The sequence below is a fragment of the Phaseolus vulgaris genome, chromosome 7, assembly GCF_000499845.2.
Source record: "Phaseolus vulgaris cultivar G19833 chromosome 7, P. vulgaris v2.0, whole genome shotgun sequence".
Lineage (NCBI taxonomy): Eukaryota > Viridiplantae > Streptophyta > Magnoliopsida > Fabales > Fabaceae > Phaseolus > Phaseolus vulgaris.
Window position 1 is genome coordinate 13,141,579 of NC_023753.2, and position 72,089 is coordinate 13,213,667.

Sequence of the window (72,089 nt, forward strand, 5' to 3'; positions counted from 1 at the left end):
AGTGGGTTAAAGCTATGCATGAAGAGCTAAATCAGTTTGAAAGGAATGAAGTATGGTTTATTGTCCCTAAAACTAATGAAATGAATATTATTGGTTTGAAATGGGTTTTCAGGAACAAGCTAGATGAGGATGGTGTGATCACGAGGAACAAGGCAAGGCTAGTTGCAAAAGGCTACAATCAAGAAGAGGGCATAGATTATGGTGAAACCTTTGCTCCTGTTTCTAGATTGGAGGCTGTGAGGCTGTTGCTGGCTTTTGCGTGTATGAGTGGTTTTAAACTCTTCCAAATGGATGTCAAGAGTGCCTTCTTGAATGGCTACATCAATGAGGAAGTCTATGTAGATCAACCACCGGGATTTGAAGATCACAAGTATCCCAACCATGTCTTCAAGTTGAAGAAAGCTTTGTATGGACTAAAACAAGCTCCAAGGCAGTGGTATGAGAGGCTTAACAACTTTCTGCTATCTCATGGATATGAAAGAGGAATGGTAGATAAGACTCTCTTCATCAAGAAGTCAAATGCAGAAATAATTCTTGTGCAAATCTATGTTGATGATATCATCTTTGGTGCTACACAAGATAGATTGTGCGAAGAATTTGTGGCTGCAATGAAAGGTGAGTTTGAAATGTCTATGATGGGAGAACTATCTTTCTTTCTTGGATTGCAGGTTAAGCAAACGAAGGATGGGATCTTCTTAAGTCAATCAAAGTATTGCAAGGAGATTCTCAAGAAATTTGAAATGGAGAGTTGCAAAGAAGCTAGCACTCCAATGCCATCAAGCTGTTACATGGATGCGAATGCTGCTGGAAAGAGTGTAGACCAAACAAAATACAGAGGATTGATTGGATCTTTGCTATATCTAACAACTAGTAGGCTGGACATCATGTTTACGGTGTGTCTATGTGCAAGATATCAAGCAAATCCTAAAGAGTCACACTTCAAAGCTGCAAAAAGAATTCTGAAATATCTCAAAGGAACATCATCTGTAGGATTATGGTATCCTTCTCACTCTCCAATACATTTAATTGGTTATTCAGATTCTGACTTTGCAGGTTGTAAGCTAGATAGAAAGAGCACAAGTGGCACTTGTCACCTTCTTGGCTCAAGCCTAATCTCATGGCATAGCAAGAAGCAAGCATGTGTTGCTCTCTCTACTACTGAGGCTGAATATATAGTTGTTGGTAGTTGCTGTGCACAGATTCTATGGCTCAAGCAACAACTTGCAGATTTTGGTTTACAAATCAGCAAGGTTCCTTTGATGTGTGATAACACAAGTGCAATCAATCTCACCAAAAATCAGATTCATCACTCAAGGACCAAACATATTGAGATAAGGCATCATTTCATCGGGGATCATGTACAAAATGGGAACTGTGAAGTGAAGTTTGTGGAGACCAAACTGCAGTTAGCTGACATCTTCACAAAGCCTTTACCAAAAGAGAGGTTTTTCTTCTTAAGAAATGAGTTAGGTATCCTTGATCTTAATAATCTCTCCTAAATCTGTTTTTGGTACATGCTAAAGTCTTTTTGTGAAGACAAATAGGGGGATAATTAATTGGTTCTTGTATATCTTTATCTGATACTGTATAAAATGTTAAAATCTCTTATGTGAAAGTGTTTTCTGCTGGTGCTGATAGAAACAACCGATTTTTTCGTGTAAACAACCGATTGTTTATCATGTTTTATACTTCGAATGAGTAATAAACTGACTTGCTGCTGTAAGAAGCTTTGGACAGTATAAATGCTATTTTTGCTGGAACTGCTTCAGATTTAATCAGATCAAACACAAGCACCAGGGATTTGTCTTCATCAAATAGGGGGAGATTGTTGAACCAAGTGGTGTTCAAGTTTTGAAGAATCCAAACCCTTTGAAGGATGTTGAAGCCTTGGTTGTGCTTGGTGTTGCTGTGCTGGTTTAGCTTAGTTCTGGGGTAGTTTATATGTTGTAATCCACCCTTTGATTAAATCAAAAGCATTAGCATTCTCAATCTTTGTCGAAACAACCGATTGTTTTGTCGAAACAACCGATTGTTTATACTTAGGTGTTTTGAGAAAAAGATTGAAAACTATTTTTAAAATGGTTGAACTGTTAAGTACCAAAACAACCGATTGATTCGAGGAAACAACCGATTCTTTGTTTTGGGACCATAACAGAAAAACTGTTTTCTGTTTGAGCCAGTCAATAAATGCTTTGACCAATATTTTAATGCAATTTAAGAGTTTGTTAAGATTTGATAACAAACTACATCTTTGAATATATTCAGAAAAACAGATTTGAGAATTAAGAATCTTTGACAAGTTTTTGCTAAGAGTTTTTGAGTTTTTCAAAGAATTGAGATTGCTAAGAGTTTGTGATTGATCAAAGTGTATGGAATAGGATTCTGCTTGTATTCATTTCAGATTATCTTCTGTAACAAGTGTAATTCTTGTACTTTGTTGAACAAGTATTTGTTTCTGTGTTTTGTTGAGATTGGCGGTGTGTTCTTGAGGGGATCAAGATCAGCAATCTTAGTGTTGATGTGTTGACCAAGGAGAGTGTGTTTCTTGAGGTGTTCAAGATCATTCTCTTGGTTGTTGTGTAAGTGATCAGGGTGTGATTGCTTAGTGGATTTCCTCAGGGTTCTGAGAAGACTGGATGTAGCTCTGCGTTTGGAGTGAACCAGTATAAACAACTGTGTACAATCTCTCTATCCCTATCTCTTTAAATTCAGTTTTGTCAATTGATAACTGGTATAAACAACCGATTGTTTCGATAAAACAACCGATTGTTTTTCCAGTATTGTGCTTTTGCTTTATATTTTGAAAAACTGAATTCTTAATTAAGGTTTTCTTGAAGTATTTTCATTCTAAGCTTAAAATTTTACGAAAATCTTTCTTAAACAATTCACCCCCCCCCCCTCTCGTTTAATGCCATATATTCTAACAGATTCAACCTATATAAAGGGTGCCAAGAACCCTAGAAAGGTACACCGTTTCTAAGGCTGAAGCTACTATATACACTTGGTGGTTCTTTGCCCTGATACTGACTTGAGCGTCGGAGTGCAAATGGCCGTCAAGGCGCCTCTTTGTCTTTGCAGGTGAGAGATTTCTTGATCAAGGAAGTACGATTCTCAGGCGGAGATAGAAAGGACAGTGGTTGCCGTTCGAGTCAACTGGCAGGAACATTTGGCGCCCACCGTGGGGCCCGTTAAAGCAAGGTCCCACTCACAATCATGTTAAGAGTTTCTACCAGCAATATGAGGAGTACGAGGCAAGGATCTGTTGTAGCCACAGGTGTTGTTCCCCCTGGAGGGGATAACGTTACCACGCAACAAATACTGGAGATTATGTGTGCCCTCCAAGCAGAGGTGGCAGCATCTAGGGTTGAAATTGCCGCATCACGCACGGACAACGAAGAACTGCGTAGGGCCAATGAGGAACTGCGTAGGGATTTGCAACAGGTAAAGGAGCACGCGAGGGACGAACGTGCCCCACCTGTACCACTTAGGGCACGTCCCATGCCGTTCTCACAGGCGATCATGGACACGGCGTTACCAACCATGTCTCTGGGCCTGAACGTCACCTTCACAGGTGCGGAGGACCCAGAGGCCCATCTCACGACGTTCCATCCTCAGATGATGCTCATGGGAGGATCTGACGTTGTGTACTGCAAGCTGCTCATGAGCACGTTGGCAGGCGCGGCGTTGGAGTGGTTTGTTAGCCTTTATGACGGACATATCACCACCTTTGACCAGTTCGCAACGCTGTTTAGGGAACAATACCTTGTTAACAAGGGCCCCACCCTACTTTCTTATGATGTCTTCGACATTAAACAATACCAGGGGGAGTCCATGAAGGACTACTTGAACAGATTTGGGGTCTAGGAGGTAAGGTTGAAACCCATAGAAGAGGCCATGACGGTGCATGCCTTCGTCAAAGGAATGTTGTCTGGACCTTTCAACGAATCGCTGCTAAGGTTCTACCCGAAGACATTCACCGAGATCAGATGTCGGGTGTTGGCACACATCGCTGTAGATGATCGAGTAACGGAGAAACATGGTCTTGTCGGTCCTATCCGACCTCGAGCAGCAGGTCGACCTCAACCCAAGAGGGTTCACGAGGCGACCATGGAGAAAAAGGAAGCGGGGAAACCCTACGAACAGTCCCAGGCGGGGACGCACACGTGGAGGGACCCACCCCCGAAGCATAACTTCCGGGTAGAGCTTAAGGAGTTAATCGCTATCCCAAACATAGCGGTGAGATTGAAGGTGCCCTCGAAGACCAATAGGAAGATAGGGCCCAACAAGAACGCTTGGTGTGAGTTTCACCAAGCACATGGCCATTACATACGCAATTGTTTGGCCCTGGCGCACCAACTAGATGAGCTAGTGAAGAACGGCTTCTTAAAGGATTACCTTCAAGAGCAGTAGAACGATCAAGCGTTGGTGACCGCAGGGGCAGATCTGGGGCACTAGGTGCCCATTCATGGGGAGATCAACACGATCTCTGGAGGGTTTTCAGGAGGAGGATGCACTGCCTCCCAGCGAAAAATGTACGTGCGAGAAGTGATGGCAGTAGAGGTACAAGAGGTAGATCAGACCCCCGATGTTGACCTCGTCTTCACCAAGGTCGACTGCCAAAATGTCATACCCCACGACAATGGCCCGGTGGTAATTTCGTTAGTCACAATAGGAAGAAGGGTGCATCACGTCCTCATAGACCAAGGAAGCTCGGCCGACGTGATGTTCTAGTCGATCTTCAACAAGTTACAGTTGTCTCCAGACCAGTTGAGGCCCTACACTAGGTGCTTGTATGGTTTCGCTGGAGATCAGGTAGAGGTGCATGGGCATATAAAGCTAAGGACGACCTTCACGGACGGCACAACTTTGCGTACTGCCAACATCAGGTATCTTGTCGTTAATGCCCCATCAGCCTACAATATACTGTTAGGTAGACCTACTTTGAACAGGATTGGAGCGATTGCCTCCACGAGGCATATGAAGATGAAGTTGCCTTCCCTCAAAGGTACGGTGATCACCATCAAGTCTGACCAGAAAGAGGCTAAGAAATGTTACGAAAATAGCCTCAAAACGAAGAGAGGGGTGTTTGTTGTTACTACCCAGCCTCCAAGGGAAGAAGGGGTCACCCGTGCAGAGATCGCTCGAGAGAGACGACCCGAACCCGTCGAAGACGTGATGGAGAGAGAGATCGGTGGTAGGATGTTCAAGCTTGGCGGGACTTTGAGCCAAGAGTCGCATGATTAGATTGCCGAGGTCATTGCAAGGCACCTCGACGCTTTTGCGTGGTCTGCCTCTGACATGCCTCGCATAGACCCTGATTTCCTGTGTCATCGTCTCACCATGGACCCCCAGGTTCGACTTGTTCGCCAGAGAAGACGAAAGTTCAACGAGGAGAGGCGTCAGGTCGTACGCGAAGAGACGGCGCTGTTGAAGGCTGGTCACATTAGGGAGATTCAGTACCCCGAATGGTTGGCCAATGTGGTGTTGGTAAAAAAGGCCAGCGGGAAGTGGAGGATGTGTGTTGATTTCACAGACCTCAACAAGGCCTGTCTAAAGGACTCCTACCCGCTGCCTAGTATCGACGCCTTGGTAGACAGTGCGTCTAGATGCAGACTACTGAGCTTCCTGGACGCCTTCTCTGGTTACAACCAGATCATGATGCACCCCTGGGATGAGTGCAAGACAGCGTTTATGACAGAGTTGTCTTGTTATTGCTGTAAGGTGATGCCCTTTGAATTGAAGAACGTAGGAGCCACCTACCAGAGGTTGATGGACAGAGTATTAACGCCCGTGTTAGGGCGAAATGTCCAAGCATATGTAGATGACATGGTGGTCACCTCCCAGCAGAAGGAGCAAAACGTGGCAGACCTGGAAGAGTTGTTCACCACAATAGCGAAGTACAGGCTGAAGCTGAACCCAGAGAAGTGTGTGTTCGGGGTCGAGGCAGACAAATTCTTGGGGTTCCTACTCATTGAACGTGGGATAGAGGCGAATCTCGAGAAGTGCGCTGCGATAATAGCAATGAGGAGTCCAATCTCAATTAAAGAGGTGCAGCAATTAACAGGGCGCATGGCCGCTCTGTCTAGATTCATATGGGCAGGAGGAGACAAGGGGCATCCTTACTTCTAGTGCCTGAAGAGAAACAATAGGTTCGTATGGACCTGGGAGTGCGAAGATGCATTTGTGAAGCTGAAGGAGTACTTGGCTAGTCCACCAGTATTGTGCAAACCAGAGCTAGGTACTCCCCTTCGCCTATACTTCGCAGTTACAGAGAAGGCGATTAGTTCGGTTCTACTACAAGAACAAGACCAGGTGCAGAAACCGATCTACTTCATCAACAAGGTGTTGCAAGGGCCAGAGGCGAGATACCAGGCCCTAGAGAAAGAGACTATGACAGTAGTGTACTCAGCGCGAAGACTTCGCCATTACTTTCAGAGCTTCACCGTAATAGTAATGACCGACCTTCCAATTCGCAAGGTCTTACAAAAGCCAGATGTGGCAGGAAGAATGGTGCGATGGGCAGTAGAGCTATCTGAGTTTGACGTACAGTATGAGCCTAGAGACCCCATCAAAGGCCAGGTTTACACTGACTTCGTAGTATAGCTTTCCTCAGCAGCAACGCACCAAGAAGGAGCAGGTTTTAAATGGGTTTTCTATGTAGATAGTTCCTCAAACCAACAAGGTAGTGAGGCTGGTGTCATCTTGGAAGGACCAGATGGGTTGCTGATTGAGCAGGCCCTACGGTTCGCTTTCAAGGCCAATAATAACCAAACAGAGTATGAGGCCCTGATCGCTGGAATGCTGTTGGCCAAGGAAATGGGAGCAAAAGGTTTACTGGCAAAGAGTGACTCTTTGTTAGTCACAGGTCAGGTCACGGGGGAGTACCAAGCTAAAGACCCCAGATGGCTGCCTACCTAGAGTACGTCCAAGTTCATGTGCCCAGATAACAGAATGCCCGAGCAGACTTGCTTGCAAAGCTCGCCAAATCGGGCAAGGGGGCAAACAGAGGACAGTAATTCATGAGACCCTGAAGACACCTCGAACTACCACAGACAATATGGTCGAGGTCCAGCAGATTAGCACAGCGGAAGAAGTGAGGAGGAGTCATCGGTCATTAGCGCAGGAGACGTTGAAAACGCCCAGGATAAGCGTGTACCCAGTTGCTGGGAAAATGTCGTCCCAGGTTCACCAAGTCGAAACAGAAGAAACTTGGATGACACCCTACCAACATTATTTGGCCAATGGAATACTCCCACTAGAACCCACAGAGGGTAGAAAAATCAAGAAAAATTCGAGCAAGTACACCTTGATCGACGGAAAGTTGTTCAGGCACGATTCACCCACCCTATCCTAGTGTCTGCAAGTGGTGAGCAGTGCACACGCATTATGGCAGAACTGCTGATAAATGCCTAATTTCAGTAATATTTCATATTAAAATATAGGCACTTATGAGAATTTATTGCTAATTTACAAATAAAATAATCCCTAATTTATGAATTATACCTTTTTTATATTTTTTATGATCTTTATTTGAATAAGAGTATTTTATTCCCAAATTTGGTGTTAATTGCAGATTTCTAAGGAAGATTGGAGATTTGGATTAAAGATGAATGATTTTAGCTAAAAAGATAAAGATGGAACGTCTCAGAATGGAAAAAGATGCAAACACTAGTGCAGATAAGTAAAACAAATGCGGCTATTTTAAATTTACAAATGCGGTCATAGAACCGCATTTGATCAACACGCATTTGTAAATCTGGAATTTACAAATGCGGTCCTATGACCGCATTCATAAATCACATTTACAAATGCGGTTACCTAAAACAATCGCATTTGTATATTATTCTGAATTAGGGGTTTGGGTCTTAGGATTTATGAATGCGGTCTTGGTAAACACCGCATTCATAAATCACTATTTACAAATGCGGTCATTTACCAAGACCGCATTTGTAAATACTGAATTCCCATTTACAAATGCGGTCATTTACTAAGACCGCATTTGTAAATGCGAATTCACTATTTACAAATGCGGTCTTGGTAAATGACCGCATTTGTAAATAGTGCTTTTTTTTTTTTGGTACATCCTGTTTTGTGTAGAAACCATATATTTAAATAACCTGCATAATGATTAAACCCAGCCAGACAAATACAAAAATGTAGTAACCAATTGAAATCATCAAAATGTACATTTACAAGTGATCAAATTACATATAATAAAACCACTAATATTGTTTACTTATGCTAGAGTTATAAAAATTAATGAAGTATGTGGACCAAGAATCTCTAACATATGAAATGCCTTCCTCACTCATTGGTGTTTCTTCTGTGAATAACTGCATTGCAAAGTTGACATAAATTAGTTTCTAGATATATATATATGTTCAAGAATTATAAAAATGATTTAACATATACCTCCTTCCAACCAGTTTTAACACCTAGTCTTATAATGGTAATCATCCATTGCATAATGTAATAGCCACACTCATAGCTTCCTGGTTGTTTATTACACTATATAATTCAATAAAAAGTAATATGTTAGTATATTGATAAACAATGATAATAGAGAAAGAAAAAAATTACAAACCTTTACTCTTATGTAGTTCAAATTATTTGAACTGGATCGACCTTTTAGGATGTTATATCCACGCCATGAACTGGTTAATACAAAAAACCTCGTTAGTAGATGGTTAATTAGTAACATATACAAAGTTAAGTTTGTACTATACTTACGTATCAATGATATCCTTAAATTTTGTGGGCATCTTCTTGTGTAGGGAACAGAACCACACAGCAGTCTTATCAACCATTGATAAGACAAGTAACTGCCAATGATGCCTATATGATCATTGAAAAGAGTTAGTAAATATTTAAAACATGAAATAATAATAATTGATGACATATAATTAAACTTACTCATTAATGTAAGGGCATAAATAAATTTGTTTTCCCTCTTTTTCCAGGATGTTAGTGATGTATGCTTGAGTCTCAGTTGAGTTTGGTCCAACGGGATTAGTATATGCAGGATCTACGAATCCATACATATTTTCCTTCCCCTCAGTGATACAGACTCTATGCAAAAACCTACAAGTTTTTAGTTAAAGCATAATCAATAATAATTTAACATAAAGTAAATTGAATAATAGGTAAAGATACTTACATCATAAAAAATTGAATTATACTTATATTGAGCTCCTGTTTCCCAGATATAAATTCTGATAAATCTGTGTTGTAAATCATCAGTGGCAGTTCAGTGTTGATTTGAAAAAATGTATTATCCCACGGAACTGGAAAAGGATCATTGCCAATCTGACTAGCAATGAGACGTAGGGAAGCCATAGGATCGTCAACTGGAACCTCACGCTTCTTTTTCGGACTTGGTGGCTGAAAAGGTTCCTACAAGATAAACAACATTTGTATTAAATTATATGTAATATATAAATATAAATAAAAAATAATATAATGAAACGAAATTATTACATGAGGTTCGGGCATAGATCGAATGAGCTCTCTGGGCCAGGCAACGAATGTCTGAAATGCATCGGCCACAGTGGTTACCTCATCTGAAGGTAGTGGAACACGAGCATCAGGAAATCGTACTTTTTCAACTGTTACCTTCGCCACATCAGGGGAGAGAGGAACGTTATGTAAGGTGGTGGCGTTTTTATAGACTTTTCCAAGTGCCACCACCCGAGGAAGTTTGCCGCCCACTACCAGTAGCTCACAATCCTCTGTCTGCCCATTGATATCATCCCCTGATGTTGGAGGAACCGCACAACTCCCCTTTGTGCTCTTGGGAGTGGGACTAACAAGGGGTTCAATCGGCTCAGCACAAACTTGTTGCGATAGAAACTCTTGTCGCATTCGATCATTCTCCTTTTTCATCTCAAGCCACATCAAATCAGTCTCCTTTCTCATCTCCTCCATTATTTCTTCACGTAACTTAGTCTTCATTTGAGTTTCCTTCTTGGAGGAGGAGGATGGCTGTCGTTCTGAAACTCCAAAATAAAGTTTAATTCCGACCCCTTGTCCAGCGACACGAACACGACCAGAGTGTTCAGGTCGTCCAATTGCTTCAACCAGGATATCGTGACGACCTTCAACAACAAATGTACCGTCGGATTCCAAGGAATCCTGCAAGAGTACACAAAAATCATATTTTCAATCATTCATATAATTAATGCTTTAAGAAAATTGAAAATAACAAAAATAACTTACAATTTTTTCGATTATAACCCCGGATTGCTCGGAACTTGGTGCACCCGACTTTTTAATTCGGGCCCTCTTCCATTTTTCATGGCGAAAAGGTGGTGGAGGAGAAGTGACCCCTGTTTCCACATTCTCAGAATACGTCCCCTGTTGAGATTTCTCCTTTTCCACCATCAGTGTTTGCTCAAGTTTTCTATACCCCGAACGAGACATAACGTGCGGGGTAAGATTCTTCAAAGCTATCTCTTGAGCTTTCTTCCGACGATCCTGTCATAATTGAAATAAACAAACTGAAGTAAATAAGATAAACTTATTAATGTTATATAAACAAAAAAGTTACTTCACTTACCATCCAAGCCTCATTTTCACGGCTTTCTCTAAAAAGACGCCATGTCTCTTCATCAATATGTTGGTACTTTAAACATGGATTTTCGTCTTTAAGGTCGCCAAAAATGTATCTCGAAGTCAGTCTTGACTTAAAGGTACGAAATTTAAGTGCGATATTGGATAATATCTTTGATCGAAGCGGTTCCACATCAGGAATGTCAAAGTTTGCCTAGAAAATAACATCATCAAATTAAAATTAATTAATCAATATTAAAAAGCATTATATGATAACAATAATAATGTAAAGCTTACCAGAACATCCTCCCATAGCATGTTCCGATCAACCTCTGAAACCTCATCCCATGAATTAATCAAAATGGAGAGCCTCTCACGAGAAACAACTCCAAGATATCTCATAAACTCATCTGCCTTAGGACCAAAAGCCACTCCAGTGTTGACGTCAATGTCAACATGTGTCTTCTCACCAGCAGCACGTCTCAATGCAAGACGCTTCAATCTAGTAGGTCCTCTACTGCCTCGTCCAGATCGAGGTCTGTCTGGAGTCTGGTCGTCATTCATGTCTCTGTTAAAAAAATTAGGTAACAAACATTAGTTAATGTGCATCGAATTAAAATCATATAAAAATAATACAAAAAATTCTAAATGTTTATTTACATGTTGCATGTGGGTTGAATGTTTATATGTAAATTCCTTCACTATGGTCTTTACGGGTTGCATGTACATCATCAAGTACATCGTCATCTTTATTAGTTATCATTGGTGTGAATGAACGAGTTTCGCCATATTCAATATCATCTATGGCTTCCCCTTGTTTTTTCCCGTGTAAAACGACATACCAATGTTCTGACGTAGGATCTTTCACATAGAAAACCTGAGATGCTTGTTGAACCATTATAAATGGCTCATCTCGATACCCTATCTTTCGAAAGTCCACTAGTGTGAATCCTGATTCATCAATTTTAACCCCACTTTTATTATCAACCCATTTACACTTGAAAACTGGAACGGAAAACTTAGTGTAGTCAATCTCCCATATCTCTTCTATAAACCCATAGTATGTCATTGATCCAAGTACTGGATTTGTATCTTTCGAAGTCGAAAACTGCATTGACTCGGCTTCAAGAGTAACACCAGAATTTTGAACTGTACTCTTTTCATCCAGGGACTTCGTGTAAAATATACTATTATTCACTTCGTACGCTGTACATGAAATGACATCAAACTTCAATCCAGCAGCCAACCAAGTCAAGGTCTCTGATGCCGTTGAATCCTTGAACACCTCATCTTTAAACCAAGGCATGAAAGATCGCATTTGTAAATCAATTCAGAATGAATTACAAATGCGGTCTTTACTATGACCGCAGTTGTAATTCATTTTAATTGATTTACAAATGCGGTCTTACCCTAGAACCGCATTTGTAAATCAATTTAATTACAAAAATGCCACCGCGTTTTTTACAAATGCGTTTAAACGCAAAGCCGCACTAAATAAATGGTCGTTGTTTTCAAATTTTGTACTAGTGAAAGAAAGATTGGGCCTTTTTTATGTTTTATCATTTAGCCCATTAGCGCGACACAAGAAGCAACCTAACCCTAGAAAACTAGGATAAATAGAGGACTAAAGGCTCAACCCTAGGGTGCCAGATTGAGAAGAAAACACCATAGAGTGAATTGTAACCCAATTGGGAGAATAGAAGGTGCTAGAAGTATGCGTGGCTAATTCTACCCTTTGGGATTGGGAGTTGATCCTGCCGCTTGACTAAGCTTAAGAACGATGCCTCGTCACGATCTTTCTTCACCAGCTTTAACGCCACATGCGCTTCAAGTCCACGTTGCAGATGGTCTCTCTAAAAACCTGAAAACACAAGATGGCGCCTCTACGGCCGGTGGCGCTCCGACGCTCAAGTCAGTAACAGGAACACCCAAAAACTGAGAGAAAACTAAGTGTTGTAGAACCGTACTAAAGTGCTCTCAACCCAAAAAACAATGAGCCGTAATGAATGTACCTCTGCAAATTCTGTTAAGTTTACCTTTATACCTAGGTTTTTTCTCTCTCCAATCAGTTACGCTTTGGACGCGTGGCTCGCATCCAACCCTGCACGTGTCATCATCTGGGCTGGGGTAACAGGTAGTACCCAGCCCTACACGTGTCATCATCTGAGCTAGGATAACTTGAGCGTCATTTCTATGTAGTAACTAGTCGCGCGGCCAAGCCTCCTATTCAAGGAGTAATCTAGCACGTAACACGCTCTGGAACACCACCCGACAAGGCGAGTATCGGATGCAACAAACTACATCGTCTCTGTGATATCGCTCGTCGCAAGTGCCACCCTCCTCATTGCTACGCCATGCACGTTCTAGCTGAGGAAACCTCGCCGTCGACGAATGTCCACTCTAGGAATCCCGTCGTCGATGAGCAAGCTGTTTCCTTCAACTCACTCGACCTTCACGCTCCATGCTGATGTAACAATCATCTTTACTGAACTTACACGCTTGAACTTACTCGCCTGAACCTCCAACAGCTTCAACTAAGTTTACTGGGAAACCCGGTGATGTGCTTCTTTTGACGATGTCAAACCACCTGATCTTCCATTATCTAACACGTCGATGACACAAAAACCTGGCGACAACCGACTATGTACACTGCAGAACGCCACTTCCACAAACGGCGACTATGCTCACTTCTGGACCATTCATCTTTCTCTTGTCCACATGTCCCGCTAAGCACGCCCCACGTAGTCACTTACTAAACACGTCGTCACACCCGATGACCTGATCGGTACAGGAGTAATCTGCTCAAACTCTTATGTATTGAGGTGATATCTTATATATTAATATTAAGTTCTTCATTGATTATTGGTATTTTTGTTTTACTTTTTATTTTCCGTGACATATTGAGAATCTTAAATCTGACCGGGAGGTACTTTTAGGGTTTGGACCTAAACAACAATACTTAACATATTTGAATGCTAGGAATAAACTTGAAATGTTAATTGCTATTAACGTCTGAGCTTCGTTCTAAGTTGTTCTTATAATTATGCGAGGGATCGATAGTTAGGGAACATTCTTATGGATTTTATATGCGAGGAATCGATATAAATGATTTTTATACGGGCATCAATTTCAATTAAAGAACTTAATATTCACATGCTAATCAAAATACATGAGAGTGAGAGAGATGAAACCTAATCCCTATTTTTCCATTTGAAACAACTAATTCTTTATCTGTTTTCTTATTGATCATCGCCAACACAACTACTTTCAATACACTTTTAATTGTTTTGTTCTTGTTCCCGCCGGTTGACCTAACGTCTTCGTGCGTTTCTGTTGACTTCGCTTCCAAGAACCCTTTGCTCTAGCGTTCCCTTCCTCCGGGAGAAACACCTGAAAACAGAGAAAAAAAGGGCGCCCTCGCGGCTGTTTGCACTCCGACGATCAAGTTAGTATCTCGGGCAATGAACACCAAACTATCACTCTTAGATCACTATGTGTTCTTTCTCACTCTGTTCACTCTCAGAAATGCGTAACTTGCACTAATGAAAGCGTTGAGTATTTCTGTAAAATGACAAAACGTACCTTAGCTATGTTTGTTGTTAACCTTATATACCTTTGGTGTCATTGCCTTCCTATTTATCTGTGACTTAAGCATTCTGTGGGTGCGTCTTAGCGACACTGACACCCAGGCTTAGGGTCGTCCAGTGTGTAAGACTGCCTTGTCGTAGTGCAGCTGCCGCGGGGTGACTGCTTGGGTACCAACTCATGCGCCCAATCTCTCAGTCATCCGCCTTGGGATTTCCCCGCCTTCCTCACGTGCCATGCATGTAGATCACCCTCTGGGACGTGACCCTCTCTTGGGTCATCTCAGTCCCAGTGGCTTTCCAACGGTTGATGGAAGAGGGCCAAGCACCAACCCAAAGGAGAGCTAAACATCAAGACATATTGGGCCAACTACAAGGGCCATGGCTAAGAGGCTTGATGAGGATTGGAACATTGCTACTAATGGTAGAGAAACTTACCTCTACATGTTCCAAGAGGTCCAAAATCAAGCGTAGCATAGTCTTTAAATTCTTGTCAAAGTAGCATAGGATTTTTCTTTGTAAAATTGTTTAAATTGTAATTAGGTTGGATATTGGCTTCTAAAAACTAACCTAAGTTAGATTAGGGTTTCTAGAAACACCTAATCTAACTAAGGCCGATCATTTATACCTAATGGCATCACAAGAGACACACCTTGTCACACTTGCCATGTGAGCTACCATTAGGCGCCAACTTTCATCTCATTAGGATTTGAATTTCCCACCAATTTGACATGTCATTTCCGGTTCTCCTTGGCTATAAAAGAAGAAGCCTACCTCATGTTTTCACAAGATTAATTCATTAGTGAAATGTTGCCAAATTTGTGTCATTCTCACTCTTTGCCTAAAACTTCTTAGGATTAGGCTTTTAATCTTCCGAAACTTTCACCTCCAAGTGAGATGGCCTCACCACTCACTCTTCATACTTAGCATGCACCTTCAAGGAATCCAGCTCTCTACGTGAGATCCTTGTTCCACCATCAATCCATGGAGCTTCCGCAAATTCACTCAAAAACCGCAAAGAAGAAGACACAAATCAATCATTTGGTATCATGAGCTATGGTTCTACAAGAGCTAAGTGTCTTCTTCCAATTTTATGTTTGGGTTCTTCTTATTTCCGTGTTGTTCTTCACCTCTTCATGTTGTCTTGCTGTTTTTTACATTTTAATTTGATTTAGGTGTTGTTTGAAGAAATTCAATCGATGCAATGTGTTCAAATTGTTCTTGAGCTTCTAATTTTCACATTTGTCTAGGAATCTATATAGAATTGTGTTGCTGTTTTGTTTTTAGGTTGTTTGAGTCTTGTTTGCAATTCTATTCGGTTCATTAAATGTGTCTTGAGTCATTTTATTTTCTGAATCCTATTATGTTTTTTCTAAGTCATGTTTTTCCTAATTTGTCATCAAATCTTTGTAGTGCTGAATTTGTTGATAATTTTGGTTTCTTGCTTTGATTTGAGTCCAGATTTATATTTTTGTGTTTGTTGATCCTTTGGTGCATTTTTCTTTTAGTTTGAGTTCATATTTGTGTGCTAGATCCATACAAATTCATATACATCTACTCCATTGTGTTTTTTAAGTTTCTTATTCTGTTTTTAAATTCCAAAATTAGGATTACTCTGTATTTCAAATTCTGTGCTGGCTGTTTTTTGTTATCAATTTTAAATACATTGGAGAAAAATTATGAAAATCTGGATTTATACAGTTTGATGTGTTAGAAAATCAAGAAAAAAAAGAATCAGATGAAAAGACAAAATAGAGAAAAAGTGATAAATAAAACATAAAAAGAGTGCATCCTGGCACCAAAATATACGGTAGTTGGACAAAGATTTTGAAAACTTTATCACAATTAATTGGTGCATAGTTTTGGTGTGATTCCAGCGCCAAAAGTTTGCCAAGACATTGAATCGTTTGTGGTTAAAATTTGAGAAGCAAATTCAAAATAGCCAGCTCAACATAAATATTTTAAGTCACGCTTTGTGAACCTGAATTTTCCAGTAGTGCTGTTTTGATTTTTCTAATCAATTCTAGTGCCTTTCTTTAGGTTCCTTTTGTGTGCTATCCTTTGTTGAGTGCCTATTTTTATTTGCTTGTCCAATATCATTCAAAACTCTTTCTAATTTGTGTCATAATTCAAATCCATTTGTTGTAGTCCTGTTTTAAAATTTAAATTGTTTCTTGCTTTCATTTCTTGACCTCTAAATTGTTGGTGGATAAAATACAATTGGTGCTTGTTAAGTGGAATTGACTTTGTGGTGAGTCTATCTCTACTTAGTAGGTACTGTTTTGGAGAATTTAATTGTTTAATCATAAGAGGTTAAGGCAAGGAGCTGCAGCAAAATACACAAACACATACACTTTGGAGAACACAACAAAGAAGAGCAATTACAAGCCAAGGAGTGCATAGTATAGGAAATCTGAATTTTAATTTGTGTAATTCAATTTCTTTGTATTTCTTTGAGTTGTAATTACATTCAACCTTTTATTAATTAGTGGATTAATCATGTGTAGACGGTGAGTGTGTCTTCAAAGGCTCCAAGTGTCTAGAAGCCTCACTTTAGGAATCGTCTAGCTTAAAGCTTTGTAGTTAGCAATCTTTAATTGTGCTTAGCTAATTGCTTTACGTTAATTACTTGTTTAGCATTGCTTATTTGCTTTGTTTGTTTAATTGCTTTGCATTGTTTTCCTTTGCATAAAATTTGACTTTTCATTCCTCATTGTGATCTAAGTAATTTACTTAGAAAAAGAATTGTGTGAAGTTTTTAGGGATAGGTTTTGGCAAGGAAAGACTTGGTACTTAATAAGTCCTAGTGACTCACCTCTCTTTCCTGGAAAACTACCTTCACTACTTTCCTTTTCTTTCTTGAAGTAAAATACTTTTAAACACAAATCTTTAGTCATGTCAACTCACTCTTCTAAATCTAATGAAAGTGATATAAAGTCCATCAAATCTCTTATAAAACAATTAGCCAAGGACTTTCAATCACTTTCATATAGACAATTGGAGCATGAGGCCCAAATCAAGGAGTTGAAATTGGCTAAAGAAAAGAATGAAAATTCTCAAAAATCTAAAAAAAATACGTTCTCATGCATCTAGTTCTCAAAATCATGATTCTTTTGGGGAGGAAAGTCTTAGGATAAATGAGTATTATCAACCACCCCTAGGAGAACTAGAAGAGATAGAAGAGAACAAGAGAGGTTAGGGTAGACCTACCCTATTTCCATGGAAAAGAAAATGTAGAAGTCTATTTAGATTGGGAAATGAAGGTAGAACAATTATTTGTTTGCCATAGAGTAAGTGAAGAGAGAAAAATACCCCTAGCCACTCTTAGTTTCCAAGGGAACGCTATGTATTGGTGGACGGCTTTAGAAAGAGATAGGCGTCTTCATAGGGAACCTCCCATAGAGTATTGGAATGATCTTAGGGGAGCCCTAAGACGTCGCCATATTCCCTCCTATTATAATAGGGAGTTGATAGACAAGCTCCAAAGACTCCAACAAAGAACAATGAGTGTAGAGGAGTATAGGCAAAAGATGGAACTCTATATGATGAGAGCCTCCATTAGGAAGAATGAGTCCACCACCATAGCTAGATTCTTAAGTGGGTTAAATCTTAAGATAAGAGATAGAGTTGAACTCTTACCTTATCAAGACTTGAATGATTTGGTTCAACTATGTATCAAAGTTGAACAACAAAATTTAAGGAAAACTTCAAGTCGAAAGGAAGGTTCATACTCTAACTCCTATCCAAAAAGAGATTTTAAAAGGGAGGGTAGTACATCCAAAGAAAAACCAAAAATAGACTCCCAAACCCATAGGCAAAGATATGCTCACTCCACCCATTTGCACTAGGGATGTTAAATGTTTTAAATGCTTTGGAAGAGGACATGTGCAAGCTCAATGTCCAAACCAAAGAACCTTGTTTTTGAAAGGAATAGATGAATACACTAGTTGTGAAGAAGAACCTAGAGAGAAAGAAGAAGGGGGAAAAGATGAAAGAGTGTATCCTTTAGAGGGGGAATTATTGATGATTAGAAGAACCCTCAACAATCAAACTAGTGTAACCATAGAAACACAAAGAGAGAACATCTTTCACAAAAGATGCAAAATTTTAGAAAACATATGTCCTCTCATTGTGGATAGTGGTTAATGTTGCAATTGTTGTAGCACTAGGTTGGTTGAAAAGTTAAATCTACAAGTAGTCCCTCATCCTAAACCTTACAAGCTTCTGTACCGTCCCGTATCCGGGCGTTGACAAAGTCAAGGTCAAAGTCAACATCCGGACTAAAAGTCAACATAAGGCGTCGCCCAGGTGAAGAAATGCCAAGTGCCAGCGTCGCCACGAGGAAGCGTTGCCAAGGCAGGGCGTCGCCTAGGTGAAGGCGTCGCCCAACCAGGGCGTCACCAAGATTAAATATCACTAAGACAAGGCGATCACAGTGTGGTCCCCTGATACCCATAGGTAGGAAAGACCATGGAGGGAGCGACGCCGTGAGAAGGCCTCAAGTCCCGATAAGTCCGGAGTAGTGATGAAGAGAAGATAAAGATGGCTTCAAGGCCATAGTGGTAGCACCAGTGTAGGGCAGCCTGACTCGTGAAGTACTCCTGCCACCCCAGAGTCTCCTTTGGGACAGATACGACTCAAGAGGAGGGTCACGCCCAGGGTAGCCAGGCGCAGGGTACGAGAGGAAGGCAGATACGCCCTCAAAGTGAGTGACTAGAGGATTGGGGGCATGAGTTGGCACCCAAAGGGTCACCCCTTGCGCAGTAGCACTCCCAAGCAGGAGGACTCACACGAAGAAACGTCCCCAGATGGGGTCATGGCGCTGTGAGGCCCTCCACGTGTACGACAGCCAGGTCAGAATAGAAACACCATTTAGTCAGGTACCAGGTAATTAAAGTCATTTAATACAGTTTCTGTTTCGAGCGTTTAAGGTACTATAAAGGCTCCCAAGCGTTTCAACGTCTTAAATGCGCTACGTTTTCTAATTAGACGCGTTAATTAAGTGCGTTATGTTTTATGATTAAAAGCACTTTAAGGCGCTTTAAATGCTAGGGTAGTTTAAATAGCGCCGAGAATGTTGGGAACGGGGTTCAAACTTTTGGCTATTTTTCCAGAAACACTCTAGTTGCTTGTTCGAGCCTTGAGGTTTTGCACAAGGGACTAGGGAAGGGTTTTGGCCAGAACGGGAAAATATACACTAGACACAGTTTCCCTTTTACCACCTTCAGAGTGCCATACGCGGTGCTCCGATACGGAGGTGCATAGTTTTTGGTGTTTCTTGCTGGCTGACTTGAGCGTCGGAGTGCAAACGGCCGCTAGGGCGCCCTTTTGTCCTTCTTTGCAGGAATCCGCAGGTAACCAGTGGGAAGGAGTCCCTAGCTGACGGCTGAGGTCGCGCACGAAGACGTCCCAGGTCAACCGGACGGAACATTTGGCGCCCACCGTGGGGCCGATATAAAACATCAGTCCCATCGCAAGTTTGAGAAGATCTATCAAGTTATAGTAACGTTGGAGGAGGTTTGAAGAGACCGTGAAAATGGCCACCACAAGACGAGGTACTGCACGCGCGGCCCCAGCAGAATTGTCCATGCAACAGGTCCTGGAGATAATGCGGGGGCTGCAAGATGATATGGCGGAGTCGAAGCTGGAACAAGAACGCATGCAAGCAGATCTCGAAGCCTCGCATGTGAGGAATGAAGAGCTCCATCGTATAAATGAGGAGTAGCGCCGGGGTTTGGGAATAATCGGGGGCAACGTGAACATGACGAGATTTTGAACCTCTCCCCGCCAAGGGAGTTTTCCACTCCCTTCTCGCAGGAGATTCTGGATGCAGTGATCCCAAACACGTTCACGGGGCCCAAGGTGATCTTCACCGGGATGGAGGACCCAGAGACGCACCTCTCTGCATTCCACACACAGATGGTCCTGGTAGGCGGCTCCGACGCTGCCAAGTGCAAGCTCTTTATGAGCACCTTGACAGGGATGGCTATGGATTGGTTTATCAGCCTCCCGGACGGCCATATCACCTCTTTCCGACAACTGTCACGATTGTTCAGGGAACAATACCTAGCAAACAAGGCCCCGCCGCCGGTTTCCTACGATCTGTTTGATGTGAAACAGTATCAAGGGGAGACCCTAAAGGAATACATCAACCGCTTCGGGGCCCAGGTGGTAAAGGTTGGTACGTCAGAGGAGCCCATGATTGTGTACGCGTTCGTGAAAGGTGTATGCCCCGACCCTTTTGGCGAATCCATCATTCGCAACCGCCCTAGGACTTTCGCTAAACTACGGCGTCAGGCGGTGGAACATATCGCTTCTGAGGGAGAGGTGTGTGTGAAGCGCACCAGCGTTGTGCCCTCGCGCCCAAGAGGACCGACGCGAACTCAACTCGCCAGGGTCAATGAGACCACGATGGGAAGGAAGAAACCGGAGGGGAGGCGCCCCTACGAGGCCAGAAAGCCCCAGCCCCGGGGTCCCGCGGGAGGCGATCGCCCGACGAGATACAATTTTGTGGTGGAACTGAAGGACCTGATCGCCGTGCCTAATATAGCTGAGAGGCTGAGGCGATCGGCGAAGTCTGATAAGGTGTTGGGGCCTCGGAAAGACTCTTGGTGTGAGTTCCACGAGGCTTTTGGTCACCACATTGATAACTGCCTGTCGCTGGGTTACCAGCTAGATGAGCTGGTGAGAACCGGGTTTTTGAAGGATTATGTCGCGGAACCCGCCACGACCGCCGCCCTGCCGCCGCCAGCGGAAGAACAAACACACGAGACGCCGGTTCTCGGCGAGGTCCATACCATAGTTGGAGGTTTTTCCGGCGGAGGACCCACCGCCTCCCAACAAAAGAAATACGCGAGGGGGGTCAACTCGATCGAAGAAAGGATCTCGGGTGAGCCGTGGGAATTGGACCTCGTGTTCACAAGAGGGGACCTTCGAGACGTGGTGCCGCATGACAATGACCCCGTGGTCATTTCGGTTGTCACAGCTGGAAGAAAGGTGCACAGAGTTCTTGTCGACCAGGGAAGTTCAGCAGACGTCATGTTCTGGTCGACATTCAATAAGTTACAGTTGTCCCCCGACCTTTTGAGGCCCTACACAGGGTGCCTGTATGGGTTTGCGGATAACCAGGTGGAAGTCCGAGGCTACCTGGAGTTGAGGACTACGTTCACGGATGGAGAAGCCTCGCGTACCGAAAGCATCCGGTACTTGGTCGTGAACGCTAACTCCGCCTACAACATTTTGTTGGGCAGACCGGCGTTGAACAGGCTGAACGCAGTAGCCTCCACGCGCCATATGAAGATGAAGCTGCCGGACCTCAGTGGCAAGGTGATAGTCATCAAGTCAGACCAGGAGGAGGCGAGGAAATATTACGAGAACAGCCTGAAAACGAAGAGAGGCGTGTTCATGGTGTATGAGCGTCCGCCGAGTGCAGACACGACGATGATTGAGGCGACGCCCGCCGAGACAATGCCCGATGAGGCCGCACCCATGAGGGCGATGCCCGAAGCAGATACACCAATGGAAGAAGGCCCTGACGACGTGGCGCCCGTGGAGGAGGCGGCGCCCGTCGAGGATGATAACAGGGATCAACAGGCGGTTAATGCCATGGAGAGGGAGATTGGCGGCAAAACGTTTAAGCTAGGGCGTTTGCTGAGCCAGGAAGAGCAGGACGGGGTGGCAGGGGTGATTTCACGCCACTTGGATGCTTTCGCATGGTCCGCCTCGGATATGCCCGGCATCGACCCTGATTTCCTATGCCATCACCTCAGCATGGACGCCACGGTCCGCCCCGTGCGCCAAAGGAGGAGGAAATTTAACGATGAGAGGCAGCTGGTGGTAAGGGAAGAAACAGAAGCTGTTGAGTGCTGGCCACATCAGGGAGATTCAATACCCTGAGTGGCTAGCCAACGTCGTCTTGGTGAAGAAAGCGAATGGGAAGTGGAGGATGTGCGTGGACTTCACGGACTTGAATAAGGCGTGCCCGAAGGACTCGTACCCATTACTCAGCATCGACGCGTTGGTGGATAGTGCATCTGGCAGCAAGGTACTGAGCTTCTTGGACGCATTCTCGGGGTACAACGAGATCAAGATGCACCCGAGAGATGAGAGCAAAACTGCATTCATGACAGAGACTTGCAGTTACTGTTATAAGATGATGCCTTTAGGGCTGAAAAACGCGGGCGCCACCTACCAAAGGCTAATGGACAAGGTCCTAGCGCCCATGCTAGGGAGGAATGTATATGCCTACGTGGATGACATGGTAGTGGCGTCGCAGGATAGGGCACAGCACAGCACAGCACAATATCCAAGTATCGCCTCAAACTAAACCCTGAGAAGTGTGTCTTCGGGGTAGAGGCCGGTAAGTTCTTGGGTTTTATGCTCACAGAGAGGGGGATAGAGGCGAACCCCGACAAATGCGCAGCGATCATCGCCATGCGAAGCCCGATGTCGGTAAAGGAAGTGCAGCAGCTGACGGGGCGGATGGCGGCGCTCTCAAGGTTTGTTTCCGCCGGGGGAGAGAAGGGGCACCCATACTTTCAGTGCCTCAAGAGAAATAGTCGCTTTGCATGGACTGGGGAATGCGAAGCGGCTTTCATTAAGTTGAAAGAATACCTGGCGACGCCACCGGTCCTCTGCAAACCGGTAACAGGCGTGCCCCTCCGGCTATACTTCACGGTAACGGAGCGGGCTATCAGCTCTGTGATGGTCCAGGAGCAGGACCAGAGTCAAATGCCCATCTATTTCGTGAGCAAGGCATTACAAGGCGCTGAGACGAGATACCAGGAGCTGGAAAAGGCAGCGTTAGCAGTGGTGTTTTCAGCCAGGAGGCTCCGTCATTACTCCCACAGCTTTACGGTGGTAGTGATGACAAACCTCCCTATACAAAAGGTGCTGCAGAAGCCTGACGTGGCTGGGAGAATGGTGCGCTGGGTGGTGGAGCTGTCAGAATTCGACATCCAATACGAGCCTAGAGGATCCATCAAAGGGCAAGTGTATGCAGATTTTGTAGCAGAACTCTCGCCCGGAGGTGAGCAAGAGGTGGAGGTGGGCTCGCAGTGGTTGCTCTCGGTTGATGGCTCTTCCAACCAACAAGGGAGTGGTGCGGGAATAGTCTTGGAGGGACCCAATGGCGTGCTGATTGAGCAAGCTCTGTGCTTTGCCTTTAAGGCAAGTAATAATCAGGCGGAATACGAAGCTATGATCGCAGGAATGCTCCTGGCCAAGGAGATGGGCGCACAGAACCTCTTGGTGAAGAGCGATTCCCAGCTGATTACGGGGCAGGTGTCAGGTGAGTTCCAGGCGAAGGACCCACAGATGGCGGCGTATCTAAAATACGTCCAGTTATTGAAGGGAGCATTCAACGCTCTCGAGCTGATACATGTCCCAAGGGAGCAGAATGCCAGAGCCGACCTGCTTGCCAAGCTGGCTAGCTCAGGCAACGGGGGTAGGCAGAGGACAGTGATCCAAGAGACGCTCAAAGCTCCGCGTAAATTCGTGGAAGATAACAGGGTGGATGTCCTCCAGATTTGTACAACAAAAGGAAGGCCAAGGAGTCATCGCTCTTTGACCCAAGATACGCTGAAGATGCCCCGCATTAGCACATACGCGGACACGGCCGAAGAAGGAAGGCAGATGCAGATATGTGCCCTAGCCGAGGGAGACACCTGGATGACGCCATACAGACGGTACCTAGCGGATGGGGCTCTCCCAGTGGAGCCTGAAGAAGGTAAGAAGGTCAAGAGAAATGCCGCTAGATACACTCTGGTGGACGGAGTGTTGTTCAGGCACGGGTTCACTCACCCTATCTTAACGTGTGTAAGTGGCGACGAGTGTGCCAGGATAATGGCGGAGCTCCACGAAGGCATTTGCGGGAGCCACATAGGGGGAAGGTCCTTAGCCTCCAAGGTGATACGCGTAGGGTTTTTCTGGCCAACAGTAAAAGAGGACTGCGCGCGACACGCCCAGCGCTGCAAGCAATGCCAAAAGCACGCTGACTGACACAAGGCGCCGCCAGAAGAACTGCGATCCATATATAGCCCGTGGCCTTTTCATACATGGGGAATTAACATCCTGGGTCCGTTCCCACTGGCGATAAGGCAGATGAAGTATTTGATCGTTGCCATCGAGTACTTCACCAAGTGGATAGAGGCAGAACCCGTGGCACAGATCACCGCGCACAAGGTACAGCACTTTGTGTGGAAGAACATTGTGTGTCGCTTTGGCGTGCCTAGGCGCTTGATATCTGATAATGGGACCCAGTTTTCCAGTCAGCAGTTGAGAAATCTGTGCGCTGAGGTAGGTATCAAGCAAGTGTTTGCATCAGTCGAACACCCCCAGACCAACGGGCAAGTAGAGTCAGCAAACAGAGTTCTGCTGAGGGGGTTAAAGAGAAGGTTAGAGAAGGCCAAAGGGACGTGGGCGGAGGAAGTACCAAGGATCGTATGGGCATACCACACCACGCCCCAATCTTCTACCATGGAGACGCCTTTCAGTTTGGTGTATGGGTCGGATGCGATGATCCCAGTAGAAATACACGAAAGCTCGCCACGCTTTCAAAACTTTGTGGTTGAGGAATCCAACGAAGAAAGGCGGGTAAACCTGGATCTACTAGACGAAGTCAGGGAGGAAGCCAGAATAAAAGCCTAAGCGGTAAAGAGGAGAGTAGAGCGGCAATATAGCTCTAAGGTAAAGCCACGACAGTTTCAGATTGGCGACCTAGTTATGAGGAAAGCCCACCCATACGAGCTGGAGAATAAGCTGTCTCCCAAGTGGACTGGACCCTTCAGAGTTGCCGAGGCTAAGGGCAACGGCTCGTACAACCTAGAGACCTTGGAAGGGGGTCCCATCCCGTGCAGTTGGAATGCAGCCAACCTGAAGTTTTATTTTAGTTGACTTATGTAAAGCAGCTATGTAACAGTCTTGTTAAAGGGGACGCTCTTTTTCCCTTTCCGGGGTTTTTTAATGAGGTCACCCAAATAAAAGAAAAACAAGTTTGAGAAAAAACCTTGCCTTGGTTTTCAGTCTTTATCTTTTCCCCGTTTGAAATGGCGAGAGGCGTCGCTAGTAAAGGAGGCGTCGCTAGTAAAGAAGAAAGGCGTCGCCAAGAAAGAAGGCGTCGCCAAGAAGAAAGGCGTCGCCAAGAAGAAAGGCGTCGCCAAGAAAGAAGGCGTCGCCAAGAAGAAAGGCGTTGCCCAAGTGCAGGCGCCGCTAAGAAACATGACGGAGGAAAAACGCACAATATATGAGATGTATGCAAAAGTAAAGCGGCGTTACAGAAACCAAGTATGGTATAGTAAAGTTGATTTTACAAGCAGTGTTCGATACAAATGGGAGTAATGCGAATAGGGCAAACATTACAACTTATACAAAAACACAAACAAACCACTCTTCAGTGGCCATCGGAGTCAGCACGGGAAGAAGACGTAGCCCCGCTCTCAGTCCGCAGAGCTCGGGTAAGTCGTGACCTCCGCTCTTGGTTTATTTTCGAACCTGCACCAAGGGAGATGAATGTGTCAGAGACGCCATGAAGCAAAACACACACAGATAGCAAGCAATAAAGGCGGAAGTTTCTAGGGCAGTGACTCATACATATATACTTTTCGAGAGTTCCAGCGTTGAACTCCAAACTGATCAAGGTGGCGGAGTCAAAACCTCCCGCCTCAGCGAGAATCCGGCAAACCACCTGGTCATTCGGGGCTAGCTTCTTGAAGGGTTTGGATTTGAGGGCCCTCGTCTCCCTCACCCAGTACAGCGGAAAACCATCCAGGGCGGAGGGAACGAGATCAGAGCAGCAGATCTTGAAGAACCGGCCTTTCTACCCAGTGAATGAGTTTTGGAAAGGGGTCAGGAGAACTTTGCCAGGAACGTTACTAAGGGTTACCCAAAGGTTGTTCCTTTGCCTTTTCACCTCAAAGAAGTGAAGAAAGATGTCAACCGAGGGTGCACAACCCAGAAACCCGAAAAGGATGTCAAAGGCCTTGACAAAAGCCCAGCTGTTGGGATATAACTGGGTCGGAGCGGCATTGATCTTCGTCAGCAGTTCCTTCTCAAACCTGGAGAAGGGCAAGCGCACGCCGATGGTCTTGAAAACCACCTGATAGAAGAAAAAGAAGGGGACCCCGTCGTTGGCCCGTTCGTCTCCACATACTAGCTCCCCTAGAGTGCAAGGGAGCACAGCAATGTCGTCGTCGTGCCTCCTTGCTAAGGCACGGCGATTATAGGAGCATGAATCCCCTTTGTGTTCCCTTATGGCCCTGGTGGAGAGTAAGCATGAGCATTCGTCAAGAAGCTCGCTCGAAGCCCAAGTATACAGGTCCTTGGGGTTGACCCTGGGGGGAGTAGCACGAGAAGACATGCTTGAACAGAATCAGGGAGGTTTGAAGGCGTGTGGCTCACTGGTAACGCAAGGGTAAAACGCTGGTGGGAACGAACGCTAGAAGAACTCTTCGCGAGAAGAGAAAGGGTGCAAGTAGAAAGGGTGCAAGTAGGTTATGAGAAGCGCAGAAATGATGAGGACAGTTTCAAAGTTTTGAAGAATTAAATATTGCGGTTAGAGCGCCAAACGACGCAAATGGAAGTATTGCAGTTATAGCGCTAAACGACGCGAATGGATGCACCGCACGATCGAGCCACGTGGCAGAGGATGGAAGGATGGCACTGGCACCACTGGTTAAACTCAGAAAATGTCGTATCGACAGAATGCCCAAGGGTACGATGCGCCGTCGAGAGGGGGTCAGGGGCACAGAAGGTATCGGGACCAAGTCAAGTGACTGAACGTCCCATCAGCCATGCAAGAAGCGCCCGTTGGATAGCACAGGTGAAACCTTGAGCTCTTCGCTATCCTCAAGCGTTGGCAAGGGCCAAGGTTAAAGTCAGTGCCAAGGTAAAGATAACGCCCAAGGCGACGCCAGCATGAGACACACGAGGCGTCTCCAGGAAAGGCGCAGAGGGCGACGCCAGCATGAGACGTTGCAGGCGTCGCCAACCCAAGTAGCAGCAGTGCCGCCTCCCCGATACCCACAGGTAGGAAAGACTGTGGAGGGAGACGAAATCGAAGAAGTCGAAACTAGTTACTAGCGGCGTCGCCTCCCCGATACCCACAGGTAGGAAAGACTGTGGAGGGAGACGAGATCGCCAAACGCCAGTGGATCGCTGGCAGGGTTGTTCCCCGATACCCATGGGAAGGAAAGACCATGGAGGGAACGACCCCCCCCCCCAGAGTACTCGGCGTTTTTAGACACCCTGGGACGATACGGCACTACTGTAGCAGGCCTCTCCTTAGGAGTGGGTGCCGGGCACCAAGAATCAAGGGACGGATCGCTTTGGTGTTTGAGACACCCCGTGGACGATACGACCCCGTTAGGCAAGCCTCTCCATGGGCGTGGGCATCGACGCGTGACCTTTCCCGGGCATACAGGGTCGCCCAACGCAGTGAAAGAAACGGGTAAAGTACAGGCAAAACAATCGAAGCACGTGAAGGCAAAAAACGAGGGTAAAATCATACAGGCGGAATTCGATAGCTCAATAGCACGAAAATTGTAATGCAAACCCCAAAGTTGTGACGAAAGTGCAAACAGTTCAAAGAATTACAAGCTTGTCGAAGAGGATCAAAAAACAAGTGTAAAGTGAGAAGGAGAAAGGTGGCGGTTGAGGGCGGCAGTTCAATCATCCATCTCCAAGGGCACGACCTTCCCGTCAACAATGTGATGAGTGGAATCACAGTTGGAAATGTCGATCCCCGGGTTCTCACAGACGACCTGGGCTAGAGCCTCTTTGAACCCCTCCTCAAAGGTACCCGCCATGTCGTTGACGAGGGTCTTCTTATCCTTTTCTAACTCCTCGATCATGGCGTCCCCCAAAGCCACTTGTTTCTCCAAACCTTCCTTCTCCACACGGAGTCGGCTGACTTCGACCTGCAGTTTGTCGTAGTCAACCTGGAGAAGGCCCATAGTTTTGGCCTGGGTAGCCATCTCCCCCTCCACCCGCTCCAGTCTGTCAGCCTGCTCGCTGCACTGGCTCTTCAAGACCTTTTGGACTTCGTCGTAAGTTTCGACCATGCCCTGGAGGCCTGTGACTTGGACTTGAAGAGTGACTTCCCAAGTGTAGGAGTCAACCTGCAACTCCACCGCCTCTGCTAGTTGTTTTTCAGCCTCTTCTTTGGCCTCTTGCGCCTGCTTCAGGGTGGTTTGGTAAGTTTCGTTTTGGCGTCCCAAAATCTTCTTTTCCTCCTCCAGGGCAGCTACCCTTGTTTCCAAGGCCTGGAGGGTTTGAGTTTGCAGAGCAGCGTTTCTAGCTTGGGCGCGCCATTCAAGGGCCACCGCCAAGAAGGCCCCCAAGTAGAAGGGCATGCCCTCCTTCCTGTCGGAGCCTTCTGGCATTGCTCCACCACTGAAGCCCCTCATCATATGCATAATTGGAGGAGGGATGGTGATAAGATCGGGGGCGGCAGCGACGGAGGCGGGAGAAGCAAAGACCTCTGCCGGTGGCGGAGGTGGAGCAGATTCGGCACCTTCGCCTGTTTCCTCTTGGACCATTGTGGGGGGAAGGGAAGTAGCACTTGGGGGGTTGTCCCTGAAGGAATCCTCTCCCTGGGGCAACGCCGCTGGTAGGAGGGGAACCCTCACAGATTTCCTCCTCTTGAAGAGTGCCACGCCATCCGAGTCCTCATCATCGGATATAATCTCCAAGACCCGTTTTCCTTTGTCAATGGGGGTTGGAGCCGGTGATGAAGCCACGGCCAGAGGGACGGCGGCGATGGGCGGAGGAGAGCCGGGAGTTTGAAGCGCCTCGGGGCTATGTGGGGACGGTGAAGATGAGCCTAGTGGGGCTTCGGTAGGGGTCGGTGGTGGCGGAAGCAGGGTTGATGGGGGGTTTAGGTCAGCAACAGGGGCGGAGGAGGCGCCCGCTTTGGCAGCACGAGCGGCCTTCATCGCTTTCGCCAGCATCATCCTTTTGGAGGCATCCATCACCGATCCTACATTCAGATAAACCAAGCAGCAGAAGTCAAAGCCAAAGCAATTATACAAAACCACAAAACGCGTAGACGCGTGAGGCGTAAGTCACATGGCACAATGGAAAACAGGTGGAAGAGGCCAGAGGAACAAACATTAGGTAGTAAGGCACAGATAACAAAAGATGGTAAGGGGAGACTCTCCCTACCAAAGTATGTGGTCAGGGCGTGGGCGTTGTATTCGTTCGCGATAAGCTTCAATGTATCGAAGACAATCCCCAGGCTAGCCAAGGCCTTGCATACCTCCCTATCAGCAGGGGATAGCTCATCCAGGGCTTTGGCCCTGAGCAGCTTAGGGTGCTCCATCCAGTACAGGGGAAAGCCGTCTAAGGCTGTGGGGTCGTGCTTGGCGCTGCACACCCTAAAGAATTTTCCTTTCCAGTTTTTGTAGGAGTTCTGGAAGAGGGAGAGTAGGATCCTACCCGCGATCCCGGAGAAGCTTACCCAAAAGCTTTTCCCCTATTTCTTCACCTCGAAGAAATGCAAGAAAACATCCACAGAGGGAAGGATGCCCAGGTGCCCGCAGAGAATTTGAAAACCTCTTACAAATGCCCAGCTGTTGGGGTGGAGCTGGGCGGGGGCTGTGTTAATCTCGGTGAGAAGTTCCCTCTCGAAGGGCGTGAATGGGAGACGCACCCCGACGCGTTTAAACACCGTCTGGTACATGAAGAAGAAAGGATTCCCCTTTTTAGGTCTGTCATCCACACAAACAGGTTCCCCCGGTCGGCCAGGACGAACAGAGATGTGCGCGTCATGAGTGCGCAGAAAGCATTAAATTTGTACAAGTGGGGATCCCCACGATGATTCTCCAGGTCCTGGAAGGATGTCAGGCTGGTACACTCGTTCAAGAGCTCGTCGGGGGCCCATGAATAGAAGGCTTTATAGTTGGACTTGGGGGTCTTGGGGGGAGAACCGGACTTTGCGTTCGGGCGCGTCATGGTGTGAATAAATAGCTGGAGAAAGAAGAAAGGAAAAAGGTTTTTAACAAGTGATGCCAAGACAGAAAAGGGGGTAAAACCCCAGGAAATGCCACCCACGCGAGAAAACCCAGAAAGAAGGAGAAGGGAACGGAGAAGAAAGGAGAAGCGGAAGAACACAGTAATGCATAAACGTAAACAGTCCCAGGCAGTTCAATAAACTATGCAATGCGACGAAGGAGAAGAGTCGTGGGTATGCAAAAATCATACCTTTGATGTCAAAGTAAGGGGAGAAGGAGAGCACGAAGGAAGGAGCAGAAGTTGCAGAGAAAGGGCTTGAAGGCGATGAACAGTGCGGAGATGTAGAGAGAATGGATGTAACAGTGGTGTGAGTGCGGGGTTTGGGGTAACTTGAACGTTACATTTGCAACCCAAGAGGCGCTAATTAGGAGCAGTGAGATCGTGCCGCGTGTCAAAGGATTAAGCGCCCAAGGGGAGCGCAAAGGACTATAAAGGCTGGTCGTGTGTGAGCCACGTGGCGCACGATTAAGCGTAGCCCCAAAAGGTGTTACTTTCCCCGCTTCAAAGTATGTCCAATCAGCCATTAAGAGCGCCCCTATGGTTCAGAGAGTGTCACGTCAATAAATTCGAGAATTGTTGAGTCAGCAGGGAATGACACGTCATCAGGGTGACACGTAGACGGCGTGGGCGAGGCCTTAGTCTTTGCGCTGAAGACAAGTCTTCGGCTTAAGACTGGGGGGCTTGTGTACCGTCCCGTATCCGGGCGTTGACAAAGTCAAGGTCAAAGTCAACATCCGGACTAAAAGTCAACATAAGGCGTCGCCCAGGTGAAGAAACGCCAAGTGCCAGCGTCGCCACGAGGAAGCGTCGCCAAGGAAGGGCGTCGCCCAACCAGGGCGTCGCCTAGGTGAAGGCGTCGCCCAACCAGGGCGTCGCCAAGATTAAATATCACTAAGACAAGGCGATCACAGTGTGGTCCCCCGATACCCATGGGTAGGAAAGACCATGGAGGGAGCGACGCCGTGAGAAGGCCTCAAGTCCCGATAAGTCCGGAGTAGTGATGAAGAGAAGATAAAGGTGGCTTCAAGGCCATAGTGGTAGCACCAGTGTAGGGCAGCCTGACTTGTGAAGTACCCCTACCGCCCCAGAGACGCCTTTGGGACAGATACGACTCAAGAGGAGGGTCACGCCCAGGGTAGCCAGGCGCAGGGTACGAGAGGAAGGCAGATACGCCCTCAAAGTGAGTGACTAGAGGATTGGGGGCATGAGTTGGCACCCAAAGGGTCACCCCTTGCGCAGTAGCACTCCCAAGCAGGAGGACTCACACGAAGAAACGTATCCAGATGGGGTCATGGCACTGTGAGGCCCTCCACGTGTACGACAGCCAGGTCAGAATAGAAACACCATTTAGTCAGGTACCAGGTAATTAAAGTCATTTAATACAGTTTCTGTTTCGAGCGTTTAAGGTACTATAAAGGCTCCCAAGCGTTTCAACGTCTTAAATGCGCTACGTTTTCTAATTAGACGCGTTAATTAAGTGCGTTACGTTTTATGATTAAAAGCGCTTTAAGGCGCTTTAAATGCTAGGGTTCAAACTTTTGGCTAATTTTCCAGAAACACTCTAGTTGCTTGTTCGAGCCTTGAGGTTTTGCACAAGGGACTAGGGAAGGGTTTTGGCCAGAACGGGAAAATATACACTAGACACAGTTTCCCTTTTACCACCTTCAGAGTGCCATACGCGGTGCTCCGATACGGAGGTGCATAGTTTTTGGTGTTTCTTGCTGGCTGACTTGAGCGTCGGAGTGCAAACGGCCGCTAGAGCGCCCTTTTGTCCTTCTTTGCAGGAATCCGCAGGTAACCAGTGGGAAGGAGTCCCTAGCTGACGGTTGAGGCCGCGCACGAAGACGTCCCAGGTCAACCGGACGGAACAGCTTCAATGGATAAATGAAGACGGGGAACTAACTATAGATAAACAAGTGAAGGTCGAGTTTTCTATAGGTAACTACCAAGACAATGTTTTATGTGATGTAGTACCTACGGAAGCTTGCCACATTTTATTAGGTAGACCATGGCAATTTGATAAGAAAACCTTGCACAATGGTCTAACCAACGAGATTTCCTTCACCCACAAGAAAAAGAAGTTTGTACTTAATCCTTTACCACATTCCCAAGTGGTAAGAGATCAAATACAAATGAAACAAAAGAGGGATGAGGAGGAAAAAAAAACAAAAATAGAAAAAGAGAAAATCCTTAGGGATCAAAAGGCGTGGGAGAAGAGTGTTCCTTCCCACAAGGTCATTCAACAAGACAAAACAATTGAAAATACCTTTGAAAATATGCTTCTTGTTGAACAACCTAGCCTTATCTTTTGTAAAGGAACACTTACATGCACTGCCACAAATCTTGAGACTATGATTCTACCTCCTCAAGTAAAAGATCTTTTAAATGAATTTGATGATATATTCTCTAAAGAGGGGCCCATAGGACTTCCTCCTTTTAGAGGTATAGAACATCAAATTGATTTGATTTCGGGGGCAAGTCTACCAAATAGACCAGCCTATAGAACTAACCCCGAGGAAACAAAGGAGATAGAATCTCAAGTACAAGATTTGTTGGAGAAGGGTTGGGTGCAAAAAAGCCTAAGCCCTTGTGTTGTACCTGTCTTGTTGGTGCCCAAAAAGGATGGCAAATGGAGAATGTGTTGTTATTGTAGAGCCATCAATAACATCACCATCAAGTATAGGCATCCAATCCCAAGACTTGATGATATGCTTGATGAACTACATGGGTCAATCAAATTTTCCAAAATTGATCTTAAAAGTGGATATAACCAAATTAGAATCAAAGAGGGTGATGAGTGGAAAACCGCTTTTAAAACCAAATTTGGACTATATGAATGGTTGGTGATGCCTTTTGGTCTCACTAACGCACCTAGTACCTTCATGAGGCTCATGAATCATGTCTTGAGAGATTGCATAGGTAAATATGTAGTAGTTTATTTTGATGATATCTTAGTTTATAGTCAAAGCCTAGATGACCACCTAAGACACCTTAGGGAAGTTTTCCTAGTGCTTAGAAATAATAGTTTGTTTGCAAATAGTGATAAATGTACTTTTTGTGTTGATAGCATAGTTTTTCTTGGTTTTGTAGTAAACAAAAAAGGGGTACATGTTGACCCCGAAAAAATCAAAGCCATCCAAGAATGGCCAACTCCACAAAATGTAGGAGATGCTAGGAGCTTTCATGGTTTGGCTAGCTTCTATAAACGCTTTGTGCCTAACTTCTCAAGTCTAGCTTCACCACTCAATGAGTTAGTGAAGAAAGACACTACATTTTGTTGGAATGAAAAGCATGAACAAGCCTTTAAGAGGCTAAAAGCTCAACTTACTAATGCACCCATTCTAGCTTTACCAAATTTTGCTAAAACTTTTGAGCTAGAGTGTGATGCATCGGGGTTTGGCATAGGTGCGGTTTTGTTACAAGGGGGGCATCCAATTGCTTATTTTAGTGAAAAACTTCAAGGAGCCACCCTTAACTACCCCACCTATGACAAAGAGCTCTATGCACTTGTGAGGGCCTTAAAGACTTGGGAACACTATCTTGTTTCTAAAGAATTTGTCATACATAGTGACCATGAGTCTTTAAAATATTTGAAAGGCCAACACAAGCTCAATAAACGACATGCAAAATGGATGGAATTTCTTGAACAATTTCCTTATGTTATCAAATACAAGAAGGGAAGCACAAATATAGTGGTGGATGCTCTCTCAAGGAGACATGTGCTCTTTTCAAAACTTGGTGCTCAAATTCTTGGATTTGACAACATAAAAGAACTTTATCAAGAAGACCAAGACTTTGCATTCATCTTTGCTAAATGTGAACGTAGAACACAAGAAGGTTACTATGTGTCCAAGGGGTATCTTTTTAAAGAAGGCAAACTTTGTATTCCCCAAGGTACACATAGAAAACTTCTTGTAAAGGAATCACATGAAGGGGTTTCATGGGCCATTTTGGAGTTGACAAAACTCTTGATCTTTTAAAAGGAAAATTCTATTGGCCACACATGAAAAGAGATGTCCAAAGACATTGTTTTAGGTGTATTTCATGTTTAAAAGCTAAAGCTAAAACAATGTCTCATGGACTTTATACCTCTCTACCGATTGCAAATGCTCCATGGGAAGATATTAGCATGGATTTCATCTTAGGACTTCTTAGGACTGCAAGAGGTCATGACTCCATCTTTGTGGTACTGGATCGTTTTAGTAAAATGGCACATTTTATTCCTTGCCACAAAGTGGATGATGCTTAAAATATTTCTAAACTCTTCTTTAAAGAAGTGGTAAGACTTCATGGTTTACCAAGGAGTATAGTATCCGATAGAGATCCAAAGTTTATAAGCCATTTTTGGAAAACCCTTTGGGAAAAACTTGGCACTAGGCTACAATTTTCAACATCATGTCATCCTCAAACGGATGGACAAACCGAGGTAGTCAATAGATTTCTTGGTACTATGCTTAGGGCAATCATGAAGGGTAACCACAAATCTTGGGATGAGTACCTTTCCCATATTGAATTTGCTTACAATAGGGTAGTTCACAAGACTACTAATGCTTCTCATTTTGAAGTTGTATATGGTTTTAACCCTCTTACTACTTTAGATTTGTTACCCCTTCCTAATCCACAAGAATTTGTGCATAAGGAAGGAGCTATCAAAGATGAATTTGTTAAGAAAATGCATGAGAAGGTTTGTTCCCGCTGGTAGACCTAGGTCGTCTTTGTGCGTGGCTTGTCCTCGCGAGCAAGGGCACCTTCGTTCTGCTCCGTCTGTGAATACCTGAAAAGAAATGGACAAAGGGGCGCCCTCGCGGCCGTTTGCACTCCGACCATCAAGTCAGCTAGCGAGAAACATCAAAGTGACACACCTCCGTATCGGAACACCGTGAATAGATGCTCTGAAGGTGGTCCAATAACTGAATACTGAATACTGCCCTAATTTCCTGAGCGTACAGTGGGTGCGCGAGCAAGCAACTAGAGTGTGCGTGTGAACTGAAACTTATGATAACTAGGTTCCAAATTTGGATCCCTATCTTAAACGTCTAAAGCCCATTTTAAACACCTCAAGCATTTAAAGCGTATTTAAAGCGTATAAAAACGTTCAACGCGTTTAAAACGTTTAAATCATTTAAAGCATTTAAAGTGCTTTAAAGCGTTCGAAACGTAAACTAAATCAATGCGTACCTTAGCAAACTTTCGTGGAAACTGATATACCTTGATGTTTCAATGCTTCCTGTTATGTGTTCTTCTGACTTGACCGCTGCTCTTTGTGGAGGGCCTTACAGCGTCGTAACCCAACTCAGGGATAATCCATCGTGTAAGTCCTCCTTCTTGGAGTGCATCTGCGCAAGGGGTGACTTTCTGGGTGCCAACTCATGCGCCCCAACCTCTAGTCACTCGCCCTGGAAGTGTATATACCTTTCTCTCGTACCATGCACGTGGTTCTCCCATGGGCGTGGCCCTCTCATAGGTCGTATCTATCCCAGGGTCTCCCAGCGGTGGCGTGGGTACTTCACGAGTCAGGTTACCCCTTACTGGTACTAGAACTATGGCTTTGAAGCCCCCTTTCTCTTCTCTTTATTACTGTTATGATGTACTGAGACTTCTCGCGGTGTCGCCCCCTCCACGGTCTTTCCCACCCATGGGTATCGGGGAGTGACACCGTCGATGCCTTAACTTGGCGACGCCTCATCTTGGAGACGCCCACACCTGGCAACGCCTCATCTTGGCGACGCCCACACCTGGTGACGCCTCATCTTGGCGACGCCCACACCTGGCAACGCCTCATCTTGGCGACGCCTCACCTTGGCGACGCCTTAAGCGGTCAACCTGTTGACTTTCTTCCCTTGGGCCCCCTTGAGGGGTCCCACCATATGTTGACTTTGACTTTGGTCAACGCCCAAGGACGGGACGGTACAAGGTTAAAATGCAAATACAACAACAAATTGAGAAGTATGCCAAATATAACAATAAGGGGAAGAGAGAAATCATTTTTGAGGAAGGAGACTTAGTTTGACTTCATCTTAGGAAAGATAGATTTCCAACTAAGAGAGAGTCCAAACTTAGTCCCCGTGGTGATGGACCCTTCCAAATCCTCAAGAAAGTCAATAATAATGCTTATAAATTAGATTTACCTGTCGAATATGGAGTACATGATACTTTTAATGTCATTGACTTGTCTCCTTTCGTAGGTACCAATGAAGAGAATGACGACTTGGATTTGAGGACAAATCCTTTCCAAGGGGAAGGGGATGATGGAAGAGGGCCAAGCACCAACCCAAAGGAGAGCCAAACATCAAGACATATTGGGCCAACTACAAGGGCCATGGCTAAGAGGCTTGATGAGGATTGGAACACTGCTACTAATGGCAGAGAAACTTACCTTGTACCGTCCCGTCCCCAGGCATTGACCAAAGTCAAAGTCAACGTATGTTGGGACCCCTCAAGGGGGCCCAAGGGAAGAAAGTCAACAAGTTGACCGCTTAAGGCGTCGCCAAGATGAGGCGTCGCCAGGTGTAGGCATCGCCAGGATGAGGCGTCACCAGGTGTAGGCATCGCCAAGATGAGGCGTCGCCAGGTTAAGGTGATGAGAATCAAATAAAGGAGGCTTTTATTAATGAAGGAAGAGGACATTCGCCTTCACATTTGAAGTTCTTCCTTCTAGTCTTCTCAAAATTAAAAGAAGACATAAAATAAAGATGAGGCCCAAGCCCAAGAAGGCCAAAGCTCAACAAGCCCAAGTTTATCCCATGAGGGGCAAGGCCAAGCATTAAATAAAAGAGCATCATTTGATTTACTCTTGTAGGAGGTGTGGATATTAAATAAAGAAGTGTGAAAATGTAAAATAAAGTCACATTATCCATGTGACTTAGGAGAGTAGGTGTAGGTGTAGTTTCTAGGAGGTGTCATAGTAGAAAAAGGTCACACCTCCCATGTGACTTGTTTTTTGTGGGAATTTCAAATGAGTTTTATTTGAATTTTCCCACCTATTTTCCAGCACCCTCACACTATAAATAGAGGTGTGGGCTCTGGTAAAATGCAGATTGGAAATTAGTAATAGAGAAACTCTACTCAATTTGAGAGAGAATTGTGAGAACTTGTCTTCTCCTTCACCTTGTCTTATCTTAAGTGCATTTGGTTCTCTCAAGTGGCGGCACTAGCTCACTTATCTTGGAGCCTTCACCATCCAAGTGGCGTGACCATCAAACCAAGTCCTTCATCTCCATAAGTTCTTCTTTCTTTCATCTCCATATTCATATGAAGCATAAACATGTCTTAGTTTCTTTTGTTCGGTTCATCTTCCTTTTCTTGCACTTATGTTCGGCTATTTTCAATTGCTTCTGTTTTAATTCGGTTCAGTAGCTTCTTTTCATGTTCTGTTCGGTTCAATTGCTTTCTTAAGAGTTTCAATTGCTTTCTACACATTTTTAATCGGTTCAATTGGCAATAGATGGATCTTCCATGTGAGTTTGGTGTTTGGTGCAAGTTTTGGTGAGTTCTTGAAACATAGAACATTGATCCAATTCTATTAAAAGTGCCTAAGCTATCTCCAACTCAAGTTGATTCCATAGAATGTCAAAGAATCATCTCTATCTTGCTATTGGAATCATATCATGTGGTATCAGAGCTAAGTGACATCTCGTTTAAGAGAAATATTACTTGCTTAAACGAGTTTCACAAGAAAAAGCCCAACTTTATTGGAGTGAACTCCCTTAAGCGAGTCTTGGGCAGTTTTCAATACTCCAATTTTGTTATTTCATTAGTTCTTCAATTTTTCCATTCTCCTTTAGCCCATTTTCTCCATCTTTCCTTAAATTTTTGAAATTTGCACAAAATTGGTTTAAATCATTCTTATTCATCTCATAATTCAAAAATATGTAAAACAGTTCAAATTCCTAATTAGAGATTGAATTATAACTATTAAAAATTAAAATCCATAAATGTCTATCTTTTTGCATGAAATATTATTGAATTACGACACTTGTCATTTTGTCATTAGAGAACTTATATCTGGGAGGGTATCCATTTTTTTGTAAAATTATCTACAGTGTGACCACTCATACTACTGTTATATTTATTGGTCCTATTATCTTTATTAGGGAAACCATTTTTCCAAAAGCAAGCATTCTCAGTGTGACAAATTCTCCCAAAGAAATTACAAGTAATAGAGGCAGAAACATGATTACGATCCAAACTGACATTATTAACATGGTGACCAATACATTTCTAGCTAATTAATGCTCTTGTTGAGCCACAAGTGAAAAAATTTCAGGTATAGGAGAAATGGGTTCCATAAGAAGCACATGAGACTTTATATTGCGATATTGATCATTTAACCCACGAAGGAATTGCATAACTTGATCCTCACTTTCTCTGACTAACAGTAGTTATAATAGAGCGAACATGATTAGGTCTAAAATTCTATATTTCATCCCATATAATTCTAAGTTTCATAAAATACTTAGTCACATATTGATCTCTCTAACTTAGAGTGGCAACTTCCATTTGTAAATCGGATTCTTAGAAAGATCACCTTGAGAATACCTAGTTTTTAAATCATTTTTCAGATATCTATAGTTAAATCCATCCATATAATACTCTTCCTAATGGGAACAGAGACATAATGTACTAACCAGGACACAACCATGTTATTGCAACAATTCCACGCTGAAAAAGTAGGATGACTCTTGGATGGGAAAGGATGTGTGCCAAGAATAAACTCTATTTTATTTTTCGCACTTAGAATTGTCATCACTGATTTGCTCCATGAGTGATAGTTGGATGAGTCAAGAATAGATGAAAACAGAGGTGCTACTGGATTTTTGTTAGGATGTAACGAGAGAAAGGTTTGATCGATTGTTCCTCTCTCGTATCTGGAAAAGATAGAAAATCCTAAAAGAAAGTTAGACCAGCAAAAAAAAAAAAAAACTTAAAACAAGAAAATGATAATAAGAAAGTATAAAAAGAAATTGTAGAAGAAGGAAAATATCAGTACACAAGAGAGCTTTTCAACTTGAAGAGCTTTGATACCATATTGGAAAGAAGAAAAAGGTAGATGGTGCTTCTTATGGAAGATGAAGAACTACAAAAACCAAATCGTCGATTGAAAGAAAAGGCAAAAGTCAACAACGTGAACCCTAACGCAACACACAAAAAAAAAACAAGGAAGAAGAAGAAGAAAATAATTGCATATTATTATTCATTCTATAAAAAACAACGTTTTATAATATAAAAGCTTATAAAAGAAAAACAAGGTGTAAAAGAAATGTGGCATAAAACTTCGGCCCATGTACAAGGCAAAGCCCAAAAGGGAAAAAAACTATAGAAAAACTATATGTTATCAAATAACAGTAAAATTCCATTACATAAAACTTGAAAGATGAAAATGGGAAACGGGCAACAAAATTTCATGAACTTATGTTGGTCATATGCATCTTTTGAAGTTTTCAGAGAACACAGCATGTGGTGAAATGGGTTGGTCACTATTTATCACTTAGATTGGTCTGCATGGCGAGAACCTTAGACCAAGCTGGTCTTGCTGTAATATCAGCAACCCATGCAGTAACATGTGGTCGTGATTCAAACAACTTCTTACTCGATGTGTTCATCAAGTAATGAATGGTGGGAAGGTGATGCAGATCCGCCAAGGTGAAACAGTCACCAGCCAAGTATTTGGAGTTGGACAATGTTTTCTCATAGAAATCAAGAGTAGTATTCAGCATCCCTTCTGCCTGTTCTACAGCTGCTGGATCCATAGGAAGCCCATACATAGGCTTTACTGCAAGCTCCCATACAAGTTTTGAAGCTGCTTGATCATAGCGTTGGCTCTCAATTTCCATCCACATCCTTATTGTTGCCATCTTCTTCGAGTCGCTGCTTATCAGTTGGGTCCCCTTATCAGCATACTCATGAACAATATATTGACTTATTGCCCTTGATTCTGTGTTTCAATTTGTTAGTTCCATCTTCCTATCTACTAATGCAGATTTAGACAAAGGTATCATGAAATGCTATAGCATACAATATCAACACTTTTTTCATTATACTGAAAACTTTTAAAAATCATAAAATTTTGTTAGTTTCACTTCTGATATATAGTGTAATTTGCTACAAATTTTAACTGTAATTGTCTAACAAATGAATCGGTGAAGAATGTATTTTACATCATCATGATCTTTGTGGATTGTTAAACTGATATAGTATGGTCCAGAGTAGAAAGGATATATTTGATAGTAGTGGTTCTTTTACTTATGATACAATTTGGTAAAGAAATTATGATAAGATGCACGTTTTAGAAAAAAAAAATACAAGTTGTGTTTGAAATTTATGGCTTTAAATCGAAGAATTTGTGTTTACGTAACATGATTTAAACTGTAATATTTGAAATTACATAAAAATTATGCTTGGAAAAGATAATTTTTAATTTTTTAAACTGAATTTGTACATACTAAACGTAACTTTAGTTGATTTATTTTAAATTGAAATCTATAAAAAACATAACTTCAGTTATTTTAAGGAAGTCGTGTTTATCATTCACTACTGTAATTTAAAATTAAAATAACTGAAGTTGTATTTTATTTTAAAGAATTTTAAAGTTGTCATGCATCAATATATTGTTAGAAAATCTATCAAATTAAAATTGTCTTCGACAGACTTGCTTGATTTTGTAAGAGAAAAAAATGAATTAAAATTGTTTTTGTCATACACAATATTCGTGTCTTAAACACGACTTTTTCAATATGTGAACCTCAAATACAATTTACCCATTTTGTAATTAGTAAATTTTTATGAAATTACATTACAGTCGTAAAAAATATGTGGTAGTGCCAAAAGAAAAGCTATTAAAAACAATGTATTATAGCTTATATATATATATATATATAATACCAAAGAGCTTCAAATCTCCATCTTCAAACGCTGGAACTTGCCCAAATGGCTGCATCAGATTGAATAGCAGAATTGAAAATTAGCTAAACAAAGCTAAATACCATTAGAACAAAAAGAAAATTTTACATGATAAGTCTTGAGTGTGGTAATGCTTACATTAAGCAAAAGGAAGGGTTCCTTTTTGTGTTCACCATTTTTCATGTCAATCATAATAAACTCAAATTCAAGTTGCTTCTCGTACAGGGAAGCAGTAGCTCGCATGGTGGCTGCTGAGAAGGGGTTTCCATGAAGTTTTATCGTTGCCATGATTGAATCTGAATTTATTTTTCAGTGAAAATGGAGGATTTGAAAGGGAGTGCGATTTGTGATCAGATTTTTCTTTTCATCGAAAAGAATTATGTATATAAATAATGGATCACTTGGAATTGGGGTTTGTGATCAAATTAGAATAAGACATTGATAGAAATTACTTTCCAGGAATATTTCAAAGAAAGATTTGTAGGTGAGACAACAAGCCAGATAACTAGAGGGAACTATTCTTTCGTCATTTTACTTGAAAAAGACAAGTCGGTTAATAAAATAACATTCACGTGGATAGTACTGTTCAAAAGTGTTTTTAAAAAGATATAATGTACATATCAATAATGAAATTTGTAATCTGTAAATTAAGTATAATGATTTTCATGATATAATTTATTATGTAATTAATTATTTGATTATATTATCTGTTTCATAGTGTGTTTATATGACTTTTCAGAGTGTAAGAATTCAATAACTCTATATTTTTATTAAGTTACAAAATTCAATTTTATATTAAAGTTCACTAACTAAAAACATACTTAATCCTTAAAAATATATTAAGAATAAACTAAAAAATAATTTATGTAAAAAAAAATTAGATATATTTTTTATTACTTGTTATAGACTACATAAAACCAAAACAAAATTCAATCAAACCAAACAAAAACAAAAACTGGAACTTTAAGAGTGAGCAAGAGACAATGTACCTTAAGTGGGTGAGAACATCCAATCCAGGTGAGTAGTGAGGAGTGAGGAAGAACGCGAACTGAGAAGATTAAAAGTGAGGAAGAAGGTGCACTGAAAAGTGAGAAGAAAAACTAATGCGAGGTGTGTTTTTTCAGTCACCAAACAAAAAAGAAAAAAAAAAAATCCTCCAAATTGAATTTTGTTTAATTTTATTTCAATTTTTTTAGCCAACAAGGCCACACGTTAATAAATTTTAGTGAGATTTATTAGAAAAAATAGTTGACACTTACCAGGTTTGAAAAACCTCTAGTAATTGGTTGTCTCATTATAACCTCCGTTAATAAACTTATCTTAAAATTAAAAAATTTTGTAGTAAAAATATAATTAACACTACAAGAAAAATTATATTAGTTGCCAAAGGAAAGTGCGGCTTGATGTTACTACCGTGAATTCAACCCACCCAAACGGAGGAGAAAAATAATTTTTAAGAGTAGTGTTGGTCAAAGAAACACTACACCTACACTAATAATTATAAAAATAAATATTAAGCATATACTTAGCCCACGCTACTATTTTTAAATTATAAAAAGAATAAAATAATAATAATAAAGCTAGCATCCAAAACATGAACACAAGGTAGGAAGGAAATGAATTTAAAAAAAAATTATGGAAGCTTAGCGAATTCAAAAAAATTATATTTATTTATGTTAACGTGAGTCTAGGTAACACAATGAGGTGAAATATTTATCTGACATTTATTTAATGTGAAAAAGAGATGTAATGGGCTCACATACGTAAAAAAAAGTATTTATGTGTAAGTTGAAATTCTTTTCTCACACTCACACTCACAACCTGTGCATCCTTAATGCACTATGTTGTCAGAAGTAATAATGTGTCTCTAAGGACAAATATTGAATTCACAAGGAACAATTGAATAATCAAGTAAAATATTCACTAATTATAAAATAAAATAATAAAAGTTTGTAGAGAGTTGTTATGATGACAATGATTAACAAGAAAACAAGTAAAAGAGTTGTTGCTTCAATTGGAAAAATAGGGATTAACATGATAATATTGTGCTATTTGATTGATATTGATGCCCGTATAAAAATCATGATTCCTCGCATATAAAATTATTAAGATGCTTCCAAAATATCAATTCCTCGCATATTTATAAAAACAACTTACCCTTAAGATTAGACATTGATACCAATTATCATTTCAAATTTATTCCTAGCATTCAAAGATAGTAAGCATTATCGTTTATGTCAAAACTTTATAAGTACTTTTTAGTCAAATCTAAGATTCTAGATCAGGCTAAGCTAAACATTACAAAAAAAAAAAAAAATAATACCAATCATCAATCAAGAAGAGAATATTGTGTTTAGATATCACCTCAATATATAAGAGTTTGAACAGATTACTCTCAATCCCAAAGGGTAGAATTAGCCACACATGATGACTATTACAAGCAGGGAGAGCATGAAAAGAAGATCAAGGATGTTTCTCCTTAATGAATGTCTCCTCTAATGTTTCTCACACCTCTTACTCTCCCAATTGGGTTACAATTCACTCAATGACGTTTTCCTCTCAATCTTGCACACTAGGGTTGTGTCTCAAGCCCCCTATTTAACCTAATTTTCTTGGGCTTAAGTGGATTCTCGCTCAAGCGAGATTGTGCTCGCTTGAACGAGTAAAACGTCAAAAACGACCAATGCTGGTGGAGAAATCTCGCTCAGGTGAGAATGAGCTATCTTGAGCGACATGCCCTGATGATGAGTCGGGCTTTTGTGAGCTTGGCGCGTGACGGACCTTCCGACTTCCCCTTTTTAGCTTATATTAACATATCAAATTAGAAACTTATGATGCTTCCAAATTCAAATATAGAAAAAATATAGATACAATCAACTTCCAGGATCAAATCAAAACAAATAAATGACAATTCATCAAGGGAACTCTTCTCATATGCTCACAAGTAAGTGTTTTTCTCTATTTTCACTAAATAATAACAAATCACAGTTGTTTTTCATTTCATCTTCATAACACAAACATATTAGAAACATGAATCTTGACGTTTTTTCCAGGGTTATAATGAGGTTGGGTTTCCAAAAAGCATTGGTTTTTCAGATAACAAAATGCACATTTTAAAGAAGAAGAACATACCTACAATCCAATTATAGCACATATGTGTTATCTAATCACCATTTTCTTTTGACTTCATACTTTTCCTATTTTTCTTTTTTTACTTATTCATGATTTTCAACGTGAATTTTTCTTTTTTTTTCTCTTTTTATTTCAATACAAATAGATTCTTCCTATTTTTAAATTTTTGAGCTTTCAACAATTAGAATCAACCATTCCCTTTTCTATATATATTGCATTTATGTTCTCCTTCCTTAAACATGCTAAAGGGTAGGAAAATATATCATTAAAGTTTTAGGATGCAATAATAACAAAATTTTTTGGCACAAAAGGAATATATAAAAAAAATAATTCTAATAGATAAAGGTTGGCTATTTGGCTATGGGTTCCTAATTAACACAAATGCTTCAATCATCTTCATGCTCTTTTATGATGTGACAAAAAAATAAAAATTAAGCAACCACAAATGTCAATTCATCAGTAAAACTCTAAAAAATGTTTAAGGTTCACACACTCACTTGGTTTAATTGGTCTCATTCCTTTTTTGTTTTGTCATTCTCTATTCTAATCAATCGTCCTATTAAATTTTCATGTATAACAATTTCAACTACATTTGAATAGGAATTCATTATATTTTCTTTTCTAATCTGTGTTTAATTCATCTCACTATTCAATATTTAAACACAAATTCTTTTTTCCACAATTCAAAATTAATATTCTAGTTCTTTCTTTTCTAACCTGTGTTTAATTCATCTCACTATTCAATATTTAAACACAAATTCTTTTTTCCACAATTCAAAATTAATATTCAATATTTATGATGTGACAAAAAAATAAAAATTAAGCAACCACAAATGTCAATTCATCAGTAAAACTCTAAAAAATGTTTAAGGTTCACACACTCACTTGGTTTAATTGGTCTCATTCCTTTTTTGTTTTGTCATTCTCTATTCTAATCAATCGTCCTATTAAATTTTCATGTATAACAATTTCAACTACATTTGAATAGGAATTCATTATATTTTCTTTTCTAACCTGTGTTTAATTCATCTCACTATTCAATATTTAAACACAAATTCTTTTTTCCACAATTCAAAATTAATATTCTAGTTCTCTCTTTTTTTCAAGAAAAAAAAAGCTAGAAAACTAATTAAAACTAGAATTTATTCAAGAGAAATAATTCAAACATAAAAAATAACAAAATAAGCGATAACAACACATTTATTAAAAATAAAAATAAGCAAATAAAACAAACTAAGTAAATAAACAGAAAACAAAACAACCAAAAAATAAAATAAATAAAAAAATAAATAGAAAAATAAGAAAAAATTCAAATAACTGAGAAGAAAAAAAAATTAGAAAGATAAAACCATATTTTTTGCTCAATCCTTTCGTCCTAAGAAGTTATTCAGCTCTGTGTTAAAATCTTCATCTATAGTTGTAGATGATCATGCTTTATTTGTTGGATATGCCCCCCTGAATAATAGAACTTGTCCCCATGCCAAAATACATAAGCTTCAAACTGATCGGGAGACATATAAAGATTTAGTTGCCTTTGAGTTTTTTTTAAAGTAAAAATCAAAACAAAAAATAAAAAATCATAAGACTAAAATTTCTATTGGGTTGCCTCCCAGCAATCGCTCGTTTAATGTCATAGAGTTTGATGCTTGTTTCTTTCAAGGGCAACATATATGGGTTGGGTTTCCCTTGAAGGAAGTTTTGATAAATATCTTGTTGTAATCTCATTATCCCTGTGATTTGCCCTTTCCTATATTTGTATGTGCTCCCATGTGGCTCTTTGCTCCAATTGTTGCATTTGTTCCAATATCCTATCTTCCCTAAATGTTGCAAATGATTCAGGGTGATGGATTGGTGAATGATGAATGAGAACATTACCAACTTGTGGTGTTTGTTCTTCTGCAACGGTACAATTATTTATAATAAACTTAAAATCAATTGGAGGTCTAATTTTGACTCATGGGTTTACCCCAACCCCATGAGCTACACAAAGAGAAGTTATTAAAATAGGAAATCACAAAGAACCATTTGCCTTCTAATTATTCTGGCTAATTTCAAATCTAACTAATTTATAAATCTTATGACAAATAATATTAGCAACATCAACAAAATAATCATCTTTCAAGAGGTAATAGAGAAGATGACATAAGAGAATATTTAAGTCTGATACATGACCAATGGATACCATATTGGCCAGCATGAATACCATCCAAACTTGAGATAGGGTCTTCATGTGTTTCCTTGAAATTCTCCATGGTTTCTAGCTGGACTTATTTGATAGGAGTGATGGGCTAGACAAAATTCCCTAGCATTTCATCATCATTAAAGTCATATGTTCTCTCTCTCAACTAGTGATAGGTATAGTCATCATCACCTCTCAGTCTTTTCTAACTTTTCATTGCTTCTCTTTTCTTTATTGATTAGGTGTATTTTTCAAATTAATTTAGGTTGTTTTTATGGGTTTGTGAAATTGATTTGGGGTGTAGAAAAAAGTCATCAGACTATTTATATATATATATATATATATATATATATATATTTATATTGTGTGGGTCAAACCTATTATAAACACTTTAATGTCAGTAACACACACATAGTATTTTTTTTTATGCTAGCGTCCACGTATCCACTGCCAAGCCCACGCCTATATAAATAAATAATATAAAACATAATTTTGTGTGAGTTTCATGTAGGCTAGGCCGATGCTAATTGCCTTTTGTATGTTCTACACGTAAGCTTGACGAAAGTAAATATTACATTGTGCGAAGCCCATGCGACTATCTAGCTGACGCTACTTGCATCCGACACATCTCACGCCAATGTTTTAGGTTTGTGTAGTTAGCTTCCAAATTCAAGGAAACGCTAAGTCCACGATAACTTTATTTTGCGTCCGCTATTTACACTTAGTGTCTCCTTTTGACCCATGCTAATAAGTTTTTTTCTTGTAGTGTAATAATATTTATAGTTTATGATAATTTTTTATATAAATATTTATATAAAATAAATAAATAATTAATTAGTTTTGATTAAATAAATATTTAAGATTAAAATATTTTAAAAAAAATTACATGTCTAAACTTACAGTTTCAAAAACTTTAAAGAATTCAATTATCAAATATATTAAAGTTATATTTTTAATTATTTATTTGTAAAAAAACTTTAATTATATTTTTTGTTGGGATTTGAAAATATCTAAAATATTTTAATGAGATTTTAGAATAAACATTTAGAATTTAACGAAGATAAAAAAAACTTTGTTATTTTGCTGAGATTTTAGAACAAACCTTCGAAACTTAATGAAGATTAAAAACCTCATAAATTAATTTCTAAGATTATATTAATCTTTGTTATATAACCTTTACTAAAATCATTTTTTCTTATAGTGATGTTACAAATTTAGAAGGAAGGTTGGAAGAAAATCATCATCAATACTTTAAAATAAAATAAAATCAGTTTTTTCAAATGTTAAAATTAGATTTAAAAAATGAATAATTTTTTTGTATACATTATCTTGTGTATAACTTTAAAAAAATGATTTTAACTTTTTTTTTCTTGTTTTTGTTTACTATTTATAAAAATCTTATCCAAAAGTAATTAAGTATAGAAGTTTATATATGACTTTAATTGATATATAAAGAAAAATTTAATACTACTATATAAAAATTGCTATCTTAATTTAATTTGTATAATAGATATTCTAAAATTAATTTCAAAATATTTCTAATTCATTGGTAATATCAAAAGGTTTATGCTAAGTTTAAGTGACAAAAAGAAGGCCCCTTTGCTATATGCCAGTGGTACAACAAAGTATGAAAAAAAACATGTTTTCAAGACAAAGACAATTTACTCAAGGCTTGTGGAACATATGTTAAAAAAAATAAAAATAAAAATAAAAAAATAAAATAAAAAATAAAAAATAAAATAAAAAATAATAATAATAATAAAATAAATAATAATAATAATAATAATAATAATAATAATAATAATAATAATAATAAGTATATATTATAGAGGATAATATTTAAAATTAAACATAACACATTTTTAATATTCAAAATAACATAAAAATGAAATATAGTATAATATTTATGTTAACACAAAATAATATTCTTTAATAATAATAAATTTATTGGAAAAAAATGGAAAAATGCTTTATATTCATTTTAAGGAAAAAATGAATAACATTGTACTAAGATTTTTCATTAAAAATATTTTTTTTTTCTATTTTAACCTAGTTTATTAGTTTTCATAACAATTCAATAAAACATGAATTTATAGTCTTAATGGATCAAACACCATTACTAAGTTTATGGGTGTTCCCGGAACACTGTTCCGTTTAGGATTTGGGCAATTACTTTTGCATTGTACAACTGCACCCGATTTCAGTGTAAAATGACGACATTATGACATTTTAAAATGACGTACATATAGAAATACATCGGAACTCTTTTCTGAAATATGTTTTTAGATTTTTTTTCTAAAATTAATTTTTATATTTCGGAATTGTTTTTATGAAATAAAATTTTGATTTTGAATTCTATTTGAAATTTTTATTTTTAGAATATAATAATTTTTTTTTTCAGATCTGTTTTTCCAAAATATATTATTTCCAAAATAAAAGGCATTTTCGAAAATTTAAAAGTGTGTAAGATACATATTCAAAAAGGTTGGGTGTAGGAACAATTTGCCTAGGGTTTGTTAGTCCAATTTTGAAGCCAATCACTCACCAAAAATCGCGTGTCGTTTAGGAAATAATGGTAAGAGTAGACATTGAACCATCTTCCTTGGTCTTTAATTGAACGCTGTCGTTTTGTCTCCCTGCTATGTAACGCAAAAGCTATTCACAAACGCGCGCGTTAACAAATTGAAATTCCGAGAGAAACTCCACCGAACTCTGCATTTCCTCCAAAAATGGCTTCCCAGAACCCAGCGGAAGAAGAAAACTCAAAGCGAAATTGGTCCCTCCAAGACTTCGAGATCGGTAAACCTCTGGGAAGGGGCAAATTTGGCAGAGTTTATGTTGCCAGAGAAGTCAAGGTTCCTAATTCTCGCTTTATTCCTATTTTTTATATATAAATTTTTGATTCAGTCAAGTAATTGAAATATTAGAATGTTCACATAAGTAATCATCTTTAGAAGTGTAGATTTTGTTCTCAGAGTAGCCAATAGAGTTAATTTTTTGTATTTCATTTCATTTTAATTTGTTTCCAGAGCAAATTTGTTGTGGCGTTGAAGGTTATATTTAAGGAACAAATTGATAAGTACAGAATTAATCACCAACTGAGGAGAGAGATGGAGATACAGACCAGTCTTCGGCACCCTAACATCCTGCGTCTTTATGGTTGGTTTCATGACACTGAACGTGTTTTCTTGATTCTCGAGTATGCTCATAAGGGTGAGCTTTACAAAGAGATGAGGAAAAAGGGTCATTTTACAGAGAAGCAAGCTGCCACGGTAATCTATTTTCTCGAATGTGTGCAATGTTTTGAAGATCTTCTTCATAATTCATGAGGGATGTTTCATTTTCCTTCCAGCTTACCAAAATTAATTTGTGTACTTTTTGTTTTTGAAGAAATTAGGAGTTTATATGAAACTTAAGTTTATGATAGGAGAGAAATTCAATTCATTTTACCATCTTATTCTCTTATCTTGTGAGTGTTTGTAGAGAAGTTTATCCAAATAGAACCTAACTCTATTACTACTTTCCTCTGGCCTGATTTGGAGGAAGCTTTCATCTTCCTACTTGGAAGGAAGATAACTGTTTTTCATTGGTTCTTGTCATTTCTTCAATTATTGGGTTTTAATTCTTGAGAAAAGATGAGTATGAGAAGAAAGCAGCTGTAGTTTTTTAAAGTTTAGAAATTTGATTTTTGTTTCTGAAGAGGTTGAATAGAATGCAAAGCAGGAGTAATCTTTGTGAATTTTTTAAAATTCAAATTATGAGTTGTTTATGATAACTGCAGCAGGTGAACTAGTTGTAGTGGCCTGCTGTGTGGAATATTGATTTATAGAGAAGTTGATTGTGTAAACTTTGTGAAAAGTTTCACAATTAGTGATTATTTGTTTATTTTTTCAATGTGATTTAAATTAAAAGATATGTATAAAAATTAAATATATTTGTGTATTTTTTTTTAATGAATTAAAGCAAGAACAAAAACATATTTTAGGGATTTTCTCGAGCAAATGATAATTTTTGCAGAAGTACTGAAAAATTGTCATAGAATTCCTTTTTTATTATCAAATAAATAAATGAGCACTATATTATCACGGACAAGGCTAAATAAAATACTGTGTCGTTATCTTTTTTTGCTCCTTTATTGAGGTAAAATTTCCATATTATGTTGACTCTTAACTTTGTCTTTTATTTTGATAATTCTAGTATATTTTGAGCCTCACAAAGGCATTGGCTTATTGCCACGAGAAGCATGTTATTCATAGGGATATCAAGCCTGAAAATTTGTTGCTGGATCACGAGGTATGCTAAAATATCCTTCCTCTACCAACGATGTATGTTTGCATACCAATGTTCACTTATGGTAATCTTTGGAATTCTCGTGCCTGAAGTTTTAGTGTAGGTGCTCGAATCTGTTTTTGGCTGCAATACTCATTAACATTAAATTCAAATCTCTAATGCCCTTTCCCCACTCCTCATCGAAAAGAGATTAAATGAAAGAAACTTGAGACTGAAAATATTATTGTTATCGATATAGTATATAGTATGCAATGAATCCATTCGGTCGATAGTTGGAGTCAATTGATTATATTTGGGGTTTAAGGCACGTGCATGTTCAACTAATAACGACTTTATTACAGGGTCGTCTTAAAATTGGAGATTTTGGTTGGTCTGTTCAGTCTAAAAGCAAAAGACATACCATGTGTGGCACATTGGATTATTTAGCACCAGAAATGGTTGAAAATAAAGCTCATGACTATGCAGTTGATAACTGGACTCTTGGTATCCTTTGTTATGAGTTCCTCTTTGGTGCCCCTCCGTTTGAGGCTGAGAGTCAAGCTGATACCTTCAAAAGGTACAGAAAATCGTGGGCTATATGTTTATTTAAAGTAGATCTTGTTCTTTCATTGTGTATGTAATGTATTTAGCTTTGTGTAGGATAATGAAGGTTGACCTAAGCTTCCCTTCCAAACCTTCTATTTCTTTAGATGCCAAAAGTCTGATTAGCCGGGTAAGTAACATCCCAATCTTGGCCAAAGTAAATTCTTTCAGTGAACAAATTAGTGGTCTTTCTGACAGCAATCTATGAATTGATGTAGCTTCTGGTGAAAGACTCCTCACGAAGGCTCTCTCTTCAGAAGATAATGGAGCATCCCTGGATAATCAAGAATGCAGATCTTACGGGTACCTGCTAGTAGTACGGACTTAATATACTCGTCTAACTGGCCACGAGGGATTAAACTGAATTCTGATGTTATAAAATGCAAGCAAATGGCCGTGAGGTTAGGAGCATTAGGATTGTATATCTGCCTATTTATAAAAGTTGTATTGTAGGTGAAATTTCTACGAGTCTCTGCGCATCTAAACCAGGCATGACAAATAACTTATGCTCACATTTATTGTCATGCTCGCTCAGTAGTGAATGTGACAACTAAGATTTAATGATTCCCCTTTGATGAGTGAGTCCCATGCAGTTAAAATTTAAATGATAAATATTGATATTTCTCCTTTCATTTTTATCAGTTTTTAAATGGAAAAAAGATTTTATAATATGAATTCAGATACCAATTTAGGATATTTGCTGTCCATGATGAAATTTGGATTCTAATTCCAACTGAGCTGCTTCAAACGGTGCTGCAATTCTAAACCAAAAGCAACTTAGTCAAATAATGTGTCCAGTGATATTAACTTTATTATTATTATTATATTATTATTATTATTATTATTATTATTATTATTATTATTATATTATTATTATTATTATTATTTCTTTTGAACACAATTTCTTGTGTTGTCTACCTTGTTAATTCTAGGAAGATGTGAGAAGATCCAAATTTTTAAAAATGTTTCTGCATTTTCTAATTATTTTACTTATACGATAATTAAGAAGATTAACTGTGAATATGAGTACTTGATAAAAATATGAAAAACGAATGAAATAGAAGTCCGTTGCAGACAACTGAGACTCTGCATAACACACGGATACTTTAGTTGATATTAGAATCTAGAAACAAATGGAATGCCCGTCTCTTTGTCTCGCTTAAGGTTGTATCAGAACTTATTAGTTTACGTTGACATTTTGTAGAGCCACTGATTACATAAATCAGTTGGAGAGCCAACTGAGACTCTCGTTGTTTGCATATCTACTAAGTCTTGGAGATTCGCCATGTCTTTTTCTTGCAGATTGAGTAGTGCTAGATAGCTAGAAAAATGAGTCAAATAAGACTGAATTCAACTAGATTTAAGGAAGCTGTTGGGTGAGTAAGTGGGTAGGGATTCTTCTTCTATCCAAGAATCACTAAGTTTGCCTATTTATCGTGTCTAATATTTTTACCATTAGTTCTTTCCTTGTTCATTTGAGCTTTTTATGTCTAATTCATTGAATCTTAGAAAATTAACTAGGGCTTGTTGGTAACATGTTATATAAACATCTCTTGGAGTTGGAAGTTCCATGTGCTTTGGTGGAAAAAGTAAAAACAGTAAAGAGTAATATATATGTCAAACTGCATCAAAGATACTACCTACTTCTTCTGGGGGAGTTGTGGCATTATTGTGTTTTCAAGTTTTAGAGGTTAAAATAAATACATTATTTTTTTTTTGCCATCACATCAAGAATTCCTCAAGAACACTTATTGTTGCATTGACAAACAAGTTAAGACCTGAAATTTTGTAACAGATTGATCTTCCTCTCTCAAGGAAGAATCTTTTGTTGTTAAAGATTCGTCATGCGTAACATATCACCTTGTCTATATCATGACTTGAGACAATCCTGGATTTCTATAGCCGGATCCATTCAAATGATAGATTGTTGTATACTTATCGACACTAATTTATGAACCATGATGTAATCGTATTGTTGTATCTTTTACTTAAAGGGAAAAATTGATCCAATGTAGCAGGTGGATCAATTAGACTATCTATAAATATCAACTTGTTGTTTGTGCTCAAAGCAATAACCCAAAATGACTCCAAGACTGGTAATTATTCAAATCAAGTAAAGAAGAAACTACAGTGGTAATAGGGTTCTTACTAAGATGCTAACACAAGTCCTTATTGACTCTGAGCAAATTTCCTAAACTTTATTCATTAGATATATGAGTAGCAGAACACTTCAAAAGAAGTGTATAAATCTCCAAACTAATATTTAGAAATATTGCAAATAGAACCATTGCAACACTCATTAAAGGAGTACTTCTTCATCCCAGATACTTTATCATATTTTGTGTTTCAATAGATTCTATTAGATGATAAATATGATCTCATATAATATTTTAGATTTTTAGTTGTAACTACTTTTATCAACTACAATTTGCTCTATCGGTTACAACCATAAGTTATGATATTTTTTATCTTTTATATTTTTATGTGCTATAAAAATATAGTACTCAATAATGTAAGTGTGCAATAACTCTTGATTAATAAAATATATAATTTTCTTTTCTCCCTTTTCTCTTCTTTCTCTATATGAGATATATAAAACTAATATGGTATCAGAGCTTTTAGGAAGTCCGGGCATCTCTTTTGTTTCTATATCTTGCTCATTACTTTTTCACCATGACAAGCCAAACCCTATATCACCTTACTAATCCCTCCAATCCATACTATCTCAACATCAATGAAAATCTGACCATGGTTCTCGTTCCTTCCCTATTAACTGAGAACAATTATCCTGATAACAATGATACAGACAAGGTGTTGATGAATATTGTGGTTGATCCACGAATCAATGGAAGATATGGTAGAGGCAGAGGTCGCAATTTTAATGGACGAGGCAAAAGGGGAAATAATTCCCATTTTTGTAGGTATTGTGGAAGAAATAATCATACAATGGATACTTGTTATAATAAACATGGTTTCCCACTTGGTTACAAATTCAAGCAAGGAGCAACAAAATATGCTAATACGGCTGCATCTGTTAATGCTAAAAAAGATGTTACTCCTTTCGAGGCTAATCTCCCAAATTCTAACATCCTTATTTCTCAAGAACAGTACAACAATTTAATGGCTTTGATCTAACAATCATCTTGTCAGACTCCTGCTTTGAATCATATCAGTACGTTCCAAATCAATTCAGCCAAATCAAGTAAGTTTTCTAGTCACTAGGTATTAGACAAAGGGGCTACAAATCATATATGCTACGATAAAAATCTTTTCTCCTCCATTCATAATATTTTGCCTGTCCTAGTCTTTTTACCTAACAGAAATCAATTAAGTGTTAATCAGTCTGGTACACTTCAAATATCTCTCTTACTCACGTTGACTGGTGTTTTATATGTACCTTTATTTCACGTCAATTTGATTTTTGTTTCTAAATTAACCACGAATCACAATTGTTTAATCATTTTTCAACCTTCTATTTCTTTCATTATTTAGACTCAACCATGGGGAGTGATTGGTACAATTGAGAGATCACACAACCTTTATCAATTGAGGACTTCTAGTATCTATCAGGTGTCACAAACAAAAATTGGGATGAGTAGACTTGACAGTGAGAGTCCGTGCCTTCCAAATAAGACTGCCAACATCAATAAATCTTGTGTAGATATTGATAATGCTAAACTTTGGCATTTTCGAATGGGACATTTATCTTATGATAGGTTGAAAATTTTGTCTTCATATTACTCAAATATTTCCACAGGTTTTGTTCATCCTTGTGATACATGTCATTTTTCTAAACAAAAACGACTACCTTTTCCTTCTAGTTCTACTAAATCAACTCAATTTTTTGATTTGCTTCATGTTGATATACGGGTCCTTTTAATCATGTTTTTGTTGAAGGGTATAAGTATTTTTTTTAACTGTTGTAGATGATTTTACCCGATATACATGGATTGGTCTAATGAAAACTAAAGATGAAACACACAAATTTACAAAATTTCATCAATATGATTGAAAATCAGTTTAACTGTCATTTGAAAGTATTAAGAAGTGATAATGACTCTGAGTTCCTTATGACTGATTTCTTTAATAGAAAAGGGATTGTTCATCAAACTAGTTGTGCGGAAACTCCACAACAAAATAGTATTGTTGAATGCAAACATCAACATATTTTGAATGTCGTCCGTGCACTATTTTTTCAATCTCACTTACTGATGAGCATATATTTATTTTCACTCAATAGCTTTAATCATGGATTATTGGACTATAATAATAAATAAATCCATTGTTTTAATTTAGATTCATATAATTGAGTTTATTTGGGTTTTAACTATTATTATTGTTAATTTTGTGTTTTTAGAGTAAATTATCCGGAGGAAGCATCTAGCTTTGTGAATTGACCAAATGTGCAAAAGTCCAAGTTGCTTCTTGAACCAAAACAGGAAACAAATTCTGAGGAGAAGAAAGATAAAATAAAATCTACAATATCTTAAACAGAATTGGAAGCAAATCTTTTGCAAAATACAAAAATTCTGGAAAGTCGGAAAGTTAGAAACTATTAACAAAATATAAACTACAATATTTTCCCAAGATCCTTGGAGCAGAAAAACCTATAAAATGACACAAGCATCAAGGAGAAAGGGAGCTTCATAGAATTTTCTTAGTTTCTTTTCTTCTTTGTAATTCTTTTGTTTTTCCTTTGTATGGAAGGCTAAATCTTTTTGGTTGATTCTTTTGTAATTTCCCATTGGGCTTTGAGGTTTTGGTCAATAAAAGTTTATATTTTTAATTTTCTATAGTAGTTGTTTTAATAGTCTAATCTCATGGAAAACTAGTTTTTTTGAGAGGTTGTACTTAAACGCATGATTGAGAGTCTTCCTTATCTTAAACTTTGGTTTCTTAGTTAATTCACATTGTTCTAATTAATTTCTTGGGTGCATGATTCAAGAGAGAGGAGATAAGCATTCCCAAGGAGTATACGCATGGAACAAAATGGGTATTGATTAAACCAGTAGACACATGCTTTACTGGTGAGTTTCAGTTGAATCAGATCAATGCATGTTCAATCTGGTTTAACTCTGTTGGAGGATTGATAAAGGATTAATCTTTAGAGAACCTTTGAAGAATTCAATGGTGGAAGAACTTAGGGATCAACCGCTTTTTATTTGTTGTTTCAATCTCTTTTATATTTCTTGCATAACTATCTTAACCCCCTTTTTATTATTATTGTTATTACTAACTTTTTATTGCTTGCAGATAAATTCTAAACATTGATCTGCTGATTTTATTATTGGATTTGTTGGGAGACAACTTGGGGTTATTTGACCACAATTATACTATCATTTATCTAGTGTTAGACAAGTCTACGCTAGAATCATATTAATTTGACAACAAAACGACAACTATCATTTACCTCTTTGTTTTTGGTCATATGCTGTCAAACACTCTGTTCATTTAATTAATAGAACTCCTACTATTCTTTTACATGATAAATCGCCATATCAAATGGTTTATAAGGACATACTAGATTAATCTCATAAAAAATTTTGGTTGTTTGGCTTTCGATACTATTAGTAGTGTTCAAAGAACAAAGCTTAGTTCTAGAGCCAAAAAATGTGTTTTTCTCGGTTTCAAAGATGGGGTAAAAGGTTTTACTCTTTTTTATATGAATAAAAAAAAAAATTTTGTGACACGTGATGTTATTTTTTATGAAAGTCATTTTCCTTTTTATAAGGACAACATAGATACCAATTTTGACACATATGATATGTTTCAACATTTGCTTCCTTCTATTTCTGATAATGATATTGTTGTGCCTACATCTGTTAGTGATATTGTTCCTTTGTAGTACCATTCAGTCTTCTCGCTACTGATTCTTCTACACCATTACATTTAATTGATACTGATGTCTTGCAACACCAACATTCTGATCCACAACCTTCACTTGTTCAAGTTTCTACTCATCTCAAACAACCACCTGGATACTTGAAGGACTAACACACTACTTTCTTTTCTTCAAAAGATGTTACCAATCATTCTTTAGGTACTAAATATCCTTTTCAAAAGTATCTCTTATCATAATTTTGTTCTTCTAAGGGTTACACAAAAACAAAAACAAAAACCCATCTCTCTTATCATAATTATGATATGATCTCTCTTATCATAATTGTTCTCCTATATATTCTTCTTTTTGTCATAATATTTCTTATATCCAAGAACCTAAATCATTTAAAGAGGCGATACAACATGATTGTTGTAAAGAAACTATGCAACGTGAACTTGATGCTCTTGAGTCTAATGAAACATGGTCTTTGATGGATTCGCCTCCTGGAAAGCGTCCTATTGGGTGTAAATGGGTTTTCAAAGTCAATCATAAACCAGACGACACCATTGATAGGTACAAGGCTCGTTTGGTTGCCAAAGGATATACTCAAACCGAAGGTATTGAGTATTTTGAGACTTTCTCTCCAGTAGTTAAAATTACTACTATTAGATTTATTTTGTCTTTAGCAAGTGCTAAGGGATGGATTATTCATCAACTAGATGTGAATAATGCTTTTCTTCATGACGATCTTGATGAAGAAATTTACATGACTCCTTTCGCAGGCCTTACTCTTTCTCATCCAACGCAAGTTTGTAAACTTAGAAAATATTTATATGGACTAAAGCAAACGAGTCGACAATGGAACTCAAAACTAACTCAGATTGTAATACAACTTGGTTATGTTCAAAGTATAATTGATCATTCTTTATTTATTTGCACAAACAATCATTCTTTCATCGCTTTGTTGATATATGTTAATGACATTATGTTGGTTGACAATAATCTTTAGGAAATCCAGTGTGTTAAAACTCATCTTCTTAACTCATTTAGTATTAAAGACCTTGGTATTCTTTGCTATATCTTGGGATTTGAGATAATCATTCACCTTTTGGTATTATTCTCAATCAACGAAAATATTGTTTACATATTCTTTCTGATAGTGGTTTATTGGCTTGCAAACCCGCCTCTTCTCCCATGGAACCATCTTATCTTCTCTCTGAAAGTGAATGTTTATTACTTTTGAATCCATATGAATATAGAAGATTGATTGGGCGTTTGCTATACCTTACTCACACTAGGTCTGATATCAGTTTTGCAGTTCATAAACTTAGTCATTTTATTTCAAATCCACGAGAACCTCACATGACAACAACTCTTCATGTATTACGATATTTGAAAGGATGTCCTGGTCTTGGTCTATTCTTTTCCCATGATAATCAAATTGTTATCAAATCTTTTTCTGATTTAGATTGGGGAACTTGCATTGATTCTAGAAGGTCTATCACTGGTTATTTTGTGTTTATGGGAAACTCTTTAATTTCATGGAAGTCCAAAAAGCAGTCTACAGTGTCCAGATCTTCTTCAGAGGTAAAATATAAAGCACTAGCTTCACTTGTTTGTGAACTCCAGTGGTTACAATATTTGTGCCATGATTTGCATACTAATATTTATTAATCTTATGTTGTTTATTGTGACAACAAATCTGTTATATGCATAGCAAAGTATCCACGTTTCATGAGAGGACGAAACACATTGAAATTGATTGTCATTTCGTTCGAACTAAACTTCAAGAAGGTGTCTTTCATTTAATTACAATTTCTTCCTCTAATTAAGTGGCTGATATGTTGACCAAACCTTTGGATCCTCGATTATTTCGTGACAACTTATCCAACCTGAACATAAAAGATATACATGCTTCAGTTTGTGGGACGCTATTAGATGATAAATATGGTCTCATATAATATTTTAGATTTTCAGTTGTAACTACTTTTTCAGTTGTAACTGTTTTATTAGTTATAATTGCTCTATCAATTATAATTACTCTATCATTCATAACCATAAGTTATAATTTCTCTATCAGTCATAACCATAAGTTTTAATTGCTCTATCAGTCATAACAATAAGTTATAATTGCTCTATCAGTTTTTGTTATTTTTTATCTTTTATCTTTTTATGTGATATATAAATATAGTGCTCAATAATGTAAGTGTGCAACAATTCTTGATTAATAAAATATATAATTTTCTTTTCTCCCTTTTTTCTTCTTTCTCTATATGAGATATATAAAACTACTAGGTTCCCCTGCTCTGATGCCATAACAAAAGAAACAAAAGGAAAAGATAAAAAGAGAATAATAGAGCATAAAAGCAAAACAAGAAAACTTTACCGAAAATGTACTCGGGGAGTGTAACTTGATGAGGACAGAGTGTTCCTTAAGAAACTAGCTTTCAGTTGCTCTCTGAATTAAGAATATGAGATAAGATAAATTGTACTTCCTGAAAAGTATGTATTTCTAGAACTCTTAGGTGACAAACGACTTTTTGGTTGGCGGTATGATATCCATTTATTAATCCATAAATAGTCACTCATCATTAAAGACTCATTGAATTGGCTGTTATGTTTATAATGATCATTAAAGACAATGAAGACTCGATTAAGTGATGCATACAGAGTCACGCGCTATTTAATATTCTCGACCTTATGGTGGGTAGATACACTTATTATTGGTATGTTGAGTAATTATGGAAATCATTTACATAACAAAAACTATATAGAAAAAGAAGAAGGGAAATAGAAAAACAGAATCTGAAACATTTAAATTAAACAAGACTATCAAATTGTCTAAACTAGTCAACTTCAGATATAGTCATGTCCTAGATTATTTAAGCAAGTCACATAACATTATATTGTCTAAACATAACTTACTAATAAATAATCTAATCATCAAACAATCTTTTATAGCTTCATAAAGATATATGTTCTCATATTTGTGTTAAGGATGTCATCCTTTTGCAATTTTTCGTGTTTTGCATTTTGAAGGTTAGAGAGAGAAACAATAAAAGTAAAAGTCTCCTCGTATAGTCTCGTACAAATTTATGCTCACAGTCAAATATGTTTTCTTCGTCGACCACTTAGTGGGAGTGTTAGACCTTTGCTACTGCTATACTAAACTAGGGTTACCATAAAAAACTTTTCTGCTTCATTCATACTATTTATTCCCTTTTAAGGACTTAAGAGGGCCATGGGCCTTACAATACTTTTAAAGAAACCAACATTGAAATTGAAAAAAAAAACATAATAATAAATTTGCAGAACAAGAAAGCATTGGCTTAACCCATTATAAAATCTTTCATCTAATTGGGTAGCTTTTTGGGCCTTGTGCATGTGTTAGGACTAATTCTAACATTACTATCCGCCCCAGGAAACACTTTGTCCTTAAAGTAAAGCCTTGGGGTCTGCTGGGTCGGTGGGGAGATGTTGGGCTAGATTTGGTCCAGTTGAGCAGTGTCTTGAGTGTTGGGTGGAGTGTTAGGGTATTTAGATGGAGGTGCGGACGAACATCGGGCCTTGAGACACGCTTTGGGCTCGAACGTGAGTGTTGGATTGTTGGATCGGGTAAGCTGATTTTGGGCCTTGGAAATGGGGCGACCAGGGTGTGCCGTTGGAGCCTTAGGGTTCTGGATAGGAGGCGTCGCACGCGAATTTAGGTTTGATGTTGGGGGCCTTCATTGGCATTGGGCTCAAGGTCTGGGAAAGTAGTGGCACCTATGCGTCCCTTTACACGTGGTGCATCGCTGCTGGCTGTATCAGGAGGCGTGTACAAATAGTTAATAGGTATGTGAGTGAGTTGTGGAAGGGGCACGTGCGCGTGGGGCTCGAGGTCATGGGGTTCAACAACAACTTTGAGTGGGACACGTGGCGTGCTGATAGTGGATTCTTGGTGTGGTGCGTCCAGAAAGTTCTGACTGGCTTATGGTGTGTGCGTCGTCCCAAGGAGCGTTGCTTGTAGGGTTGGAGTCGAACCCACACCCAATCGCTTGGGTCAAAATCTATGATCGGTGCGGTGGCGATTTGCTTGGTCACACATTTGTTGGCGTGTGCGACGAAAGTGCTCCCGTTGCTCCTGGATGACGACAGTGTGCTCTGACAACGAATCAGGAATGGTTGTGCCGTCGTGTGGGACGCGTAATAAGTCAATGGCGGTAGGTGGCTGTCGATTGTACAATGCATGGAGGGTGAGGTTCCTATAGCCAAATTGTAGGTGGTATTGTGCCACAACTGATACAAATCGACAGATAACTAAGGACACAACAAGCACTTCCCAAAAGGGTTAGTCGTCTCAAGATACAAAGCCATACCCCACAATGCCTCGAGAAAGAATCAACAAAAGAAGAAAAAGCTATAAACCCAAATATCAAAAGTTCTTTCTTTTAGTCTTCTTAAAAAAGAAAAATATGTTTGTAAATAATTTGAACTCACTTTAGGGGTCCAAATAGCAAAGATATGTTAGAATAAGGTGCCTTTAGCATAATAGGAGGTGTAGTTATAATTTTAGCTTGTTCCTAACCCTTTAGGAAGACAATTTGACCTAGTTTCTAGAATGACAAGCCTAGGGTGCAGGTTTGACTTAGTCAAACCCTAAGGTTGCCCATCTTTTCCTTTTCCCATCCTACCCCTCTTGCTTGTTTTCCAAGGCTCCTTCACCTATAAATAGGAGGCCTACCCATTGTATTTTCCATGTTGAGTTTGAATGAAGTAAAGAAACTCTGCAAAAATTGTGTGAGCTCTTACTGAGGCTTATATCCTCTTAGGTAAGAGGTCTTATCTTGAGTGATTGGGAAGCTCTCAAGTGGCGGCCAACACACTCATCTTGGAGCACATCACCTTCCAAGTGGCGTGACATTTCTCACCCACAATCATAAGTTTTCTCATTCCATTTTCCTTCCATTTTCTCCATTCCATTTTATATGTTTGTCTCTTAGTTTCTCTTCTTTGTTGATCTTGGGTTTCACTCATAATCATGAGTATGGTGCATCATTTGCGAGGCCATAACTACTATTGATGTTACCTTGTGTCCATTTTCAATTCTGTAACTGCATCTCATTTTCATCATATCTTGTTTTTTCATCTTTGCCTCTGTGAAGTGAACCTTCACACTTACTTAACCACTTGGTTAAGTTCATGTCCAGTGGGAATCTTCCTTAGGTCCTCACCATTAATTGTTAAAATCTCAATCTTAAGTAAAAGTGTCACCATAAATGAAAACATCTAAAATGAACTCACATCAACAACTTTGCCAAGTGAAGGTATTGATACCACTTGTTCGGTTGATTCCCCATAAAACACCTCAGGTAGGCTTCTAACCCTCGATTCAGCACCTCCATTTGGCCGTCAGTTTTTGGATGGTATGACGAGCTGAATTTTAACCTGGTTTCTTGTGCCTTGAACAGGTGTTGCCAGAAGGTACTGACGAACAACAGGTTACAGTCTAAAACAATGGTTTTTTGTAGTCATGGAGGCGACATATTTCCAGTGAAAAACGCTTGGTTAGCTGTTGGGCCGTGAAATGTGTGGGAAGAGCTATGAAGTGGGCATATTGTGTTAATGTGTCGGAGATGACCCAAATGGAAGGTGAGTAATAAAATCCATTGATATATCTTCCCATACTTGTTTTGGAATTGGTAATGATTGAAGTAAACCTTGAGTTTTTGTTGGCATATATTTGATTTTTTGACTTATGAAGCATTGTTGGGTGAAACGATGGACGTCTCGGGTCCATTTCGGCCAATAGACGGAAGCGGCTATGCGCTTGAGGGTCGGTTTGAAACTGGAATGGTCATCGTAAGGGGAAGCACGAAACTCAGTCATGATGCGTTGGCGAAATTCATTTAATGCTGGCACAAAAATCTGGTGGCGGAAAAACAATAACCTGTAGCTTTTGGAAAGAGACTTGGTTTCTGTTGGCTGACTGTGCACGCGACGATCAGTTCCTTGCCTTCTGTGGTGTCAAAATTTTTTTGGAGTTCTTGAATCAAGTGAAGTATTGAGGATGAAACTTCCAGCAAAATGAGTGTGGGGTCCTGACCCTGTCTTGAAAGAGCATCAACCACGACATTTTCTCTTCCAGGTCGGTAAACTATTTGAAAATCATATCCTTGTAATTTAGCTGTCCATTTTTGTTGTTTTGGGGTTTGTATGGTTTGGGAAAGAAGGGTGTTGAGGCTTTTCTGATATGTGATTATTGTAAAATGATGGCCTATGAGATACTAACACCATTTTTTTACTGACTCTGTGATGGCATACATCTCACGAACATATATGGAGGAAGCTTGGAGCTTGGGGTTCATCTTTTTGTTGAAGAAGGCAAGTGGATGGCCTGACTAAGGACAACTCTTATGGCCATTGCAGAGGCATCAATTTGTACCACAAAGGAAGCTTGAAGTCTGGAAGGTGTAGGGTAGGCATTTCTATCATATGTAATTTCAATTTTTCAAATGTTTGTTGCATAAGCGCCGTCCATGTAAATTTGTGGTGTTGTAATAAGTCTGTAAGAGAAGTGGCGAGTGTGACGTAGTGCTTTTTGAATTTTCTGTAGAATTCGGTGAGGCCGAGGAAACCTCGTAATTCCATGAGTGATCGTGGCTGAGGCCAATTGTGTATGGCGTTGATCTTTTGTGGGTCCGGTTGGACCCCCTGAGTCGAAATTATGTTACCTAGGTAACTTACTTCGGCGGTTGCGAAGGAAAGCTTAGCAATAAAAAATTGAGTTTGTAGCACTTCCAATATAATTTTTAGATGATCAATATGGTCCTATAAGCTTGGGCTACAAATTAAAATGTCATAAAAAAAACTAAGACAAACCGGCGGAGGTATGGTTTGAGAAGATCATTCATTGTTGCCTGAAAAGTATAAAGAGTGTTAGTTAAACCAAATGGCATGACTAGGAATTCGTAGTGACCATCAATAGTGTGGAAAGTTGTTTTGTGAATGTCTTCTGGAACAAGAAGTATTTGGTGATAACCTGAGTGTAAATCTATTTTAGTAAAAACGGTAGTTGAGCCTAACTCATCTAGCAATTCATCAATGGTGAGAATGGGAAAGTGGTCACGAATGGTTGTTGCATCCAGGGCTTTGTAGTCAACACAGAATCGCCATGTTCCATCCTTTTTTTTATTAGAAGCACGGGATAAGAGAAAGGGCTTGTACTAGGTTGAACAATACCCGCTTGCAACATTTCTGAAATGAGTGCAGTAATCACTTCCCTATGGTGGTGTGGGTAGCAGTAGGGTTTGACCTTGATGGGTGAGGTATTAGTTAACAAAGGAATATGGTGGTCATGTGGCCTTTGTGGAGGTAACCCGTGAGGTTTTTGAAAGATACTTTGATATTCTTGAAGAAGGGACTGAATGGGTGAGGGTAGATTGTCTAACAGAGATGAGGGGTGATCGATGTCCGTGTCTATGGTTATGTGTGAGCGGGACTGGTTTACCACATATAGGAGGTGTATGGAAGCAATAAAATTATTGGATAGATAGTGACAAAATTGGTGGTAAGTGGTAGCTGATGGGGTGGATGAGGTGGAGGCTTGTAGAATAATTTGTTGATTGTTGTGTGTGAAAGCTATGTTGGGTATTGAGAAATCTGCTTGGATGGATCCAAGTGTGCTTAACCATTCTATGCCTAGGACAACATCCGCACCTTCAATGGGAAGAAGGTAAAAGGGGATAGTAAAGGTGGAGTTCTAGAGTGAGATGTCCACGGATGGGCAAATACCTTAGCTGATAGAGGAGGGTCAAGCTCACCACACCATGGAAGCCAAGATCCAAGACTAGACCGTCTAGAGCCATGTGGGGAGCGTCTAGACTCAAGAGGAGAGCGTCTAGCACAAGATGAGGGGCGGCTACAAAAGGAGCGTCTAGGAGGAAGCCTAGACCGTCTAGGACCTATCACTAGGTCCATGGCCAAGCATCTTCACGCACAATTGGGTCAAGCATCGGATGGGAGGGAGAAGACCTTGTACATGCTACATGGAGGCCCATTAGGGGTGGCTTAGTAGTTAGTGTAGTGTTAGAAAGCATAAACTTGTCTCATTTTGTTTTTAACCTAGCTAGCTCACGTTTTATAGAAGCATCTCCACTAGGAAGGGCCATGTGCTCCATGTGCCATGTGCCTCCACATTTCCATTTCATTTTGCTTACATTTCATTTGCACTTAGCTTAACATTTACGGCCTCCTTAGCCTATAAAAGGAGATGCCTATCACTTGTATTTGGAAGATTAATGAGAGTACTGTTATGCTGCCCATATTGTGCCATACATTGCCTTTGCCTAGTTTCTAGGTCCTAATCTTCTCTTCACCATTTTTTTTCTATTAACCCTTCATGAATTATGCAAGATTGAAGTGTTACAGAAAAGACAAAAAAAGAATCAGCTCAAAAGAGTCAATAGAAAAAAAATGATAAATATTATAAAAACAGTGTGCAAATCTGGCGCTACAGTTGGCGTAACTGAACACTGATTTTAGAAAATTTATTAAAAAAAATGGTTCATGCGTTTGGAGTGAAACCAACGCTAGAATTTAGTTAAGATCTTGAATTATTGGCATATAAATTTTCATAAGCAAATCTTAAAAGGACAGCTCAGCATAAATCGGGGAAAATCACGCTCTCTGGCCCACAACAATTTTTCAGTGGTGCTGTTTTTGATTTTGAAATCAATTCTAGTGCTATTCTTAGGATCCATTTTGTGTGCCTACCTTTCTTTGAGTACCTTTATTTTCTGGTCTAATATTTCTTTGGAACTCTTTCTAGTTGTCACAATTTAATTCCATTTGTGTGGTACTGTTTTTTCCAATTAATTGTTTCTTGCTTTAATTCTTTGGCCTCTAAATTTGGTGCTGGATTGTTTCTCAATTGGTGCTTATTTGAGTGGAAATTTGACTTGAGTGAGGTCTAGCTTGCTTGATAGGTGCTGGATTGGAGAATTAATTCCCTAATTCTAAGAGGAACAAAGGCAAGGGCAGAAACAAATACCTACCAAAAACACCACAAACATTTGGAAGGCCCAACAAAGAAAAGACAACCAAGGAAGTTCCAATAGCAAGAAAAAAGATCAACAAAGGGAGTTTTCTTTATTCTTTGCAACTTAACTTTTGTTAATTACTTCTTTAATTACGTGATTAGATGGTGAGTGTGTCTTCAAGGGCTCCAAGTGTCCAAGAAGCCTCACCTAGGGCCGACTAGTGTAGAATTATCTAGTTTAGAAATTGTTAATTGTTTTAATTGCATCTCTTTGCTTAATTAGTTACGTTTTTCAATTGTGTTGCTTTGTTTAAGCTTTGTTAATTCTTGATTGGTTAATTAGCTAGTTTGCATTGTTTTCTTGCATTAAAATCTGATTTCTCCAACTTAATTGTGTCTTAAGTGGTTTACTAAGAGAAAGCTTTGTGTGAAGACATTGAGGGATAGTTTTTGGCTAAGGCAAAGGCTTGGTATTTAAGTAGTCCACTATGACTCACCTCCCTTACCTGGAAGACTACCTTCTTTGACTTTCCTAAATTTTCTCAAGGTAAAATACTTGAATACACAAAGCTTTAGTCATGTCTTCTTCTTCTCATTCTGCAAAGTCTATTGAAAGTGATGTAAAATCTATAAAAACTCTTTTGAAATAAGTTTCACAAGCTGTGCAAATGATTTCATTCAGACAATTGGAGAATGAGACTAAAATCAATGAGTTGACTAAAGCCCAAGAAGAGAAGTCATAAAAATAAAAAAAAATCTCATACTCATGCATCCCATTCTAAAAGTAATGAGTCTCTAGGGGAGGGAAGCCTTAGAATCAATGACTATTACCAACCACCCCCTAGAAGAAATAGGCAAAGGGAGCAAGAGGGGCCAAGGGAGGTTAGAGTAGACCTACCTCACTTCCATGGTAAGGAGAATGTAGAAATCTACCTAGATTGGGAGATGAAAGTATAGCAACTCTTTGCTTGCCATAGGGTGAGTGAAGAACGCAAGGTACCCTTAGCCGCCCTTAGCTTCCAAGGGAACGCCATGTATTGGTGGACCTCTCTCGAAAGAGAAAGACGCCTTCAAAGGGAACCTCCCATTACGTATTGGAATGACCTTAGGGGAGCCCTAAGACGTCGACATATACCCTCATACTACCATAGGGAGTTAATGGACAAGCTCCGAAGACTCCAACAAAAAAATATGAGTGTAGAGGAGTATAGGCAGAAAATGGAGCTCTACTTGATGAGAGCATCCATTAGGGAAGAGGAGGACACCACCATAGCTAGGTTCCTTAGTGGCCTTTCTCTTGAGATAAGAGATAGGGTAGAACTCCTTCCCTACCAAGACTTCAATGACTTGGTTCAACTTTGTATTAAAGTTGAACAACAAATTTTGCGCAAAACTTCAAGTCAAAGGGTGAGTCCCTACTCTAGCTTTTATCCCAAGAAAGAATATAGAAGGGAGGGTAGCACATCAAGAGAAAAACCAAAAGAACCTACCAAACCCTTAGCAAAAGAAACCTCCACCCCATCCATCCGAGCTAGAGATGTTAAGTGCTTTAAGTGCTATGGTAGAGGGCATGTGCAAGCACAATGCCCAAACCAAAGGACTTTGTTTTTAAAGGGTGTAGATGAATACACTAGTGGCGAGGATGAGCCTAGTGAGAGAGAGGAAGGAGGAGAGGATGAGAGGGTAGCTCCATTAGAGGGAGAATTGCTAATGATTAGGAGAACCCTCAACAATCACCCTAGCAAATCCATGGAAACACAAAGGGAGAACATATTTCATACAAGATGCAATGTTTTAGAAAATATATGTTCCCTCATTGTGGATAGTGGATCTAGTTGTAATTGTTGTAGTGCTAGAATGGTTGATAAGCTTAATCTACAAGTAGTTCCTCACCCAAAACCTTACAAACTACAATGGATTAATGAAAATGGGGAACTAAGTGTAGATAAGCAAGTGGAAATCAAGTTTTCCATAAGGAACTACATAGACAAAGTTTTATGTAATGTAGTGCCTATGGAAGCTTGCCACATCTTATTAGGGAGACCATGGCAATTTGACAAGAAAACCTTGCATGATGGTCTCACTAACGAGATTTCCTTCACCCACAAGCATAAGAAATTTTTACTTAGTCCTTTACCACACTCTCAAGTGGTGAAAGACCAAATACAAATGAAACATAAGAGGGATGAGGAAAACAAAAAAAAAGAGTGCTAGAAAAAGAGAAAATCCTTAGGGATAGAAAAGCGTGGGAGAAGAGTGTTCCTTCCCAAAAGGTTGCTCAACAAGAAAAACCTTTTGAAAATGTTTTGGAAAATTTGCTTCTTGTTGAACAACCAAGCCTAGTCTTTTGTAAAGGAACACTTACATGCACCGCCACAAGTAATGAACTCATAAGTCTACCTCCTCAAATAGAAAACCTTTTAAGTGAATTTGAAGATATATTCTCTAATGAGGGACCCATTGGACTCCCTCCCATTAGAGGTATAGAACATCAAATTGACTTCATTCCAGAGGCAAGCCTACCAAATAGGCCCGCTTATAGAACAAACCCCGAGGAAACCAAGGAGATAGAGTCACAAGTTCAAGACTTGTTGGAGAAGGGTTGGGTTCAAAAGAGCCTAAGCCCTTGTGTTGTACCTGTCTTGTTGGTGCCCAAAAAGATGGAAAATGGCGCATGTGTTGTGATTGTAGAGCAATCAACAACATCACCATCAAGTATAGGCATCCAATCCCAAGGCTTGATGACATGCTTGATGAACTACATGAGTCAACCATATTCTCTAAAATTGACCTTAAAAGTGGATATCACCAAATTAGAATCAAAGAGGGTGATGAGTGGAAAATCGCTTTTAAGACCAAGTTTGGATTATATGAGTGGTTGGTGATGCCCTTTGGGCTCACTAATGCCCCTAGTACATTCATGAGGCTCATGAATCACACCTTGAGAGATTGCATAGGTAAATATGTAGTAGTTTATTTTGATGATATCTTAGTGTATAACAAAACCCTAGAAGACCATCTAAGGCACCTTAGGGAAGTTCTTCTAGTGCTTAGGAAAAATAGTCTTTTTGCCAATAGGGATAAGTGCACCTTTTGTGTAGATAGTGTACTTTTCTTAGGTTTCATAGTTAACCAAAAGGGGGTGCATGTTGACCCCGAGAAAATCAAAGCCATCCGAGAGTGGCCCACTCCACAAAATGTAAGTGATGTAAGGAGTTTTCATGGGTTAGCTAGCTTCTATAGAAGGTTTGTGCCTAATTTTTCAAGCCTAGCTTTTCCTTTGAATGAACTTGTTAAAAAAGATGTTGCATTTTGTTGGAATGATAAGCATGAGCAAGCCTTCCAAAGGCTAAAAGCTCAACTCACCAATGCACCAATTCTATCTCTTCCAAATTTTTCCAAAACTTTTGAGATAGAATGTGATGCATCGGGGGTAGGCATAGGTGCGGTATTGTTGCAAGGTGGACACCCCATTGCACATTTTAGTGAAAAACTCCATGGTGCCACCCTCAACTATCCCACCTATGACAAAGAGCTCTATGCTCTTGTGCGAGCCCTAAAGACTTGGGCACACTACCTTGTGTCCAAAGAATTTGTCATCCATAGTGATCACGAGTCTTTAAAATATTTAAAGGGCCAACACAAGCTCAACAAGAGACATGCTAAATGGATGGAGTTTCTTGAACAATTTCCTTATGTAATCAAATACAAGAAAGGAAGCACCAATATAGTGACCGATGCTCTTTCAAGGCGGCATACACTCTTTTCAAAATTGGGTGCCCAAATTCTTGGATTTGATCACATAAGAGAACTTTACCAAGAGGATCAAGAATTTTCATCCATCTATGCTCAATGTCAACATAGAGCGCAAGGAGGTTACTATGTGGCCGAGGGATATCTTTTTAAAGAAGGAAAACTTTGCATTCCCCAAGGCACACATAGGAAACTCCTTGTCAAGGAATCACATGAGGGGGGACTCATGGGCCATTTTGGAGTTGATAAGACTCTAGACATTTTGAAAGCAAAATTTTGTTGGCCACACATGAGAAAAGATGTCCAAAGACATTGTTCTAGATGCATATCATGTTTAAAAGCCAAGTCTAGAACAATGCCTCATGGACTCTACACTCCCTTGTCGATTGTAAATGCTCCTTAGGAAGACATTAGCATGGACTTCCTTTTAGGACTCCCTAGGACTGCAAGAGGCCATGATTCTATCTTTGTGGTAGTGGATCGTTTTAGCAAGATGTCCCATTTTATTCCTTGCCACAAAGTAGATGATGCTCAAAATATTTCTAGACTCTTCTTTAGAGAAGTGGTGAGACTTCATGCTCTCCCTAGAAGTATAGTATCTGATAGAAATCCCAAGTTCATAAGCCACTTTTGGAAAACTCTTTGGGGCAAACTTGGAACAAGACTACAATTTTCAACTTCTTGTCATCCTCAAACGGATGGACAAACTGAAGTAGTCAACCGATCTCTTGGGACTATGCTTAGGGCTATCATGAAGGGAAACCATAAATCTTGGGATGAGTATCTTCCCCACATTGAGTTTGCTTACAATCGAGTAGTCCACAAGACTACTAATGCTTCTCCTTTTGAAGTAGTATATGGATTTAATCCTCTCACACCTATGGATTTGTTACCTCTTCCTAATCCACAAGAATTTGTGCATAAGGAAGGAGTAATCAAAGCCGATTTTGTGAAGAAAATGCATGAGAAGATTAAAATCCAAATACAACAACAAAATGAGAAGTACACAAAATACAACAATAAAGGGAAGAAAGAAATAATTTTTGAGGAAGGAGACTTAGTTTGGCTTCACCTTCGCAAAGATCGATTTCCAACTCAAAGGAAATCCAAACTAAGTCCCCGAGGTGATGGACCCTTTCAAATCCTCAAGAGAGTCAATAACAATGCATACAAATTGGACCTACCTCTTGAATATGGAGTACATGATACTTTTAATGTAATTGATCTTTCTCCATTTGTAGGTACCAATGATGACGAGGACGAGCTGGATTTGAGGACAAATCCTTTCCAAGGGGGAGGGGATGATGGAGGAGGGCCAAGCTCACCACACCATGGAAGCCAAGATCCAAGACTAGACCGTCTAGAGCCATGTGGGGAGCGTCTAGACTCAAGAGGAGAGCGTCTAGCACAAGATGAGGGGCGGCTACAAAAGGAGCGTCTAGGAGGAAGCCTAGACCGTCTAGGACCTATCACTAGGTCCATGGCCAAGCATCTTCACGCACAATTGGGTCAAGCAACGGATGGGAGGGAGAAGACCTTGTACATGCTACATGGAGGCCCATTAGGGGTGGCTTAGTAGTTAGTGTAGTGTTAGAAAGCATAAACATGTCTCATTTTGTTTTTAACCTAGCTAGCTCACGTTTTCTAGAAGCATCTCCACTAGGAAGGGCCATGTGCCTCCACATTTCCATTTCATTTTGCTTACATTTCATTTGCACTTAGCTTAACATTTACGGCCTCCTTAGCCTATAAAAGGAGATGCCTATCACTTGTATTTGGAAGATTAATGAGAGTAATGTTATGCTGCCCATATTGTGCCATACATTGTCTTTGCCTAGTTTCTAGGTCCTAATCTTCTCTTCACCATTTACCAAAAGGGCTGGCCGAACCTCCCTTTTTCCATACACTTCATGCACCTTCAAGATCACCACAACTCCTAGGAGGATCTTGCCCACTTTCACCATAGCTTTCGCACCATATTCACATACATCCAAGAAGAGCTCCATGAGAATGCCATCATTAGCACTGGATGAAAGCCCCATTTCCAACCATAACAGAGAGGGGTGGGCTAGGAGATATGGCTAGGTGTACATGGTGGGCAATATGTGGTTCAAGAATGTTGTGAGAAGTGCTTGAGTCAATAAGAACGGTAATTGAGAGGTTGTGAATTAAACCTGTGAATTTGAGAGTTTTTGGGGAAATAGTACCGGAGATGGCTTGTGGTGAGAGGTGAAAATGGAGAGTAGTAGTGTAATCATCAGAGGGGGAGGGTTG

The 72,089-nt window shown here is 39.8% G+C and overlaps 2 protein-coding genes across 2 annotated transcripts; one reads left to right on the forward strand and one right to left on the reverse strand.

Moving 5' to 3' along the window:
• Nucleotides 1–39,400: 39,400 nt before the first annotated feature.
• On the reverse strand, nucleotides 39,401–41,353 carry LOC137828481 (glutathione S-transferase-like). The gene is made up of 3 exons (XM_068635089.1): nucleotides 41,178–41,353; nucleotides 41,022–41,070; nucleotides 39,401–40,074 (listed from the first exon to the last, which is right to left on the reverse strand). The coding sequence occupies exons 1-3, from the start codon at nucleotides 41,325–41,327 to the stop codon at nucleotides 39,617–39,619; spliced, it is 657 nt and encodes a 218-aa protein (XP_068491190.1). The 5' UTR covers nucleotides 41,328–41,353; the 3' UTR covers nucleotides 39,401–39,616.
• Nucleotides 41,354–48,832: 7,479 nt separating this feature from the next.
• On the forward strand, nucleotides 48,833–51,854 carry LOC137828851 (serine/threonine-protein kinase Aurora-3-like). The gene is made up of 6 exons (XM_068635589.1): nucleotides 48,833–49,205; nucleotides 49,380–49,622; nucleotides 50,548–50,643; nucleotides 50,982–51,196; nucleotides 51,280–51,352; nucleotides 51,441–51,854. The coding sequence occupies exons 1-6, from the start codon at nucleotides 49,080–49,082 to the stop codon at nucleotides 51,534–51,536; spliced, it is 849 nt and encodes a 282-aa protein (XP_068491690.1). The 5' UTR covers nucleotides 48,833–49,079; the 3' UTR covers nucleotides 51,537–51,854.
• Nucleotides 51,855–72,089: the final 20,235 nt, after the last annotated feature.

Coding starts and splice junctions, on each gene's coding strand:
- LOC137828481 (XM_068635089.1), bottom strand. CDS start 41,327: ATGGCAACGATAAAACTTCATGGAAACCCCTTCTCAGCAGCCACCATG. Junction 41,071..41,177: donor AACCCTTCCTTTTGCTTAAT/GTAAGCATTACC, acceptor AATCTGATGCAG/CCATTTGGGCAAGTTCCAGC. Junction 40,075..41,021: donor TGGAGATTTGAAGCTCTTTG/GTATTATATATA, acceptor ATTGAAACACAG/AATCAAGGGCAATAAGTCAA.
- LOC137828851 (XM_068635589.1), top strand. CDS start 49,080: ATGGCTTCCCAGAACCCAGCGGAAGAAGAAAACTCAAAGCGAAATTGG. Junction 50,644..50,981: donor ATTTGTTGCTGGATCACGAG/GTATGCTAAAAT, acceptor ACTTTATTACAG/GGTCGTCTTAAAATTGGAGA. Junction 51,197..51,279: donor CAAGCTGATACCTTCAAAAG/GTACAGAAAATC, acceptor AGCTTTGTGTAG/GATAATGAAGGTTGACCTAA.